Source organism: Doryrhamphus excisus, chromosome 19, assembly GCF_030265055.1.
Source record: "Doryrhamphus excisus isolate RoL2022-K1 chromosome 19, RoL_Dexc_1.0, whole genome shotgun sequence".
NCBI lineage: Eukaryota > Metazoa > Chordata > Actinopteri > Syngnathiformes > Syngnathidae > Doryrhamphus > Doryrhamphus excisus.
The window spans coordinates 16,562,941-16,635,029 of NC_080484.1; the positions used below are offsets into that span (position 1 = coordinate 16,562,941).

The following is a 72,089-nucleotide window of genomic DNA, read 5'->3' on the forward strand; positions in this document are numbered from 1 at the left end:
CATGCCTGGAGGGCTCTTAATGATGTTAAAAAGTGTATTTATACGGTCATAAACAAGTCATTTATGTCTTATTTTCTCTTATGATGTCTACTATAGGTAGTAGAGGGTGGAATTGAACCCCGGTCTCCTAGCTGTGAGGCCTGTGTGCTAACCACTCGTCCGTCGTGCAGCCTCTAATAATGTTAAAAGGTCTATTTAAAAATCAGAAATGAGTTCTCTGTGTCTTATTTTATCTGTTATAGCTACTATATTGGGTAATGTAGTGTAAAGGTGACTATAGGGGTGTTATTTCATGCCTGGAGGGCTCTTAATGATGTTAAAAAGTGTATTTATACGGCCATAAACAAGTCATTTATGTCTTATTTTCTCTTATGATGTCTACTATAGGTAGTAGAGGGTGGAATTGAACCCCGGTCTCCTCGCTGTGAGGCCTGTGTGCTAACCACTCGTCCATCGTGCAGCCTCTAATAATGTTAAAAGGTCTATTTAAAAATCAGAAATGTGTTCTCTGTGTCTGTCTTATTTTATCTGTTATAGCTACTATATTGGGTAATGTAGTGTAAAGGTGACTATAGGGGTGTTATTTCATGCCTGGAGGGCTCTTAATGATGTTAAAAAGTGTATTTATACGGTCATAAACAAGTCATTTATGTCTTATTTTCTCTTATGATGTCTACTATAGGTAGTAGAGGGTGGAATTGAACCCCGGTCTCCTAGCTGTGAGGCCTGTGTGCTAACCACTCGTCCGTCGTGCAGCCTCTAATAATCTTAAAAGGTCTATTTAAAAATCAGAAATGAGTTCTCTGTGTCTTATTTTATCTGTTATAGCTACTATATTGGGTAATGTAGTGTAAAGGTGACTATAGGGGTGTTATTTCATGCCTGGAGGGCTCTTAATGATGTTAAAAAGTGTATTCATACGGTCATAAACAAGTCATTTATGTCTTATATGTCTTATTTTCTCTATGATATCTACTATAGGTAGTAGAGGGTGGAATTGAACCCCGGTCTCCTAGCTGTGAGGCCTGTGTGCTAACCACTCGTCCGTCGTGCAGCCTCTAATAATGTTAAAAGGTCCATTTAAAAATCAGAAATGAGTTCTCTGTGTCTTATTTTATCTGCTATATCTGCTATATTGGGTAATGTAGTGTAAAGGTGACTATAGGGGTGTTATTTCATGCCTGGAGGGCTCTTAATGATGTTAAAAAGTGTATTTATACGGCCATAAACAAGTCATTTATGTCTTATTTTCTCTTATGATGTCTACTATAGGTAGTAGAGGGTGGAATTGAACCCCGGTCTCCTCGCTGTGAGGCCTGTGTGCTAACCACTCATCCATCGTGCAGCCTCTAATAATCTTAAAAGGTCTATTTAAAAATCAGAAATGAGTTCTCTGTGTCTTATTTTATCTGTTATAGCTACTATATTGGGTAATGTAGTGTAAAGGTGACTATAGGGGTGTTATTTCATGCCTGGAGGGCTCTTAATGATGTTAAAAAGTGTATTATACGGTCATAAACAAGTCATTTATGTCTTATATGTCTTATTTTCTCTATGATATCTACTATAGGTAGTAGAGGGTGGAATTGAACCCCGGTCTCCTAGCTGTGAGGCCTGTGTGCTAACCACTCGTCCATCGTGCAGCCTCTAATAATGTTAAAAGGTCTATTTAAAAATCAGAAATGTGTTCTCTGTGTCTTATTTTATCTGTTATAGCTACTATATTGGGTAATGTAGTCTAAAGGTGACTATAGGGGTGTTATTTCATGCCTGGAGGGCTCTTAATGATGTTAAAAAGTGTATTTATACGGTCATAAACAAGTCATTTATGTCTTATTTTCTCTTATGATGTCTACTATAGGTAGTAGAGAGTGGAATTGAACCCCGGTCTCCTAGCTGTGAGGTCTGCGCGCTAACCACTCGCCCGTCGTGCAGCCTCTAATAATGTTAAAAGGTCTATTTAAAAATCAGAAATGAGTTCTCTGTGTCTTATTTTATCTGCTATATTGGGTAATGTAGTGTAAAGGTGACTATAGGGGTGTTATTTCATGCCTGGAGGGCTCTTAATGATGTTAAAAAGTGTATTTATACGGTCATAAACAAGTCATTTATGTCTTATATGTCTTATTTTCTCTTATGATGTCTACTATAGGTAGTAGAGGGTGGAATTGAACCCTCGTGTCCGAGCTCTGAGGTCTGCGCGCTAACCACTTGTCCACCATGCAGCCCATAAACAAGAGTACTTTGGCTTTATTTTACTCTTGTTAGGAATGGGATAAAGTGCTGACATTAGAGGATTTGAGATGGAGGATTATCAAGAATTTAAGTACACACATATACGTAGTACACACACACACACATGTGCATGCACACCTTTTCATTGGTGCAGGAAACGACGACAGCAACAACAACAACAACAACAACAACAAGGCAAGCAAGCCTTCTCCTTATGTGTTTGTGCACCAAGTGAGGAAGACTTCTTACTGCAACACTTGACTCTTTTCATTTTTGCCAATTAATTACCAAGCCACAATAGCAGCTCTGGGATCAGCTGCTAAACAAAAGGAAAACACACCCAGGCTGAGCTGAACACAACAACACTGTAGATTTCCCAGTCATTTACACGCCCGAGTGGACTAAAAAAGTGGACTCAGCACGATGACGGAAACATGCATAGCCTCGGACAGGGGTTGGCAAACTACGGCCCGGGGGCCACATCCGGCCCGCCAAGTGTTTGAATACGGCCCGCCCAATCTTTCCAAAGTATTTCATTTAAAGTCAACATACAAGCTGGCATCATGGCCTGAGCCAACCTTTTGATGGTTGTATCAATTTCGTTGTTTGACATGGTCTGTTGTTTACAAAGTGCTCCTGAAAAAAGAGACACAAGCACATAATAATAATAAAAAAATTAATAATTATTATTATTTATTTATTTAATTTATTTAATTATTATTTATTATTATATTATTATTATAACATTATGATTATTATATTTATTATATTAATGCTAATTATTATATTAATTATATATAATAATATTGTTATATTTGCATATTTTACATAATAATAATATAATAATTATTATTTTAATTTTATTTTAATTATTATATATTATATAATAATTATATTATTATAATATATATAATTATATATTATAATATTTTATTATTTTTAAAATATTTAAATATAAATATCAAATAATAAATAATAATAGCAGATTGCATGACAATTTTACAGATACAATAATACCAGGTGGACTGTTACGTGTAAAATATATAGTCTGCCCCCCCCCCCGTGCGTGCTAACCGCTTGACAACCATGCAGCCAAGAACCTGTTCATGACCTTCTAAATACACTTTTTTAGCATTAGAGCCCTTTGAAATAAAATAACACCCCTACAATCCCTTTTACACTACTACAATTTGCAGTCGCTAATTAACCTAGCATGTTTTTGGAATGTGGGAGGAAACCGGAGAACCCCCCCCCCCCCGTAAATTTTGTTATATCAATGCGGCCCGCGAGTCAAAAAGTTTGCCCACATCTTACGTCACAGATGCTGTATAGCATGGCGCTAAAAGGGTATCACGGTCATAATAACTCTAATAGCTGGAACGTGCCACTAAAAATACGATATGCTACGATACCGTACGGCCAGAAGAACCTGACTACACGCCGCCATGAGGGACCTTCCATCTTTGGTGTAGATACTGTTTGTGGGATGCAAGGGCCGGCCGGTGTGGGAACAGCCGGGATGATTCAGAGATGCGGGGTCAGGATCTACGACAACGTTCCGTGGGGAACATTTCCATATAATGAAGACGGTACATCTTCCTTAGCGCTCCTCTAGAGGGAGAGAAAGAGAGGATGAGATGGAGAAGGAGATCACAAGGAGATGGAAAATTGAATGGCGACGACAGAGGTAATGTTGGTGTATTCACACACAATGTTCGTGGTACACACAATACGGTATACGCACACATGCACACATTCCCGAGAAGCTCGCACGTGTGAAATGTCGGTCGTCAGCGAGGAACCCATGCGGTCACACATGAGCGCCTGGTTCCACGCGGGACGGCGGTGTGAAATCAGTAACGGGCCGCCATGCGCTCCGTCCATGCGGGTCAGCGCTGATCAAACACGCTGGATAACGTGCACCAACGTGCACCGGGAGTCCATTTTCTCACCTAGGGGCTTCAGCCCCCTAAAATGTTCTCCAGCCCACCTAAATAATTTTATATTTTTTTTATTGATTTTTTTAAATTTTTTTAAATGTATGCATTTATTTATTTATTTTTTTACAAAAAAAATCTCTGACAGATTTTGTATAATAGGGCAAAAGCAGGCTAATAAGTAAACCAATAAGCAGGTTAATACTAGCCTACTACTACTAGTAGTAGTACTAATAATCATTCATTCATTTTCTACCGCTTATCCTCACGAGGGTCGCGCGGGGTGCTGGAGCCTATCCCAGCTGTCTTGGGGCGAGAGGCGGGGTACACCCTGGACTGGTGGCCAGCCAATCACATGACACATATAGACAAACAACCATTCACACTCACATTCATACCTATGGACAATTTGGAGTCGCTAATTAAACTAGCATGTTTTTTTTTTTTTTTTACTCCTTAGGGCCAGTGGCCTATTTTAGGGGGGCTTCAGCCCCCTAAAATGTTCTCCAGCCCACCTAAATAATTTTATATTTTTTTTATAGATTTTTAAATTTTTTTTTATTTTTTTAAATATATGCATTTATTTTTTTTTTTCATTCATTCATTCATTTTCTACCGCTTTTCCTCACGAGGGTCGCGCGGGGTGCTGGAGCCTATCCCAGCTGTCTTGGGGCGAGAGGCGGGGTACACCCTGAACTGGTGGCCAGCCAATCACAGGGCACATATAGACAAACAACCATTCACACTCACATTCATACCTATGGAAAATTTGGAGTCGCTAATTAACCTAGCATGTTTTTTTTTTTTTTTTTTTTTTTTTACTTCTAAGGGCCGGGACGGCGGTGTGAAATCAGTAACGGGCCGCCATGCGCTCCGTCCATGCGGGTCAGCGCTGATCAAACACGGTGGATAACGTGCACCGACGTGCACCGGGACTCCATTTTCGCACCTATCTATGCGCATTTCACAGCAGCAGCCAATCATTGGATAGAAATTGCATTTATTGGAAGAAGCACACCATGTCATTTCCTGATACATTTGTCCTATTGAGATTCATGAAAAAGTCATGCTACATGTTTGTGTTTATATGCACAAATGACGACAGAAGCCTCGGTCTTGTCATAAAACGAAGCTGATCACCTCGTCAACGGCTACATTAATTGACTCATAATTTAAGTTTAGCCCCGGACTGACCCATTTGCGACTCTCAAAAGAGCCAATAGCACGCTTCAGTGGCGTATGCCGATACACCTAGGCCGTGACCTATTGGCTGATCCATAGCATTGACAGCCTTCCTCATTAGATCCACTCTATTAAACACAGCATGCATGGAGCGGGGGTGGGGGTGGGTGGTGGGGGTATATGGGGTGCAGGATGGGGGCTTTCACGTCGTGCTGGAGCCATGCAGGTGGTCTGACATTGCAGTGCAGTGCCTTTTTACCTCCACCAAGGTCATGCTTTGGCTGTGTCACACTTGGGTAAGATGGTCAGCAACAACTGCTGTATTATGCTATTATTTGCTAATATTATGCTATTATTATGCTATTAAGACATATTATTACAGAGCATTTTTGTCACACACACACATTTTTCTTCCTAATTGGTATTGATGAGCACAAAAACGTTACGTTACGTTTGGGTGCGATCATTTTTTTCAAATTATAGTTGATGGTTTTGGTAAAAGTGAAGTTAAATGTTCACTTGTTCTGTCATTTTATGCATGTAAGTCTATGATTGTTTATAAAATGTGTTTTGTGTTGACATTCTTGCTTGTTTGCAAGGGGTGACTTGGATTTCAATGATTTTCTATGGGAAAGTTTGCTTTGGTTAGAGTCCGTTTTGGTTTGAGCTGGACCTTCTGGAACGGATTCATGATGTTAACCAAGGCACCGGTGTACAATGTATTTTGTGAGTGTAGCTTAATTATGACTATTTTCTCATAATATTTTTACTTTATTTTTATAAAATTCTAGCTGTTTTTTCCCCCCTTTCTGCAGTTATTTTTTAATTGAAATTAATTTATTTTTTAATTTAAATTTTATTCTATAACTATTATGACTTTTTTGTTTGGTTTATTTCTTATTATGCCTTTTAAAAATAACATACTTTTTTCTTTAATTATTTCAATTCTATGCTACAAAATGATATTTCTCGACTATTATTTCATTGTGAAATCGTGAAGTGTGGAACTATTTTCTCGGAATATTTCCATTTTTATTCTTGGAAAATTCCAGGTGTTTTTCCCCATTATTGCAACTATTATTTCTACAACAACTTTGTTCTAGTTTATGCGACTTAATGCTACTAAAATACCGTCATTCGGCCCTTTGTGGCTCTTTTGTGATTAAGGGCTATATCAATATCAATAAACTTGACTTGACTATTTTTCCGTTTTTAGTTGAAGAATGTTAAGCTTTTATTATGTTTTCATCCTTTTAGTCCTATTTTATGTTCTTATTCTTCACCTTTTAACTCCAGTGTTTTGTTTTTATCTTGTTAGTCCTATTTTATGCTCTTAATCTTCAGTTTTTAACTCCAGTGTTATGTTTTATCTTTTAGTCCTATTTTATGGTCTTAGTCTTTAGCTCCAACTCCAGTGTTTCCTCAGGGGGGTCCTCCACACTGGGGGCTGTTTGGGTATGCTGAGGGGGTGCCATCCTTGGGTCCCTTCGACACGGCCGGCTGGGGGGTTCCTCCCTTTAATGTGGGGGTGCGCCCGTCTAACGGAGTCGGAGGGCCCGGGTGCTGGTCCTCCGATGGCACGGCCTGCAGCTTCTCCCAGTGTGGACGGCCCCAAAGGTGGTGTTTCCTTGTTCCTCGGTACCATGCCATGTCTCCCTACTGTGGGTGGATGGGTGTGTGTGTGTGTGTGTGGGTCTGGTATGGAGGGTGGGAAGGAGGGGCTTTCTTTTTTTCTTCATTGTTTTCCTTTTTAATTGTGGTAATTGTTTTAATTCTGGAAAGCACTTTGTGTCGCATCTCCTTGCAGGAAAAGTGCTCTACAAATAAAGTTGATTTGATTTGATTTGAATGTGCTGCAGGCATCGGTGGGCTGCCAATGGCCCCCAGGCCACACTATGGACACTTAAGATGTATGGATGTGAAGGTACTTACATTGTTGTTGTTTGCTCAGTTGTGCCAAAGAAGACGAAAGAAGGAATGAGAAGATGAAAGTGAGGATTCCCATATTTTTTGACATTGTCCTTAATTTGTCAGGGACCATGCATGATGTGTGTGTGTGTGTGTGTGTGTGTGTGTGTGTGTGTGTGTGTGTCATCATTCAGGGTTGGAGTTAAGACGAACGGGACCCTTCTGCATGGCGGAGCTCGCAGAGGGGGCTGACGCCGCCGCCGCCGCCGCCGCCGCCGTCATCTTCTTGAGGGAATGCTCATCCGTCACCGACACGGAGCGAGAGAAGACGGGGGCGCGGGGGGTGGGAGCCCCTGAAAGCCACACAGAAGAAACGGAACATTTGTCTCGGGTTATTGCCAGCGTTTGTTTGTCGTCTTGGCTCACGAGATGGATGATTGGCTGACAAAAGACAAAGAAAAAGCACCTGAAATCGTTCTTATTTTGTCACAGCGCCGTCAGTCCGTTCGTGTCACCCCGGCACGTCACATACGCCTCATGTAACTCCATTCATACACAATAAAATGCATGTACACATAGTATAACCTTCTATTTGTCCATTCACATACATACACTATAACATTACAATGGTGGGTATGATACATCTATCCCAGCCTATCCCAGCTGTCTTGGGGCGAGAGGCGGGGTACACCCTGGAATGGTGGCCAGCCAATCACAGGGCACATATAGACAAACAACCATTCACACTCACATTCATACCTATGGACAATTTGGAGTCGCTAATTAACCTAGCCAGTGGCCTATTTTAGGGGGGCTTCAGCCCCCTAAAATGTTCTCCAGCCCACCTAAATAATTTTATATTTTTTTTATAGATTTTTAAATTTTTTTTAATTTTTTTAAATGTATGCATTTATTTATTTTTTTTCATTCATTCATTCATTTTCTACCGCTTTTCCTCACGAGGGTCGCGCGGGGTGCTGGAGCCTATCCCAGCTGTCTTTGGGCGAGAGGCGGGGTACACCCTGGAATGGTGGCCAGCCAATCACAGGGCACATATAGACAAACAACCATTCACACTCACATTCATACCTATGGACAATTTGGAGTGGCTAATTAACCTAGCATGTTTTTTTTTTTTTTACTTCTAAGGGCCAGTGGCCTATTTTAGGGGGCTTCAGCCCCCTAAAATGTTCTCCAGCCCACCTAAATAATTTTATATATTTTTTATTGATTTTTTAAATTTTTTTTAATTTTTTTAAATGTATGCATTTATTTATTTATTTTTTTACAAAAATAATCTCTGACAGATTTTGTATAATAGGGCAAAAGTAGGCTAATAAGTAAGCCAATAAGCAGGTTAATACTAGCCTACTACTACTAGTAGTAGTACTAATAATCATTCATTCATTTTCTACCGCTTATCCTCACGAGGGTGGCAGGGGGTGCTGGAGCCTATCCCAGCTGTCTTTGGGCGAGAGGCGGGGTACACCCTGGACTGGTGGCCAGCCAATCCCAGGGCACATATAGACAAACAACCATTCCCACTCACATTCATACCTATGGACAATTTGGAGTGGCTAATTAACCTAGCATGTTTTTTTTTTTTTTACTTCTAAGGGCCAGTGGCCTATTTTAGGGGGGCTTCAGCCCCCTAAAATGTTCTCCAGCCCACCTAAATAATTTTATATCTTTTTTATAGATTTTTAATTTTTTTTAAATTTTTTTAAATGTATGCATTTATTTTTTTTTTTTCATTCATTCATTCATTTTCTACCGCTTTTCCTCACGAGGGTCGCGCAAGGTGCTGGAGCCTATCCCAGCTGTCTTTGGGCGAGAGGCGGGGTACACCCTGGACTGGTGGCCAGCCAATCACAGGGCACATATAGACAAACAACCATTCACACTCACATTCATACCTATGGACAATTTGGAGTGGCTAATTAACCTAGCATGTTTTTTTTGGAATGTGGGAGGAAAACCCACACATGCACGGGGAGAACATGCAAACTGGGGTGGAATTGAACCCTGGTCTCCTAGCTGTGAGGTCTAACCACTCGTCTGCCCGTTCCGCCCGCATTCTATTTTTGATATCGCCCAAATCAAACTGATGTTTACCACATAAACCAGCAGGGGGCAGGGTGTCCACACACACACACACACACACACACACACACACACACACACACTGGAGGCCCCCAGCAGGGCTGACATTTGCAGTAGTGCTGCAGTGTCTGCTTTATGTGTTAGCGGTGAAGTCTGCTGACGGGATGGGGAAGTTCAGCAGGTGGCTGCATTACGATGTTTATCACAGCCACGCCGCCGCCGCCGCCGCCGCCGCATTATCACTTCATGAACCAGCCTGCATGAACCCCCCCGCTTCACCCCCTCTATTCCTTGTGTTGCCTCCTGGCTGCTTTTGTCTCCCCTCCTCTCTCTCTCTCTCTCTCTCGCCATCTGGATACTCGTACTGCTGCTCTTAGCATCCTCTCCTCAGCAGCACGTTCATTCGTTCTCCCAACAATCCCGTCATTCCCACATTCGTCCGTAGTGCTTACCTCCGTGTTGTTTGACTTTGCTGTTGGTTTTATCTTGCATCTCACGCTCGTAATCTCTCACCTCCTCCAAACTTAGTCCTGCATACATGACACAAACACCAAAATCATCAAAACGGAACCATATAAAATAGTTCTAATGCACCCTACTGTACTACAGTACAGTATTTGTACAGTAGTACAGTGGTACAATATAGTCTTTCACTACTGTTTTACAGCAAATTCTTAAAAAGAGCAAATCACTCTTGTCATCAACAATATTTCTTACATTAGATGTGATGGGACGATGAATACAAAAATGTACATGCTAGTTCAGACGCTTACACTAAATAGTGCTTGCTGTGATTGTTTATTGCATTGGAATGTGCCCGACACTCTGAAAAATATGCCTTTGAGGTTTTGGTGATGCGCTTCGCCTGCGCCAAGAATAGACCAGGTTGGAGCTGGCGATCTTTGGCATGCTGTTTTGTCATAAAAATTGTCGCTGCGCCAAGCTGAAGGTGTCATACTCCTATAGAAGATCTTTGGCTAGTGTTATTGCAGCAGCATACTCCTGTCATATAGAAGATCTTTGGCTAGTGTTGCTGCAGTAGTTCCTTAAAAACAGCGGCTTACTCCTGTCATATAGAAGATCTTTGGCTAGTGTTATTGCAGCAGCATACTCCTGTCATATAGAAGATCTTTGGGTAGTGTTATTACAGTAGTTCCTTAAAAACAGTGACATGCTCGTGTCATATAGAAGATCTTTGGCTAGCGTTACTGCAGTAGTTCCTTAAAAACAGCGGCATACTCCTGTCATATAGAAGATCTTTGGCTAGCATTACTGCAGTAGTTCCTTAAAAACAGCGGTTTACTCCTGTCATATAGAAGATCTTTGGCTAGCGTTACTGCAGTAGTTCTTAAAAACAGCGGTTTACTCCTGTCATATAGAAGATCTTTGGATAGTGTGACTGCAGTAGTTCCTTAAAAACAGCAGCATACTTCTGTCATATAGAAGATCTTTGGCTAGCGTTACTGCAGTAGTTCCTTAAAAACAGCAGCATACTCTTGTCATATAGAAGATCTTTGGCTAGCGTTACTGCAGTAATTCTTAAAAACAGCGGTTTACTCCTGTCATATAGAAGATCTTTGGCAAGCGTTACTGCAGTAGTTCCTTAAAAACAGCGGTTTACTCCTGTCATATAGAAGATCTTTGGCTAGCGTTACTGCAGTAGTTCCTTAAAAACAGCGGTTTACTCCTGTCATATAGAAGATCTTTGGCTAGCGTTACTGCAGTAGTTCCTTAAAAACAGCGGCTTACTCTTGTCATATAGAAGATCTTTGGCTAGCGTTACTGCAGTAGTTCCTTAAAAACAGCGGCATACTCCTGTCATATAGAAGATCTTTGGCTAGCGTTACTGCAGTAGCTCCTTAAAAACAGCAGCATACTCCTGTCATATAGAAGATCTTTGGCTAGCGTTACTGCAGTAGTTCCTTAAAAACAGCGGTTTACTCTTGTCATATAGAAGATCTTTGGCTAGCGTTACTGCAGTAGTTCCTTAAAAACAGCGGTTTACTCCTGTCATATAGAAGATCTTTGGCTAGCGTTACTGCAGTAGTTCCTTAAAAACAGCGGTTTACTCCTGTCATATAGAAGATCTTTGGCTAGCGTTACTGCAGTAGTTCCTTAAAAACAGCAGCATACTTCTGTCATATAGAAGATCTTTGGCAAGCGTTACTGCAGTAGTTCCTTAAAACAGCGGCATACTCTTGTCATATAGAAGATCTTTGGATAGTGTGACTGCAGTAGTTCCTTAAAAACAGCAGCATACTCCTGTCATATAGAAGATCTTTGGCTAGCGTTACTGCAGTAGTTCCTTAAAAACAGCGGTTTACTCCTGTCATATAGAAGATCTTTGGCTAGCGTTACTGCAGTAGTTCCTTAAAAACAGCAGCATACTCCTGTCATATAGAAGATCTTTGGCAAGCGTTACTGCAGTAGTTCCTTAAAAACAGCGGCATACTCTTGTCATATAGAAGATCTTTGGCTAGCGTTACTGTAGTAGTTCCTTAAAACAGCGGCATACTCCTGTCATATAGAAGATCTTTGGCTAGCGTTACTGCAGTAGTTCTTAAAAACAGCGGTTTACTCCTGTCATATAGAAGATCTTTGGATAGTGTGACTGCAGTAGTTCCTTAAAAACAGCAGCATACTTCTGTCATATAGAAGATCTTTGGCAAGCGTTACTGCAGTAGTTCCTTAAAAACAGCAGCATACTCTTGTCATATAGAAGATCTTTGGCTTATTAGAGCCCTTGAGACATGAAATAACACCCCTATAGTCACTTTTACACACCTATTATCCAAAATAGTATACAGAGATAAGATATAAATACGGTAAGATAGACATGCTAGCATAAACAGGTGGCTACCGTGTCATCGATATAACGTGGGCCAATAATAGACCATATTTAGCCACAGTTTCAAGGAATACGTTTCCTGAGGACGGCCACTTTACCTCCCGAGCACTACTGATGTGCCCTGGAGCAAGGCACGATGCATGCTGATCGGGTGTGTCGGGATTGGGTGTGTGTGAAAGGCAATAATGGCAAAAAAAGAGCGCAAATTGAATTCAGCCCACAGGGATGATAAAGAATAGCTAATTATGATTTCAATTACTACTAACATCTGTTCCATGAACGCGGGATACGTCTTCCGACATGATTATTTAAGAAATGAGGCGCTGCTGGCCGTGTCGCTACGGGTTAAATAACTAGCCGCCACATGTAATTATGCAACGGAATGCTTTGAAATATTTCTTTGCTTGCATTCAGGTGGTGACAGGGTGATGGAAGCTTATTTCTACCACTGAAAGAAAATAAATATCCCAATTGTAAGTCAGAATTATGAGCTAAAAAGACAAAATTACGCTATAAAAAGTCAAAATTATGAGATAAAGAGTCAGAATTATGACATCAAAAGTCAAAATTAGGAGATAAGAAAGTCATAGCTATGAAACAGGAGAAAATTCTTTGGACCGAGTTTTCCGAGTTTTCCCCCTGTGGGGCACAATGGTGAGGGTCTCCCCTTATGGGAGGGGCCAAAGGTCTCAGGTGTGGAGTGAGTTGGGAGGCAGCCGAAAGTGGGGACTATTCCGACTATTGGGAGAAGACACTCCACAGCTTTCCCGGTAAGGTCTATTCAGGGATCTCAAACACGCGGCCCGCGGGCCAAATGTGGCCCGCAGGACACTAGTTTGAGGCCCCCTAGTTTGATACGGATGCTGTATGGTATCATGTACCCAGAAAAAATTATTACGTTTGATTCATGTTCAGCACAGACCTCACAGCTAGGAGACCAGGGTTCAATTCCACCCTCGGGCATCTCTGTGTGGAGTTTGCGTGTTCTCCCCGTGCATGCGTGGGTTTTCTCCGGGTACTCCGGTTTCCTCCCACATTCCAAAAACATGCTAGGTTAATTAGCCACTCCAAATTGTCCATAGGTATGAATGTGAGTGTGTATGGTTGTTTGTCTATGTGTGCCCTGTGATTGGCTGGCGACCAGTCCAGGGTGTACCCCGCCTTACGCCCGAAGACAGCTGGGATAGGCTCCAGCACCCCCCGCGACCCTCGTGAGGAAAAGCGGTAGAAAATGAATGAATGAATGAATGATTCATGTTCATGTTAAATAACTGTTAATAGTTATCCTCCCTATCCGTGTGGAAGTGGTAAGTTTTTGGCTATTTAAGTTGAAAGGAAATAACTTGAAGGCTACCGTTTAGGTCGCTAGCCCTCGAGTTTGCGAGTTAGCATGCGTCTCGAGACCCTGCAGTTGCGCAATATGTTGTAAATAAAAAGAGTATAAATGTGACTATAGTCGTGTTTTGTCATGTCTACAGGGCTCTAATAATGCTTTGTTCATTTTAAACTGTAAAAAATTATTTGTCTACCCACCAACTATATGTGGTTTCTTAAGTTTTTATTATTTGCCGTTTTATTATTATTATTATTATATTTATTTATTTATTACTGATTGATTGATTTTCTTTATTCTTGATTTGTTTATTTATTTTTCATCTTATTTTGTGCAGAAAAAAATCCGAAAAAATCAGAACCAAAGCACTGAAAAAGTTTGTATATTTTTCTATTTTTAATAAATGCGTTTTTTTTTTGGGGGGGGGGGGGCTGATGCGGCCCAGCCTGGCATGTCTCATCATTATGACCATCGGGATGTTGTTTTCGTTCAGTGGTGGAAACGAACCTACCGTGCCATCGGTGTAGTTGCACTGAGGTGGTTAAGGGGGTGGTTGCTAAACGGGGTGGTTGCTAAACGGGGTGGTTGCTAAACGGGGTGGTTGCTAAATAAAGCATACACCATGAAATGGACCTACCGTGCCATTCGTCCAGCCACGCCACCGCTTGCCTGTGACCCACCAGCAGGATGTCCCGGATGTTCTGAAAAGATGACAGACGGCCAATAAACACGCTGCACAGCATTCCCTGAAAGGCTGGGCTTGATGGAAAGTGGGCGGGGCTTTGGTCGCTATTGTTGCCATGCTTACATGCTGCTATTAAGCTTTGGCACTGAAAGGAAATGTTGCAACTGCAGAAAATCTGGATCCGAGTATTGGACAAATACAACATAGTACACTGAAAACAATCATGGCAGTGTTAACGATCATAATAATTGGACACCACATGATTTGTTTTCCTGATTACTTTTTAATCCGCATACTGATTTTTGGATACATAATTAACTTTAGTAGGTTTTATTCACATGGAATCACTGGGCCCCATATTTATTTGTCGTTATTTTCTCTTATTTTGTTGACTATATTGCGTAATAGGAGTGACCATAGGGGTGTTATTTCATATATAGAGGGCTCTAATATTGTTAAAAAGTGCATGTAGAAGGTCACAGTGTACTATATACTACAGTATATTGGGTAATAGGATAGTATAATAGTAAATGTGACTGTACGGATGTTATTTCATGTATTTAGAAGGTGATAAACACGTTTATTATGTCCTATATATGTCTTATTAACTGTACTATATTATGTAATACTACCGTATATTGGGTAATAGGATAGTATAATAGTAAATATGACTGTACAGATGTTATTTCATGTTAAAAGGTGTATTTAGAAGGTGATAAAGAAGTTTATTATGTCCTATATATGTCTTATTAACTGTACTATATTGGGTAATACTACCGTATATTGGGTAATAGGATAGTATAACAGTAAATGTGACTGTACAGATGTTATTTCATGTTAAAAGGTGTATTTAGAAGGTGATAAATAAGTTTATTATGTCCTATATATGTCTTATTAACTGTACTATATTGGGTAATACTACCGTATATTGGGTAATAGGATAGTATAATAGTAAATGTGACTGTACGGATGTTATTTCATGTCAAAAGGTGTATTTAGAAGGTGATAAACAAGTTTATTATGTCCTATATATGTCTTGTTAACTGTACTACATTGGGTAATACTACTGTATATTGGGTAATAGGATAGTATAATAGTAAATATGACTGTACGGATGTTATTTCATGTTAAAAGGTGTATTTAGAAGGTGATAAACAAGTTTATTATGTCCTATATATGTCTTGTTAACTGTACTACATTGGGTAATACTACTGTATATTGGGTAATAGGATAGTATAATAGTAAATATGACTGTACGGATGTTATTTCATGTTAAAAGGTGTATTTAGAAGGTGATAAATAAGTTTATTATGTCCTATATATGTCTTGTTAACTGTACTATATTGGGTAATACTACTGTATATTGGTTAATAGGATAGTATAATAGTAAATATGACTGTACGGATGTTATTTCATGTTAAAAGGTGTATTTAGAAGGTGATAAATAAGTTTATTATGTCCTATATATGTCTTATTAACTGTACTATATTGGGTAATACTACCGTATATTGGGTAATAGGATAGTATAATAGTAAATGTGACTGTACAGATGTTATTTCATGTTAAAAGGTGTATTTAGAAGGTGATAAATAAGTTTATTATGTCCTATATATGTCTTATTAACTGTACTATATTGGGTAATACTACCGTATAATGGGTAATAGGATAGTATAATAGTAAATGTGACTGTACAGATGTTATTTCATGTTAAAAGGTGTATTTAGAAGGTGATAAAAAGGTTTACTAGGCTCTAACTATGAAAATATTGCATTTATAAATAAGGAATGATTAAGCACTGAAGCTCCATAAACAAGGAATTACTTTTGTTTGTTTTTAGTTTTTTTGTCTATTTTAAAAGTACTTTTTAGCTTTGCTAATATTTGCGAGGTTACTTATTGAACTTACTGGGCCGATAAGAGTAAACATTGCCCTTATCTCACGCTAACTGTCATTCTCACTTGGAGGAGGTCACGAACGTGGGAATGATTGACGTATCAATGATTGACGGTATCATCATATTTCATGACGTGACATGCGTACATCTTATTGTCCGATGGAGCAAACGGCTGAGCGAAAATCAACTGGCGGTAAATCTTTGACATTTCTGCGTTGTATTATCGGGCTTATCGGGCCTCATAACCTTTCCTGCAGATCTTATCATGCGCCTTCCTTTATGGCAGCACAATGAGCCCGGGCACGCTTTCAAGTGCGTGATAAAGTGGAAATGAAAGGCTATCACACAGCGGCAACACAACCAATGTTGTAATTGCTGCGTTGCAAGAACACAGCCTCGATCGCGTTGACAAGATTGACACATTTTGGCCCCGGTTGTGTGAGTGTGCATGGTGTGTGGCATGAAGACGTGTCGTATCAGGTTTCAACAGCATGTCTTCTGCGTCAGACATCATGAAAATAGCACGTCTAGCACGTCTATCTGCGTTCCTCCAGCAGGTCAGGCTGCATACATTCTTTGGTCCTGCGTATAAAAACTGTATATAAGGGAATTATGACATCATACCGCTAAACCCGATAACCGATCATTTAAAAAAAATGCTCCAGTGAGGAAAGATTACACATACTCTGCAGGTGACCAAATCAAGCGCTCCTTTTTTCCTCTCCCGTCTGTGACGTTAACGGCTTGCTGAGGAAGTAAGTCATTTTGCGTGCAAGTTGTACCAAAATGCTCCACGGCGTTTGAAAAGTGCAAAAAGTTTGCCAGAAACCTCCTTGGCGGCACACCAGCTGATCGGGGGGGGGGGGGGTGCTGGAGCCTATCCCAGCTGTCTTGGGGCGAGAGGCGGGGTACACCCTGGACTGGTGGCCAGCCAATCACAGGGCACATATATACAAACAACCATTCACACTCACATTCATACCTATGGACAATTTGGAGTCGCTAATTAACCTAGCATGTTTTTTTTTTTTTACTTCTAAGAGCCAGTGGCGTCATTAGGCCTATTTTAAAATGTTCTTAAGCCCCCTAAATAATTGTATATTTTTTATTGATTTTTTTCATAGATTTTTTTTAATTATTATTATTATTATTATTTTTTACAAAAAAATGTCTGACAAATTGTATATAATAGGGCAAAATCAGGTTAATAAGCAAGCCAATAAGCAGGTTAATACTAGCCTACTCCTACTACTAGTAGTACTAATCATTCATTAATTTTCTACTGCTTAGCCTCACGAGGGTTGCGGGGGTGCTGGAGCCTATCCCAGCTGTCTTGGGGCGAGAGGCGGGGTACACCCTGGACTGGTGGCCAGCCAATCACAGGGCACATATAGACAAACAACCATTCACACTCACATTCATACCTATGGACAATTTGGAGTGGCTAATTAACCTAGCATGTTTTTGGAATGAGGGAGGAAACCCGAGTACCCGGAGAAAACTCTGAGAGAACATGAAAACTCCACACAGAGATGCCCGAGGAATTGGAATTGAACCCTGGTCTCCTTAGCTGTGAGGTCTGCGCGCTAACCACTCGACCGCCGCGCCGCCCATTCTATGTCAATGGATGAATGATACTGAAATATTGATACTTCTGATTCCAGCTCAAAAATCAATACTGAATATGGATACTTTGATACTTGGGTCAACGCGCAGACCTCACAGCTAGGAGACCAGGGTTCAATTCCCACCCCCGGGCATCTCTGTGTGGAGTTTGCATGTTCTCCCCGTGCATGCGTGGGTTTTCTCCGGGTACTCCGGTTTCCTCCCACATTCCAAAAACATGCTAGGTTAATTAGCGACTCCAAATTGTCCATAGGTATGAATGTGAGTGTGAATGGTTGTTTGTCTATATGTGCCCTGTGATAAGTCAACATCATAGAATTGAAATAAGTTCTCCTGCCATTTAATGTGGAAGTGGTACATTTCTGTCTTCTTTGGTTCACAATAAATGGATGCAAGGCTAACTAATTAGCTCACTAGCTTGCTAGCTCGTGGCCGTCTTGAGTCCCTGCAGCACAACGGTAAATAACAGGAGTATTTTATTTGATTATATCTACTATTTTGGGAAATAATAGTGTAAAGAGGATTGTAGGGGTGTTATTTTACTTCAAAGGGCTCTAATGTTAAAAAGCGTATTTAGAAGGTCATGAACATGTTCTTGGTTGCACGGTGATTGAGTGGTTAGCGCACAGGTCTCACAGCCAGGAGACCCAGGTTCAATTCCACCCTCGGCCATCTCTGTGTGGAGTTTGCATGTTCTCACCGTGCATGCGTGGGTTTACTCCGGGTACTCCGGTTTCCTCCCACATGTTTTGTTTTGCAATTTGAAAAAAAAAAATCCATAGTTATGAATGTGAGTGTGAATGGTTGTTTGTCTATATGTGCCCTGTGATTGGCTGGCGACCAGTCCAGGGTGTACCCCGCCTTACGCCCGAAGACAGCTGGGATAGGCTCCAGCACCCCCCGCGACCCTCGTGAGGAAAAGCGGTAGAAAATGAATGAATGAATGATACTTGGGTCATTTGAGGTCATTTGAGTACGCCATTGCATACTAATTGGGGGTCGCTTTTAGAGCAGTTTGAAGCCATAAGGGGGCTCGAGGTGGCAGACGCGCATTTGATAAGAGCTGGGCTTGTGAATCGGAAAAACATATAACATATAAAATATAACCAAAATAAATAAATGATGAAAACCAGCCTGAATTTAGTCAGTTTTTACTCGGTATCAGCTCAAAAACAAAATCGTTGGCCTGGCTATTGACGTATATTTACGGTGTTTCATCGTACAATTAGAGGACTTCCATGAAACAGTATGAGGAAATGTTCTTTCTGCATGAGCATCCCCACCTCCCACCAATATTGAATGTGGATTTAGCAGAAATGTCGCCTGCGGTTAGTCACTGTCAACTGGAGAACGGAGCAAACAGCCAGCACTAATGAGTCCATTGTAAAGGACAGGTGCGACACGCGTGGATAAAGCTGCGGCACGGTGACCGCGGATGTTCGTGGAAATGTTTCCAACTGCTGTTTGCGGCGAGCACAGGAGAGCGGCGAGTTAAATGAACGTGGGCGTTAACATTCACCGCGACCGTGCCTTGCGGGATGCCTGGAGTCTGCGCTCTTACTTTTACTCTTACTAGTGCTGTGTCGGTCATTTCAGTGAACAGGATCGTTCCGATTCGTTCAGTAAAAAGAGCCGTTCATTTCGGTCAATTGGTCGTTAGCCTGTGTGATTAGCCGTGTCAGTCGTGTCGAGTCAGTCCGTTTACTCGTGTTCACGTTCGTTGCGACTACCAACCAGCCCTAAGACATTAGGGCTTGGGGCGACGTGTCGACGTCATCGATGACATCGACACAAAAAAATACATCGACGCAACACTCAGAATTAGTGGTGGGAAAAACCGTTCATTTCAGTGAACAGGATCATTCCGATTCGTTCAGTAAAAAGAGCCGTTCATTTCGGTCAATTAGTCGTCATCGGTGACATCGACACAAAAAATACGTCGACGCAACACTCAGAATTAGTGATGGGCAAAGCCGTTCATTTCAGTGAACAGGATCATTCCGCTTCGTTCAGTAAAAAGAGCCGTTCATTTCGGTCAATTGGTCGTTAGCCTGTGTGATTAGCCGGTCAGTCGTGTCGAGTCAGTCCGTTCACTCGTGTTCACGTTTGTTGCGACTCAACAGCTCACCAACTAGTGCTGTGTCGGTCATTTCAGTGAACAGGATCATTCCGCTTCCTTCAGTAAAAAGAGCCGTTCATTTCGGTCAATTAGTCGTCATTGGTGACATCGACACAAAAAATACGTCGACGCAACACTCGGAATTAGTGATGGGCAAAGCCGTTCATTTCAGTGAACAGGATCATTCCGCTTCATTCAGTAAAAAGAGCCGTTCATTTCAGTCAGTTGGTCATTAGCCTGTGTGATTAGCCGGTCAGTCGTGTCGAGTCAGTCCGTTCACTCGTGTTCACGTTTGTTGCGACTCAAAAGCTCACCAACTAGTGCTGTGTCGGTCATTTCAGTGAACAGGATCATTCCGCTTCCTTCAGTAAAAAGAGCCGTTCATTTCGGTCAATTAGTCGTCATTGGTGACATCGACACAAAAAATACGTCGACACAACACTCAGAATTAGTGATGGGCAAAGCCGTTCATTTCAGTGAACAGGATCATTCCGATTCGTTCAGTAAAAAGAGCCGTTCATTTCAGTCAGTTGGTCATTAGCCTGTGTGATTAGCTGGTCAGTCGTGTCGAGTCAGTCCGTTCACTCGTGTTTGCGGCGAGCACAGGAGAGCGGCGAGTTAAATGAACGTGGGCGTTAACATTCACCGCGACCGTGCCTTCCGGGATGCCTGGAGTCTGCGCTCTTACTTTGTGTATGAAGTCCTCCACCTTGGTCTGGAGGCCGTACACCTCGAAGCTGCACTGCACCCTCTTGTAGGAGCACATGATGGGCTGGTGGTCGTCCCTCCAGCCCTCCTCCAAGGGCCCCCGCTCGGTTTTGCTGGACTGCCAGCGAGAGAGGTCCTGCGCACAGCAAACAGACGTCCTGCAGCATCAAAACCTGCAGAGTGTGCAGAAAAAAGCTGTCCCTCGGCGGCGGCGTGGAGAGGAGAAGCAGATTGTTTGCACTACGCAGCCTGTAAAGTGTCAAAAGGGTGATTCAAATGCTCTTGTGATTTGATGCTCTCATCGTGCCGTTTAATGTGCGCACTTGCAGCCTTGTTTGTTTCTGCTTGCGTCTACTTGCGTCTACCGTTCCCTCTCTTCGCCGACACTCGGGTGCGCTCTGAAAATAACTCGGGATTTAGCAGAGCTTGTGCTTTTTTTTGTGCCTTTGTACCCTTTTCTCCTGCCCACATCTGCTGGTTCTCTACCTCCAAAGGGAAAAACTACTCTATGTTTGCATGACATGCGGGTGTCAACTGGAGAGAAAGACATTAGGGCTTGGGATGACGTGTCGACGTCGTCGATGACATCGACACAAAAAATACGTCGACGCAACACTCAGAATTAGTGGTGGGCAAAACCGCTTCCGCTTCCTTCAGTAAAAAGAGCCGTTCATTTCGGTCAATTAGTCGTCATTGGTGACATCGACACAAAAAACACTCAGAAACAGGATCCAGTGAACAGGATCATTCTGCTTCATGCAGTAAAAAGAGCCGTTCATTTCGGTCAATTGGTCGTTAGCCTGTGTGATTAGCCGTGTCAGTCGTGTCGAGTCAGTCCGTTTACTCGTGTTCACGTTCGTTGCGACTACCAACCAGCCCTAAGACATTAGGGCTTGGGACACAAAAAATACATCGACGCAACACTCAGAATTAGTGGTTCATTTCAGTGAACAGGATCATTCCGATTCGTTCAGTAAAAAGAGCCATTCATTTCGGTCAATTGGTCGTTAGCCTGTGTGATTAGCCGGTCAGTCGAGTCAGTCACGTTTGTTGCGACTCAACAGCTCACCAACTAGTGCTGTGTCGGTCATTTCAGTGAACAGGATCATTCCGCTTCATTCAGTAAAAAGAGCCGTTCATTTCGGTCAATTAGTCGTCATTGGTGACATCGACACAAAAAATACGTCGACGCAACACTCAGAATTAGTGATGGGCAAAGCCGTTCATTTCAGTGAACAGGATCATTCCGCTTCATTCAGTAAAAAGAGCCGTTCATTTCGGTCAATTGGTCATTAGCCTGTGTGATTAGCTGGTCAGTCGTGTCGAGTCAGTCCGTTCACTCGTGTTCACGTTTGTTGCGACTCAACAGCTCACCAACTAGTGCTGTGTCGGTCATTTCAGTGAACAGGATCATTCTGCTTCATACAGTAAAAAGAGCCGTTCATTTCGGTCAATTGGTCGTTAGCCTGTGTGATTAGCCGTGTCAGTCGTGTCGAGTCAGTCCGTTTACTCGTGTTCACGTTCGTTGCGACTACCAACCAGCCCTAAGACATTAGGGCTTGGGGCGACGTGTCGACGTCATCGATGACATCGACACAAAAAAATACGTTGACGCAACACTCAGAATTAGTGGTGGGCAAAACCGTTCATTTCAGTGAACAGGATCATTCCGATTCGTTCAGTAAAAAGAGCCGTTCATTTCGGTCAATTGGTCGTTAGCCTGTGTGATTAGCCGGTCAGTCGTGTCGAGTCAGTCCGTTCACTCGTGTTCACGTTCGTTGCGACTCAAAAGCTCACCAACTAGTGCTGTGTCGGTCATGAACAAAACAGCCAGCGGAATGAACGGGTATTTTATATATCGTTATGGTAATCGTAAAGGTGACTGTAGGGGTGTTATTTCATATCTGGAGAGCTCTAATAATGTTTAAAGGGTATTTAGAAGATGGTAAAGATGTCTACTATATTGTGTAGTAGGTGTGTAAAGGTGACTGTAGGGGTGTTATTTCATGTCCGGAGAGCTCTAAGAATGTTAAAAGGGTATTTAGAAGATGGTAAAGATGTCTACTATATTGTGTAATAGGTATGTAAGGTGACTGTAGGGGTGTTATTTCATGTCCGGAGAGCTCTAATAATGTAAAAAGGGTATTTAGAAGATGGTAAAGATATCTACTATATTGTGTAATAGGTGTGTAAAGGTGACTGTAGGGGTGTTATTTCATGTCCAGAGAGCTCTAAGAATGTTAAAAGGGTATTTAGGAGATGGTAAAGATGTCTACTATATTGTGTAATAGGTGTGTAAAGGTGACTGTAGGGGTGTTATTTCATGTCTGGAGAGCTCTAAGAATGTTGAAAGAGTATTTAGAAGATGGTAAAGATGTCTACTATATTGTGTAGTAGGTGTGTAAAGGTGACTGTAGGGGTGTTATTTCATGTCCGGAGAGCTCTAAGAATGTTAAAAGGGTATTTAGAAGATGGTAAAGATGTCTACTATATTGTGTAATAGGTATGTAAGGTGACTGTAGGGGTGTTATTTCATGTCCGGAGAGCTCTAATAATGTAAAAAGGGTATTTAGAAGATGGTAAAGATATCTACTATATTGTGTAATAGGTGTGTAAAGGTGACTGTAGGGGTGTTATTTCATGTCTGGAGAGCTCTAATAATGTTCAAAGAGTATTTAGAAGATGGTAAAGATGTCTACTATATTGTGTAATAGGTATGTAAAGGTGACTGTAGGGGTGTTATTTCATGTCTGGAGAGCTCTAATAATGTTACATTTCAAATATTATATTTCAAAAGTGTTTTCTATGCTACCAAAATATTGCATTTATAAATAAGGGATCCTATTTTGCAGAAGTTCACTGACGATGCTGTGATAAAATATCTTGTCATCCCTCACACTGCTGCTCTTTTCTGGACTCAAATGGATGAGATAAAGACGATGAGATCAAAGTGTGACTTTCCCTGGGGAAGACTGGGATTCATACGACCACGGCATCAGAGGACCAAGCACAAAGCTTTTGTTTCCTTCATCTTTATCTCCATTTTTTTTAATTCTTTTATGCCTGTTGGTCATATTGGCAATTTCATCTTAGCGAGGTAAGAACATGGCTTGTTCATAAAAAAGCTATGTTTATTTAAGACGGTAGCTGTGTTCTTATTGGTCGTCTTTCCTCATGGCACTCCAAAAGCTATTTTTCACGATACACATTGAGACGCCTCATCGCTCCTGCCTCTCCGAAGCCTCCTGCTGGCTTGATGCTGAGACTCTCCTCCCATTTGGGATGGACACTTCATCATTCAGTAACTTTCAGGACACCCCAGTGAAATGGCACAAAAACGGGAGTACTGTCGTCCCTCGCCAATTTGCACCTCACATTTCACAGCTTCACTTTTACCACGCTTTTTGAAAAATATATTATGGAACAAATCATACCGTTTCATGCTTCAATGTGGCCTATTATTAGTCAAAAGTTACACATTTTATGCATAAATGAAGCATTTGCAAGTTTCAAAATGGCTTAATGAAGCACAACACAAATATAAGTCATATAAAAGACGCATCCAAAAACGTTATGTCATGTAATACCGTATACTGGTCACTAGGTGTCGGTAAAAAGACGTATTTTAAAAGGTGATAAAGTTTTCGATGTCTTATATGTTTTATTTTCTCTTATTATCTCTGCTATATTGGGTAATTGGAGGGTAAAGGTGACTGTAGGGGTGTTATTTCATGTCTAGAGAGCTCTAATAACATTAAAGGGGTATTTAGAAGATGGTAAACATGGTTTTACATGTCTTATTTTCTCTTATTATGTCTACTATATTGGGTAATAGGAGTGTAAAGGTGACTGTAGGGGTGTTATTTCATGTCCGGAGAGCTCTAATAATGTTAAAAGGGTATTTAGAAGATGGTAAAGATGTCTACTATATTGGGCAATAGGAGTGTAAAGGTGACTGTAGGGGTGTTATTTCATGTCCGGAGAGCTCTAATAATGTTAAAAGGGTATTTAGAAGATGGTAAAGATGTCTACTATATTGTGTAATAGGAGTGTAAAGGTGACTGTAGGGGTGTTATTTCATGTCTCGAGAGCTCTAATAATGTTTAAAGGGTATTTAGAAGATGGTAAAGATGTCTACTATATTGTGTAGTAGGTGTGTAAAGGTGACTGTAGGGGTGTTATTTCATGTCCAGAGAGCTCTAAGAATGTTAAAAGGGTATTTAGAAGATGGTAAAGATGTCTACTATATTGTGTAGTAGGTGTGTAAAGGTGACTGTAGGGGTGTTATTTCATGTCCGGAGAGCTCTAATAATGTTAAAAGGGTATTTAGAAGATGGTAAAGATGTCTACTTTATCGTGCAATAGGTGTGTAAAGGTGACTGTAGGGGTGTGATTTCATGTCCGGAGAGCTCTAATAATGTTTAAAGGGTATTTAGAAGATGGTAAAGATGTCTACTATATTGTGTAATAGGAGTGTAAAGGTGACTGTAGGGGTGTTATTTCGTGTCCGGAGAGCTCTAATAATGCTAAAAGGGTATTTAGAAGATGGTAAAGATGTCTACTATATCGTGTAATAGGTGTGTAAAGGTGACTGTAGGGGTGTTATTTCATGTCTGGAGAGCTCTAATAATGTTACATTTCAAATATTACATTTCAAAAGTGTTTTCTATGCTACCAAAATATTGCCTTTATAAATAAGGGATCCTATTTTGCAGAAGTTCACTGACCAGGGTCGGGTCTGGAACCAATTAGAGGAGGGCCTGAAAAGTGAGCTATTTTCAGACAGCGAAAGAAAACAAAACGGGTTTTTCGACCACAAATGAACGACTCCTTTGTATTGTTGCTTATGTAGTATCACATTTACAACCTATGTACATAAAACACAATACAGGAAGCGACGAGAAGAGGAGGGGTTACGGAATAAGCTCTGCTTCTTCCTACTCTTTTTCAGACATGATTTGGGCAAGCTGGCGTGAACATGTGAGGTGATGATTTCATTCACCAGCAGTACCATCAGTACCATCAGTACCATCAGTACCATCAGTACCATCAGTACGATGGCAGGAGCTGGCCAAAGCACAGCACGCACCTCTGACTCTTTGTAGTGCTTTTCAGGGATGGGGTCACGCAGGATATCCAGGAAAGCCACATTCTCTGCGGGTGTCGGCGTGTCCCCGAATACCTTTCATTGAAACAAATGGAAGGTTGTCAGAAAAACATGCCGGCTCGCTGCTAAACACGAGCAAAAACACTAACACACGCTAGGAAATAACATCTTTAGCCTCCAGTGAGTACGAAGGCTGTGTACTTTTGGCTGACCTTGTTTTAAATCAGCTCCAACGCCCCGCCGAGTTTGTTCATGTTGCTGCTAAAAACCAACAAACATCAAATAAAACGCCATGGGGGGCACACGAGGCTCCGATGGTGCTCCCCCTCGCCTGCGTACCTTTTCTGATATTGCATTAGCGGGGCCTCACCTTCTCACACACGCTGGATGCAATATCTCACTAAATCACTCACATCAGCGCACCGTATCCCAAACCCCGTCCAATGTGGCGCCTACCGCCGTTGTCTCGGATTGGCCCTCGGCATATTCAAGAAAACTCAGTAGTAATTTTCCAAGAAAAAAGTTGTAAACAGTCATCATTTTAAGACATTAACGTTGTAATATTACAAGGACAAATAATGTCATTTCTGTAGCAGAAAGTTGAAATTTATGAGAAACAAACAAAACACTGAATAACATTGTAATATTTGGAAAATTAGGTTGGGGAAAAAAAATTCTAATATTATGAGAATAAAGTCAAAATATTCAAAAATACTAACAGAAAAAAGTCTAATTCCAGCAAGAGAAAAGTATTTAAATTTTATTGGAATAACATAATATTATGAAAAATGTCTTTTTAACATAGTCTTGAAATATAAAAAAAAAATGTAATGAAAAAAAATTGAATGAAGTTACAGAAAAAGTTAGATTGTATGGAAATGAAGTAATAATAGAACATCTACAAGAAGAAAGTTAAAATATTTGGAAACTTAAACAGCAAACTGCTTTAGTTCAACGAGTCAAAATATTAGAAAAAAAACACATTTCAGCAAGAAAAAAGTGTTATGAGAATAAAGTTGTAATATTATTTATTTATATTATAATATTATATTATTATATAATATATATTATATTATATTATTATAATATTATTTATTATTTATAAGAAAAATAATGAAGTTTTATTAGCAAAGTGTTCAAATAGTAAAAAAAAATGCTGTTTTATTATTATTGTTTTTTACAAATAAGAAACAAATTAAAATAAAGTAATCATAGAACATCTACAAGAAGAAAGTTAAAATATTTGGAAACTTAAACAGCAAACTGCTTTAGTTCAACAAGTCAAAATATTAGAAAAAAAAACATTTCAGCAAGAAAAAAGTGTTATGAGAATAAAGTTGTAATATTATATAAGAAAAATAATGAAGTTTTATTAGCAAAGTGTTCAAATAGTAAAAAAAAATGCTGTTTTATTATTAGTATTTTTTACAAATAAGAAACAAATTAAAATAAAGTATTTTTTCATTTTTGCACGTTTGCTGTGTTGTGTGTTTTGTTCATTTAATCCCTGTGATGTGTCACAGGCTGATAATTGCATGACGCAAGAAACACAGGTGTGTGATGACCTTATGAGGCATTCCAGCATGCATATTTTTTTTTTTTTGTTTTGTTTATGAGCCAGGACCAACAACAACAAATGCCAGAAACATTCCTGTGGCGGGGCAATTTGACTGAGAACTTTGTTTGTTTCCTTCTTTCGGCTTTTTCCCCTGTGCATGGTGGATCATTGGCGAGCAGCTTGACGTACACTCGCTTTTATTTGCAAATGTCGATCCAAAATCGGAGGAGAAACGAGCATCGAAAACCTGTTTACCACTTTCTAAATACACTTTTTAACATGATTAGAGCCCTATAGACATGACATAACACCCCTATAGTCACATTTACTGAACATAGCACACATAATAAGAGAAAATAAGACTCAACTTGTAGTGTTCAGGCACTAGTAGAGCTGAGTGGGGGTGGGACATGAAGTGACCTTGGTGGTTCAGAATTGGGTTTTGGCTTGGCAGCATGGGTGACGGCAGCAACAGTAGCCCGTATTACAGATAATTGTGCCTGTTGTTAGATCATTCAATGTGAGCTGCAATAAAAAGCCAGTTTTGCTACACATTCTGGTGCTTGTGTGTCAGAGCTAATACTACAGTAACATTACTGACACCCAGTGACCAGTTTACATATCATCACATACTCTTCGGAATGCCTTGCATTTGTATTTTTGCTTCATTTAGACATTTTTATGCTTGAAAACGTTAAATGTAAGCAAAAATGCACATTTTCTTCACGACTAATAGGGCATATTCAAGCACGAAACAGCATGATTTATTCATATTTCTGAAAAAAAAAAAAATGAAAGAGTGAAGCTCTGCTCACAGGGTCCTCCAAATAACCCCCACCTACCGTACACCGTCACCAAATATCTACTGCTCTACTCACATTGTCATTGCTGCCGTTGTTGTTCTCGAAACGTGTCTCGATACGGATGCTGAACTTGGGAAGAAAGGACGCCTGCAGGGTGGAAGCAAATGAAAAAAGAAGAAGAAGAGGAAGCGTGTACAGATTAGATCCACTGACGTGAGCTTGATGGGATTGAGCTCTGTTGGAGTCTTGGAGGAACAAGGACATGGAAGATGACTTACTGAGTACTCTGCAGCAGCGGGGGTGATCAAGATGGGGGTGGGGGGGCAGAAAAACAAACTGCGTTAGGTACTTATCCAGGACACGCATTACTCTCATGCATACATGTAATGTAATGTGGTATATATCCTTGCATTTTATGTAAATACAAATAAATGAATATTTAATATGGTACTTGCAAGAACATATGTGCAAAGTAAACATGCTGTATAATAAATGGGCTGTCAAAACTATCCCGCTAACGTCAGTAGCTCATTTATTTCAGTAATAATTATGCTAACATGTTTAGCATTGTCCATGAATGCTATCATGTTAAGCCACGTCTACGACAGAGCTGCAACCGCCTCCCCACACAGTCACACGGAGTCTAACTCTCTTTTATAACTTTGTTTTCTCTTCTAACTACTTAAACACATCAACAGCAGCGCAAATCCAACACTTATATGTTTATCAAACTCACAAACACCGTCTCTAGCCCTCCTCGGAACTACACTTCCTCATTGTCACGAGACCACCGCGAGATGCATTCACTGACACTCCGGAAACCGCACCAAAGTGCCCATGTATGTGTAGTCTAAATGAAGACAAATACAGAGCAAAACAGTAAGTGGATAATTCACGATTCACCTTCTTCACGATGCGATAACCATAGTTAAAGTGACACTTTCAACAGTGCAATCAATGTTTGTTTATATTGCTACAGTTGTATTGCTGTAGCTACTGCTGCAGTTCGTTTTTATATGTACACCAGACCAATGAGAGTTGCGTTCACCGACACTCCGAAAATTAAAACGTTTTCAATATGAGTTTATGTGTAGTCTAAATAAACAGAAATACAAAAAAAAAAGACAAATAGTCAATGAATAATTCTTATCACTGACTTTGTAGCCTTGAAGTACTATTTGAAGCATTTAAGTAAGTACATCTACACTCAAAACATGGTAATTCAACTTTAATTACACAATGTCTTTGACCGCACCTTTTCATGGCCCATAATAAGCTTTGACTGTTAATATTGAAGAGACTTGCATTGGCAAATGCATTTTCAGACACATGAGCTATCTTTTAGCTTGTTTTCAATTTCCTTATATATAATTTTAGTCAGGCTGCACGGCGGTCGAGCGGTTAGCGCACAGGCTTCACAGCCAGGAGACACGGGTTCAATTCCACCCTCGGCCATCTCTGTGTGGAGTTTGCATGTTCTCCCCGTGCATGCGTGGGTTTTCTCCGGGTACTCCGGTTTCCTCCCACATTCCAAAAACATGCTAGGTCAATTTGCGACTCCAAATTGTCCATAGGTATGAATTTGAGTGTGAATGGTTGTTTGTCTTACATGGCGTTACCTTAACATAACACAGTATTAAGTCAACATCATAGAGTTGAAATAAGTTCTCCTGCCATTTAATGTGGAAGTGGTACATTTCTGTCTTCTTTGGTTCACAATAAATGGATGCAAGGCTAACTGGTTAGCTCACTAGCTTGCTAGCTCGTGGCCGTCTTGAGTCCCTGCAGCACAACGGTAAATAACAGGAGTATTTTATTTGATTATATCTACTATTTTGGGAAATAATAGTGTAAAGAGGATTGTAGGGGTGTTATTTTATTTCAAAGGGCTCTAATGTTAAAAAGTGTATTTAGAAGGTCATGAACAGGTTCTCTGTTGCACGGTGATTGAGTGGTTAGCGCACAGGTCTCACAGCCAGGAGACCCGGGTTCGATTCCACCCTCGGCCATCTCTGTGTGGAGTTAGCATGTTCTCCCTGTGCATGCGTGGGTTTTCTCCGGGTACTCCGGTTTCCTCCCACATTCCAAAAACATGCTAGGTTAATTAGCCACTCCAAATTGTCCATAGGTATGAATGTGAGTGTGAATGGTTGTTTGTCTTACATGGCGTTACCTTAACATAACACAGTATTAAGTCAACATCATAGAGTGGAAATAAGTTCTCCTGCCATTTAATGTGGAAGTGGTACATTTCTGTCTTCTTTGGTTCACAATAAATGGATGCAAGGCTAACTGGTTAGCTCACTAGCTTGCTAGCTCGTGGCCGTCTTGAGTCCCTGCAGCACAACGGTAAATAACAGGAGTATTTTATTTGATTATATCTACTATTTTGGGAAATAATAGTGTTAAGGGGATTGTAGGGGTGTTATTTTATTTCAAAGGGCTCTAATGTTAAAAAGTGTATTTAGAAGGTCATGAACAGGTTCTCTGTTGCACGGTGATTGAGTGGTTAGCGCACAGGTCTCACAGCCAGGAGACCCGGGTTCGATTCCACCCTCGGCCATCTCTGTGTGGAGTTTGCATGTTCTCCCCGTGCATGCGTGGGTTTTCTCCGGGTACTCCGGTTTCCTCCCACATGTTTTGTTTTGCAATTTCAATTTTTTTTTCCATAGTTATGAATGTGAGTGTGAATGGTTGTTTGTCTATATGTGCCCTGTGATTGGCTGGCCACCAGTCCAGGGTGGACCCCGCCTCTTGCCCCAAGTCAGCTGGGATAGGCTCCAGCACCAGGATAAGCGGTAGAAAATGTATTTTATGTATTTGTAATACAATTTAATGAATGCATATAAATATCTGTAATTGTGTTCATAAAAAAAAAGCCAAAAAACGCCATAGTGGCATTTGAGAGTCGAAGTGATAGCGATGGAAGCGGAAGTGGCGTTGAACACCTGTGATGGTGTACGGGTAGAAATTCCAGGCCTTTTCTGTCAAGTAGAAGAAGCGCGGGGCAAAGGTCTTGGCCCAGGCTGGAAGTTTGCTGCGAGGAGAAAAAGGGGCGGGCAGGGAGTGGAGAGAGAAAGAGATAGAAAGAAAGAAAAAAAAAAATTCAGTGGTTGTTCCATTTATAGCCAAATTACCTGTAGGCGACTTTGCTCAGCGCAGTATTGGTTGGTATGACTCATGGGTAATTACACCTGAGCAGACTTACAGTATTGCTAACCACCAGCGCTGGAGCTCACATGGGAAGAGAGTCATGTAGGTGGCATATAGCCTGCACTCCAAATATGCTAGCGTGGGTGTGATTACCATGAATGTGTGCCGTGTGGAAAAATAATCCCGATACTCGCCATCAAGACGCTTCCACACTTGGGCGTCTGGTCAGGGTCCCCACTTGGCCCCCGCTAGGGTGGTCCTGCTTTGCTTACCAATTTATGGGAATAGGAAGTAAGAGGTCTTGATTTTTTAATGACTTGTGTTGCGACAAAATGTTCAACATAATTGTATTGTACATATCTGCTTAATTATGTCTTATTTTCTCTTATTATGTCTACTATATTGGGTAAAAAGAGTGTAAAGGTGTCTATAGGGGTGTTATTTAGTGTGTAGAGGGCTCTAATTATGATAAAAAAAGGAGGTAAACAGGATTTATATGTCTTATACTGTATGTCTTATTTTCTCTTATTATGTCTACTATGTTGGGTAATAGGAGTGTAAAGGTGACTATAGGGGTGTTATTTCATGTGTAGGGGGCTCTAATAAGGATAAAAAGTGTATTTATAGAAGGCGGTAAACAGGTTTTCTATGTCTTATTTTCTCTTATTATGTCTACTATGTTGGGTAATAGGAGTGTAAATGTGACTATAGGGGTGTTATTTCATGTGTAGGGGGCTCTAATAAGGATAAAAAGTGTATTTATAGAAGGCGGTAAACAGGTTTTCTATGTCTTATTTTCTGTTATTATGTCTACTATATTGGGTTAAAAGAGTGTAAATGTGTCTATAGGGGTGTTATTTCATGTGTAGGGGGCTCTAATAAGGATTAAAATGATTAGAGGTTTTATATGTCTTATACTGTATGTCTTATTTTCTCTTATTATGTCTACTATGTTGGGTAATAGAAGTGTAAATGTGACTATAGGGGTGTTATTTCATGTGTAGGGGGCTCTAATAAGGATAAAAAGTGTATTTATAGAAGGCGGTAAACAGGTTTTCTATGTCTTATTTTCTGTTATTATGTCTACTATATTGGGTTAAAAGAGTGTAAAGGTGTCTATAGGGGTGTTATTTCATGTCTAGAGGGCTCTAATCATGATAAAAATGATTAGAGGTTTTATATGTCTTATACTGTATGTCTTATTTTCTCTTATTATGTCTACTATGTTGGGTAATAGGAGTGTAAATGTGACTATAGGGGTGTTATTTCATGTGTAGGGGGCTCTAATAAGGATAAAAAGTGTATTTATAGAAGGCGGTAAACAGGTTTTCTATGTCTTATTTTCTGTTATTATGCCTACTATATTGGGTAAAAAGAGTGTAAAGGTGTCTATAGGGGTGTTATTTAGTGTGTAGAGGGCTCTAATCATGATAAAAATGATTAGAGGTTTTATATGTCTTATACTGTATGTCTTATTTTCTCTTATTATGTCTACTATGTTGGGTAATAGGAGCGTAAATGTGACTATAGGGGTGTTATTTCATGTGTAGGGGGCTCTAATAAGGATAAAAAGTGTATTTATAGAAGGCGGTAAACATGTTTTCTATGTCTTATATGTCTTATTTTCTCATCCTGTGTCTACTATGTTGGGTAATAGGGGTGTAAAGGTGGCTATAGGGGTGTTATGTCATGTCTAGAGGGCTCTAGTAATGAAATAAGTGTATTTAGAAAGTGGTAAACCGGTTTTCTATGTATGTCTTATATGTCTTATTTTCTTTCATTATGTCTAAAATAAATGTATTGCATATATCTGCTTAATTATGTCTTATTTTCTCTTATTATGTCTACTATGTTGGGTAATAGGAGTGTAAATGTGACTATAGGGGTGTTATTTCATGTGTAGGGGGCTCTAATAAGGATAAAAAGTGTATTTATAGAAGGCGGTGAACAGGTTTTCTATGTCTTATATGTCTTATTTTCTCTTACTGTGTCTACTATACTGGGTAATAGGGGTGTAAAGGTGGCTATAGGGGTGTTATGTCATGTCCAGAGGGCTCTAATCATGTTAAAAAGTGTATTTTCGAAGGTGGTAAACATGTTTTCTGTGTCTTATGTCTTATTTTCCCTTATTGTGTCTACTATATTGGGTAATATGAATGTAAATGTGACTATAGGGGTGTTATTTCATGTCTGCAGGGCTCTAATCATGTTAAAAAGTGTTAGTAAAAAGTGGTGGTACACAGGTTTTCGATGCTCCAACAAACAATATTCCATTTATAAATAAGGAGGAGCAGAAAGTTTGCCCATTTTTTTTTACTTTGATTTTGAGTGAGTCTTCGATCTTCGGATTTAGTGGAATGTTTCGGGAGGCGGTCATGTTGCACGATCCAAGTGCGCTTCGGCTTCAGTTTTTGAACAGATGCTCTCATGTTTTCTTCAGAGCACCCTGACACAATGAAGAATTGATGGTGGATTCTACGGTGGTGCGCTGAACGGTGCCCTGCTGCAGCCAAGACTCGTCCACCTCGTGCTTGACACTTTCTGCTGCCAAACATTGCCATTAATCAAAGAAAATAAAACACATAAGATACAGAAGACCTGTTTTCCACCTTCTATATACACATTTTAATAATATTAGAGCCCTCTAGACATGAAATAACACCCCTATAGTCACATTTACACTCCTGTTACGCAATATAGTAGAAATAGTCAGCTAAAATAAACATACAAGCAATAGAAAACCTGTTTACCACCTTTTAATTATGCTTTTTAAAACATGATTAGAGCCCTCAAGACATTGAATAACACCCCTATAGTCATCTTCACACTCCTACAACCCAGTATAGTAGAGATAGAGAGAGAAAATAAACACACAAGCCACAGAAAACCTGTTTACTACCTTATAAATACACTTTATAACATTATTAGAGAGCTCTGGACAGAGAATAACACCCCTACAGTCACCTTTACATGCCTGTTATCCAATATAGTAGACATCATAGAGAAAATGAGACATAGTAGACATAGAAAACCACATGTTTAGCACCTTCTAGATCATTATTAGCACAGTGTCCCACTTTGGGTCCCCGTTAGGCGTTCAGTGGAAATTTGTGTGTGCAACTTGTGGCATGTGCTGACCGATGATGCGTTTGTAGTCTCACGAGGACCCAAAGTAGTGAGAAGATTGCTTGACTTCTTGAAGAGTTTATATTGGGATTAGTCGGCGGGTCTAACGGAGGGATTAGAAAAGGAGTTGAGGTTAGCGAGGTTAATGAGTTAGGTGAGATTAGGAGTGGGAAATTTAATTTCAAAAGTTCATTATTATATTTATTAATACATGTTTCAAAATACACTTTAAACATTATTAGAGCCCTCTTGACATGCAATAGCACCCCTATAGTCACCTGTAGACCCCAGTCACGAATATAGTAGGCATAATAAGACAAAATAAGGCATATAAGACATATAAAATGTGTTTATGACCAAGTAAATACAGTTTTCAACATGATTACAGACCTCTAGAAATGGTATAACACCCCTATAGTCACCTTTACACTACTATTACCCAATATAGTAGACATAATAAGAGAAAATAAGACATATAAGACATGGAAAATGTGTTTATGACCCAGTAAATAGTGTTTAACATTATTAGAGCCCTCTAGACATGAAATAACACCCCTATAGTCACCTTTACACTACTATTACCCAATATAGTAGACATAATAAGAGAAAATAAGACATATAAGACATGGAAAATGTGTTTATGACCCAGTAAATAGTGTTTAACATTATTAGAGCCCTCTAGATATGAAATAACACCCCTATAGTCACCTTTACACTCACTCCTTTTGCCCCATACAGTAGACAAAATAAGACAAAACAAGCCATATAAGACACAGAAAATGTTGACCTTGTAAATACAGTTTTTAACCTTATTAGAGCGCCCTAGATTTGAAATAACACCCCTATAGTCACCTTTACACTTTTATTACCCAATATGGTAGACGTAATAAGAGAAAATAAGACATAAACTGTAAGTCTTAGAGTGCAGAACAATGCAATCAGTAGATTGCAATATATATAATATATATATATATATATATATATATATATATATATATATATAATATAATATATATATAATATATATATAATATATATATAGATGTTCCATTGAATTTCTTTATTATTTTACAGCTTTTTACTGTACTTAGTATACTATACTTCAAAAAATTGTAGGAAACAAACTTTTTCAATCAATCATTGCATTGTTTTAAAGCATAAAAAAAAAACATGAAAAGTTACATGGTGCCTTCAAGGACCATCCGATAGAGTGGGAGAAGTCGCCACTCACATTAAACTCGGGCATTTCTCAGCCTGCTAGCCTCTAGCCCAGGGGCCTCGAACACAGCAGCCCGCGGGCCAAATGTGGCCCGCAGGACACTAGTTTGAGGCCCCCGCCTTGATATGAAAGTTTGATATGGATGCTGTATGCTATCATGTACCCAGAAAAAATGATTACGTTTGATTCATGTTCATGTTAAAGGTTAAATAACTGTTAATAGTTATCCTCCCTATCCGTGTGGAAGTGGTAAGTTTTTGGCGATTTAAGTTGAAAGGAAATAACTTGAAGGCTACCGTTTAGGTCGCTAGCTCTCTAGTTTGCGAGTTAGCATGTGTCTCAAGACCCTGCAGTTGCGCAAATGTGGCCCGTAGGACACTAGTTTGAGGCCCCCGCCTTGATATGAAAGTTTGATATGGATGCTGTATGGTATCATGTACATCAGAATAAATTATTACGTTTGATTCATGTTCATGTTAAAGGTTAAATAACTGTTAATAGTTATCCTCCCTATCCGTGTGGAAGTGGTAAGTTTTTGGCTATTTAAGTTGAAAGGAAATAACTTGAAGGCTACCGTTTAGGTCGCTAGCTCTCTAGTTTGCGAGTTAGCATGTGTCTCAAGACCCTGCAGTTGCGCAAATGTGGCCCGCAGGACACTAGTTTGAGGCCCCCGCCTTGATATGAAAGTTTGATATGGATGCTGTATAGTATCATGTACATCAGAATAAATTATTACGTTTGATTCATGTTCATGTTAAAGGTTAAATAACTGTTTATAGTTATCCTCCCTATCCGTGTGGAAGTGGTAAGAACAGTGGAATGTTTTATCAGAGCTTTTATTGTAGAAAATCGGAAGTTTTATATATTTTTCTGTTTTTAATAAATGCGTTTTTTTTTTTTTTTTTGGAAAACCTGATGTGGCCCAGACCCGGGCCCCCGGGTAAATTGAGTTTGAGACCCCTGCTCTAGTCTCGCTGTAAAAAGTGGACTTCTACTGCACAATATCGGCGACACTGACCCTGTACTTCACTGGTATTTGCAGTATTTGCAGTATGGTCCTACCTGGAGTAGTAGTAGTCATGTACATATGCTGATACCATAAAAGTACTCGGGCCCCATGTCAGCCTGGGATTGTGTGACATAGATGTGCACGGCAAGGGCGGTTCTCCTTACCTGCTGAGGAAGATTCGCTTCTCCGTCATCTGTCCCGGTCCGTGTTGGGGGTGAACGTCCGACTGGTTCTTCACCACCACCACCCCTTCCCCCCCGCCGCTCTGCTCGCAGCTGTGCTTGCTGATCATGTACAGCTGCCCGATCCGGTACTGCAGCGATAGGAAAATACCCTAGTTCACACCTCACCGGAATACACACAATAAAAGTACACTGCTTTGCAATACCCACATCACACAAAAAGTGCTGGTGACCCCATGAAGTATTTGATCGCAAACGTCTTTGTAGCTTGGTCATAAAAATATCTTGCTAAATTTAAACCATGCCTTGTTTTGCATACTAAGATGTCGTATTGTCGTGACTGATTGCTTTGTTCATCGCGTGCATGTCCGTTCACGAAAACAAACACCGCACAACACAGACTTGAAGGTTCACGTTTCATCTTTCACGGCACGGCAAATTTGCTCTTTTTTGCCACTAAATTATTTTCTTTTTATTATTATTATTTTTTAAGAGAAAATAAGACATATAAATATGTGTTTATGACCCAGTAAATTGTGTTTAACATTGTTAGAGCCCTCTAGATATGAAATAACACCCCTATAGTCACCTTTACACTCCTATTACCCAATATAGTAGACATAATAAGAGAAAATAAGACATATTAGAGCATAGAAGACTTGTACACCACTTTCTAAATACACTATAAACATTATTAGAGCCCTCTCGACATGCAATAACACCCCTATAGTCACCTTTAGACCCCAGTACCGAACATAGTAGGCAGAATAAGACAAAATAAGGCATATAAGACATATGTATAAAATGTGTTTATGACCGAGTAAATACAGTTTTCAACATGATTAGAGACCTCTAGAAATGGTATAACACCCCTATAGTCACCTTTACACTCCTATTACCCAATATAGTAGATATGATACGAGACAATAAGACATATAAGACATGGAAAATGTGTTTATGACCGAGTAAATAGTGTTTAACATTATTAGAGCCCTCTAGATATGAAATAACACCCCTATAGTCGCCTTTACACTCCTATTACCCAATATAGTAGATATAATACGAGAAAATAAGACATATAAGACATGGAAAATGTGTTCATGGCCGAGTAAATAGTGTTTAACATTATTAGAGCCCTCTAGATATGAAATAACACCCCTATAGTCGCCTTTACACTCCTATTACCCAATATAGTAGACATAATAAGAGAAAATAAGACATATAAGACATGGAAAATGTGTTTATGACCCAGTAAATAATGTTTAACATGATTAGAGCCCTCTAGATATGAAATAACACCCCTATAGTCGCCTTTACACTCCTATTACCCAATATAGTAGACATAATAAGAGAAAATAAGACATATTAGAGCATAGAAGACTTGTACACCACTTTCTAAATACACTATAAACATTATTAGAGCCCTCTCGACATGCAATAACACCCCTATAGTCACCTTTAGACCCCAGTACCGAACATAGTAGGCAGAATAAGACAAAATAAGGCATATAAGACATATAAAATGTGTTTATGACCGAGTAAATACAGTTTTCAACATGATTAGAGACCTCTAGAAATGGTATAACACCCCTATAGTCACCTTTACACGCCTATTACCCAATATAGTAGATATGATACGAGACAATAAGACATATAAGACATGGAAAATGTGTTTATGACCGAGTAAATAGTGTTTAACATTATTAGAGTCCTCTAGATATAAAATAACACCCCTATAGTCGCCTTTACACTCCTATTACCCAATATAGTAGATATAATACAAGAAAATAAGACATATAAGACATGGAAAATGTGTTTATGACCAAGTAAATAATGTTTAACATGATTAGAGCCCTCTGGATATAAAATAACACCCCTATAGTCACCTTTACACTCCTATTACCCAATATAGTACATATGGTACGAGAAAATAAGACATATAAGACATGGAAAATGTGTTTATGACCCAGTAAATAATGTTTAACATGATTAGAGCCCTCTAGATATGAAATAACACCCCTATAGTCACCTTTACACTCCTATTACCCAATATAGTAGACATAATAAGAGAAAATAAGACATATTAGAGCATAGAAGACTTGTACACCACTTTCTAAATACACTATAAACATTATTAGAGCCCTCTCGACATGCAATAACACCCCTATAGTCACCTTTAGACCCCAGTACCGAACATAGTAGGCAGAATAAGACAAAATAAGGCATATAAGACATATAAAATGTGTTTATGACCGAGTAAATACAGTTTTCAACATGATTAGAGACCTCTAGAAATGGTATAACACCCCTATAGTCACCTTTACACGCCTATTACCCAATATAGTAGATATAATACGAGAAAATAAGACATATATGACATGGAAAATGTGTTTATGACCAAATAAATAGTGTTTAACATTATTAGAGCCCTCTAGATATGAAATAACACCCCTATAGTCGCCTTTACACTCCTATTATCCAATATAGTCAACATAATAAGAGAAAATAAGACATATTAGAGCATGTAAGACTTGTATACTACTTTGTAAATCCACTAAGTGTCTAAGTAGGTTGCTTCATACCTGAGCGCCAAGACTCTTGTACAGCCTTGTGTCCCAAGATGCACCTGGAAAGCAGCCGCACTTGTTCTCAGGCGACGGTGGAGGCCAAAGAGGAAGTCATAAAGCTTCCGTGTGCATTCCGATCAAATCGTGTACAGCAGGTAGGCCTCGTTCATCTGACTCTCTAAGGCAAACACCATCCCAGCAAGGCATCCTTAAAGGGGACCTGCTAGGCTACGTTTTTGGCCCTTTGTGTTGAGTTGTGGACGACTCCTGTAGAGCAGCGACGCACAATAACCAGCACACAAAGTTGTCCTTTCACGTACATGCCAAAATGCACGTCTGTCCTTTCACATACATGCCAAAATGCACGTCTGTCCTTTCACATACATGCCAAAATGCACGTCTGTCCTTTCACATACATGCCAAAATGCACGTCTGTCCTTTCACATACATGCATAAATGCATGTCTGTCCTTTCACGTACATGCATAAATGCATGTCTGTCCTTTCACATACATGCCAAAATGCATGTCTGTCCTTTCACGTACATGCATAAATGCATGTCTGTCCTTTCACATACATGCCAAAATGCATGTCTGTCCTTTCACGTACATGCATAAATGCATGTCTGTCCTTTCATGTACATGCAAAAATGCATGTCTGTCCTTTCACGTACATGCATAAATGCATGTCTGTCCTTTCACGTACATTCATAAATACACGTCTGTCCTTTCACATACATGCATAAATGCATGTCTGTCCTTTCACGTACATGCATAAATGCACGTCTGTCCTTTCACGTACACACATAAATGCACGTCTGTCCTTTCATGTATATGCATAAATGCATGTCTGTCCTTTCACTTACATGCATAAATGCATGTCTGTCCTTTCACGTACATGCATAAATGCACGTCTGTCCTTTCACGTACACGCATAAATGCACGTCTGTCCTTTCATGTATATGCATAAATGCATGTCTGTCCTTTCACGTACATGCATAAATGCACGTCTGTCCTTTCACGTACATGGATACTGGAAATGCACATCTGTCCTTTCACGTACAGATAGAGATGCACGTTTGTCCTTTCACTTACACGCATAAATGCACGTCTGTCCTTTCACGTACATGCATACTGTATATGCACGTCTGTCCTTTCACATACATACGAAAATGCATGTCTGTCCTTTCATGTACACACATAAATGCGCGTCTGTCCTTTCACGTACACACATAAATGCATGTCTGTCCTTTCACGTACACACATAAATGCGCGTCTGTCCTTTCACGTACACACATAAATGCATGTCTGTCCTTTCACTTACATGCATACTGTAAATGTACGTCTGTCCTTTCACATACATGTGAAAATGCACGTCTGTCCTTTCACGTACATGGATACTGGAAATGCACATCTGTCCTTTCACGTACACACATAAATGTACGTTTGTACTTTCACGTACACAAATAAATGCACATTTGTCCTTTCACATACACATTTAAATGCACGTCTGTCCTTTCACGTGTAAAGGTAAAAGCACGTGTGGCCTTCACATACATGGGTATCTGCACGTCCGTCCTTTCACGTACACACGTAAACGCCTCTTTTTTCTCTTTGGACTTCCTCATCCTTGTGGTTTTTCTGTCACTATGTCGCTTTCTTGTAGAATCCTGCAGGCCACCTTTTGTTTGATCCTTGGTTGTCGCTGAGCGTGAACCAGTCCAACTGGTTTGGCTGCTGGCGCTGCAAGGACGCAACCGACGGAGGACAGGAAGGTCTGTCATCACAACCCACACAACACATCATGTCACCCGCCGCATCTAAGTGCTGAGTCGTGAAAAAGCTCTTCATCCATCCGTCTGTCTGTCCATCCATCTATGCATCCATTCATCCATCCATCCATCTATGCATCCATCCATCCATCTATGCATCCATCCATCCATCCATCTATGCATCCATCCATCCATCTATGCATCCATCCATCCATCCATCTATGCATCCATCCATCCATCTATGCATCCATCCATCCATCTATGCATCCATCCATCCATCTATGCATCCATCCATCCATCTATGCATCCATCCATCCATCTATGCATCCATCCATCCATCCATCTATGCATCCATCCATCCATCTATGCATCCATCCACCCATCCATCTATGCATCCATCCATCCATCTATGCATCCATCCATCCATCTATGCATCCATCCATCCATCTATGCATCCATCCATCCATCTATGCAGCCATTCATTCATCCATCCATCTATGCATCCATCCATCCATCTATGCATCCATCCATCCATCCATTCATCCATCCATCTATGCATCCATCCATCCATTCATCCATCCATCCATCCATCTATGCATCCATCCATCCATTCATCCATCCATCCATCCATCTATGCATCCATCCATCCATCTATGCATCCATCCATCCATCTATGCATCCATTCCTTCATCCATCCATCTATGCATCCATCCATCCATCTATGCATCCATCCATTCATCTATGCATCCATTCATTCATCCATCCATCTATGCATCCATCCATCCATCTATGCATCCATCCATCCATCTATGCATCCATCCATCCATCTATGCATCCATCCATCCATCTATGCATCCATCCATCCATCTATGCATCCATCCATCCATCTATGCATCCATTCATTCATCCATCCATCTATGCATCCATCCATCCATCTATGCATCCATCCATCCATCTATGCATCCATTCATTGATCCATCCATCTATGCATCCATCCATCCATCTATGCATCCATCCATCCATCTATGCATCCATCCATCTATCTATGCATCCATTCATTCATCCATCCATCTATGCATCCATCCATCCATCTATGCATCCATCCATCCATCTATGCATCCATTCATCCATCCATCCATCTATGCATCCATCCATCCATCTATGCATCCATCCATCCATCTATGTATCCATCCAGCTATGCATCCATCCATCCATCTATCCATCTATGCATCCATCCATCCATCTATGCATCCATCCAGCTATGCATCCATCCATCCATCTATCCATCTATGCATCCATCCATCCATCTATCCATCTATGCATCCATCCATCCATCCATTCATCTATGCATCCATCCATCCATCTATGCATCCATCCATCCATCTATGCATCCATCCATCCATCTATGCATCCATTCATTCATCCATCCATCTATGCATCCATCCATCCATCTATGCATCCATCCATCCATCTATGCATCCATCCATCCATCCATCTATGCATCCATCCATCCATCTATGCATCCATTCATTCATCCATCCATCTATGCATCCATCCATCCATCTATGCATCCATCCATCCATCTATGCATCCATCCATCCATCTATGCATCCATTCATTCATCCATCCATCTATGCATCCATCCATCCATCTATGCATCCATCCATCCATCCATCCATTCATCCATCTATGCATCCATCCATCCATTCATCCATCCATCCATCTATGCATCCATCCATCCATCTATGCATCCATCCATCCATCTATGCATCCATCCATCCATCCATCTATGCATCCATCCATCCATCTATGCATCCATCCATCCATCTATGCATCCATTCATTCATCCATCCATCTATGCATCCATCCATCCATCTATGCATCCATCCATCCATCCATTCATCCATCCATCTATGCATCCATCCATCCATTCATCCATCCATCCATCTATGCATCCATCCATCCATCCATCCATCCATCCATCCATCCATCCATCCATCCATCTATGCATCCACCCATCCATCCATCTATGCATCCATTCATCCATCCATCCATCTATGCATCCATCCATCCATCTATGCATCCATCCATCCATCCATTCATCCATCCATCTATGCATCCATCCATCCATTCATCCATCCATCCATCTATGCATCCATCCATCCATCCATCCATCCATCCATCCATCTATGCATCCACCCATCCATCCATCTATGCATCCATTCATCCATCCATCCATCTATGCATCCATCCATCCATCTGTCTATCCATCTATCTATGCATCCATCCATCCGTCCATCCATCTATCTATGCATCCATTCATCCATCCGTCCATCCATCTATGCATCCATTCATCCATCCATCCATCTATGCATTCATTCATTCATCCATCCATCCATCTATGCATCCATCCATCCATCCATCCATCCATCCATCCATCTATGCATCCACCCATCCATCCATCTATGCATCCATTCATCCATCCATCCATCTATGCATCCATCCATCCATCTGTCTATCCATCTATCTATGCATCCATCCATCCGTCCATCCATCTATCTATGCATCCATTCATCCATCCGTCCATCCATCTATGCATCCATTCATCCATCCATCCATCTATGCATTCATTCATTCATCCATCCATCCATCTATGCATCCATCCATCCATCCATTCATCCATCCAGCTATGCATCCATACTTGTATTATTTTTTTGTATTTATTGTATTTTTATTGTATTTTTCTTTTTTTCTTTTCTGTATTTTTATTCTTACCACTACAAAATAAACTGAATAAATATTTTTGTTTGAACCACCCATGACGGTCTTGGTCTTGGTCTTCACACACACACACACACACACACACACCTACACACACACACCTACACACACACACACACACACACACACACACACAGGTTTTGTGTATCTTATATGCCTTATTTGGTCTACTATATTTGGTACTGGCAGTGTAAAGCTGACCATAGGGGTGTTATTTCATGTCTAGAGGGCTCTATTAAAGTGAAAGTAAAAGCGTATTTTGAAGGTTCAAAGCAGGTCTCCCATGTCTTATAGGTCTTATTATGTTATGATGCCCATTGTATTGTATAACAGGAGCGTAAAGGTGATTATAGGGTTGTTATTTCATGTCTCGAGGGCTCTAGCGGCGTTTTGAAGTGTCATTAGAAGGCGTTAAAGAGGTTTTGTATACTAAGTAGAGTAACAAAACTAGGAAGTGCGTGTCTTACCTCGTCCACGGTGAGTGGCATGCATATTCGGTATTCTTTCATCAACATGTTGTCGCTGGCGAGCACGCAGACACACACACAGACACACACAGACTCAGGCAGCCGCAAGGTCGTGTTGCTTTGCGGCTTTTTTTTTTTTTTTTCCTTGCTGATGTCAGCACGTCTTCCCGGCGTCTTCTTTGACTTTTCTTGCTAGCTGGCAAAGTCAGCTGAGCGAGCGTGGCAGCGTTGCGCTAGTCCTGCTTGGACTTTCCATGCCGCCGTGTTTACCTGTCTCCTCCCTCCCTCCCTCCCCAACCTTTGTCAGTTGTACACGCATTCCTTTGCCTGCCCACTCCTTATCTCTCGCACTCATCCCCCCCCCCACCAGACACGCTCCACCCACTCCGCTCACCTGCGGCCCCTCCCTTCGCTGCCTGGGTCGCCTCTCCTTTGTTTGTCTCGCTAACCGAGCCTTTAGGCCCGTTGGTGGCGTCCCGGACTTGGGCGTTACTTTGCAGCGCTCTTTTACCGCAAGGCCCAGAATGTTCGAGTCTCCAGCGGTAGGGGGCGCCAACTCAGCTGCACTTTCGCTTTCAAAAGGGAAAACATGAACTTACAGTCAATTTGGTTTTTTGACAAAAAAGTTGACAAATTATGAAATAGGAAAGATATAATTATGAGATAAGTCAAAATTCCACAAAAATTGTCGATAAAGGAAAATCATAATTATGACAAAAAGTTGCAATGATGAGATAAAAACTTGAAGTTAGGAGATAACACTCATAATAATCAGGAAAAACTAAGTAAAAGTATGATGTAGGAAGGTAGGAAGTTGCAATTATGAGAAAAAGGGCCTAAATTAGTACATGAAAAGTCATAATTATGAGACAAAAAGTAAAAATTTCAGGATAAAATGTCCTAATTATTATATAAAGTCATAATTAGAAAAATAAAAAAGTCATAACTATGAGGTAAAAAGTCATAATTATGACAAAGAGTGGGTATGGGGGGTATGTTGTATGATGTACCCAATTAATTACCCAATATAGTAGGTACAATAAGACATATAAGATGTTTTACACCTTCTAAATACACCTTTAACATTATTAGAGCCCTCTAGATATAAAATAACACCCCTATAGTCACTTTTACACTCCTGTTACCCAATATAGTAGACCAAATAATGCATATAAGATATAGAAAACCTGTTTACCACCTTCTAAATTCACTTTTTAACATTATAAGAGCCCTCTAGACATAAAATAACACCCCTATAATCACTTTTACACTCCTGTTAACCAACATAGTAGGTACAATAAGAGAAAATAAGACATATAAGGGATAGAAAACATGTTTTCCACCATCTAAATTCACTTTTTAACATTATAAGAGCCCTCCAGACATGAAATAACACCCCTATAGTCACTTTTACACTCCTATTATCCAATATAGTAGACCAAATAATGCATATAAGATATAGAAAACCTGTTTACCACCTTCTAAATTCACTTTTTAACATTATAAGAGCCCTCTAGACATAAAATAACACCCCTATAGTCACTTTTACACTCCTGTTACCCAATATAGTAGACCAAATAATGCATATAAGATATAGAAAACCTGTTTACCACCTTCTAAATTCACTTTTTAACATTAAGAGACCTCTAGACATAAAATAACACCCCTATAATCACTTTTACACTCCTGTTAACCAACATAGTAGGTACAATAAAAGAAAATAAGACATATAAGGGATAGAAAACGTGTTTTTCACATTCCAAATACACCTTTAACATTACGAGAGCCCTCTAGACATGAAATAACACCCCTATAGTCACCTTTACACTCCTATTATCCAATATAGTAGACCAAATAATGCATATAAGATATAGAAAACCTGTTTACCACCTTCTAAATTCACTTTTTAACATTATAAGAGCCCTCTAGACATAAAATAACACCCCTATAGTCACTTTTACACTCCTGTTACCCAATATAGTAGACCAAATAATGCATATAAGATATAGAAAACCTGTTTACCACCTTCTAAATTCACTTTTTAACATTAAGAGACCTCTAGACATAAAATAACACCCCTATAGTCACTTTTACACTCCTGTTACCCAATATAGTAGACCAAATGATGCATATAAGACATAGAAAACCTGTTTACCACCTTCTAAATTCACTTTTTAACATTAAGAGACCTCTAGACATAAAATAACACCCCTATAATCACTTTTACACTCCTGTTAACCAATATAGTAGGTACAATAAAAGAAAATAAGACATATAAGGAATAGAAAACATGTTTTCCACCATCTAAATTCACTTTTTAACATTATAAGAGCCCTCTAGACGTGAAATAGCACCCCTATAGTCACTTTTACACTCCTGTTACCCAATATAGTAGACCAAATAATGCATATAAGATATAAAAAACATGTTTTTTACCTTCTAAATACACCTTTAACATTATTAGAGCCCTCTAGACATGAAATAACACCCCTATAGTCACCTTTACACTGGTATTACCCAATATAGTAGACCAATTCTTTATAATTATGACAAAAGGTGCAATTATGAGATAAAAAGTTGAAGTTATTAGAGATCTGAGATCCGGTACGGGGTGGATGTCGTCCTCCCGCCCCAGCGCGAGGAGACCTTACAGATCACAAAAGGGAGGTCCGGGTGGCCCACTGGGATCAAACAGTGCCAAAGCCATGAGAAGTTCCATGAAGCACATGGAGCACCAGGAGGCCGTACATTGTACTACCTCCTGACCTTCAAGCGTACTTCATCCGATCCCTGTTCGCTCTGTGGGATCCAAGATGTCCTCGGGGGCCCAGGCTTTGAGGGAATGTGTCAAACATACTTAGTAGTTCCCTCCGTCAAAACCACAAGACTTGCTGGAGCGAGTCGGCGGTCTGACGGCCCAAAACCGACAGCCGGTTCTGGGTTCTTAGTCACCGCTGGGATTCTTTCCCAAGATGAAGTTGAGTGAAGAGTAAGCCTATCACACCGAGGACGCACACTCAGCACAATTTACAGGATGACCGCTGACAACCCGGACGTGCATTCAACAGTTGATGGAGGCATGGATTGCTCGCCTGTCAAAGCTGGTCAAGACCGCTATGGAGGTACGCCGATGTGTCCGTCACCGGTTCTTGGTTCCTGTCCTTCATTCCAAACACAGTTTTTCCATGAAAGGAATCTGCTTCTAGTGACTTTTCTTCCCTGGACTTTTTTTTTTTTTGGGTTGGAGGCAAATTGGTGAAGATGTCTCTGTGTCTACACTGCCCGTGGGGAGGGGCGGGGTTAAACACACGGGCAGGAAGGAGGGAGGGAGGGAGGGAGGGAGGGAGAGCCTGGAAGGAAAAACACCAGTGACAGGATCTTCAGGAGAGAGAGAGCTGCTACCTGGATCATTCTTTTTCACCTTTTCCTTCACCTTTTGAGGATGTCCTCCTTTTATGGCATTATTAGAGCCCTCTAGACATGAAATAACACCCCTATAATCAACCTTACACTTCTATTACTCAATATAGTACACCAAATAATGCATATAAGATATAGAAAACCTGTTTACTACCTTCTAAATTCACTTTTTAACATTATAAGAGCCCTCTAGACATATAATAACACCCCTATAGTCACTTTTACACTCCTGTTAACCAATTTAGTAGGTACAATAAGAGAAAATAAGACATATAAGGGATAGAAAACATGTTTTTCACCTTCTAAATACACCTTTAACATTATTAGAGCCCTCTAGACATGAAATAGCACCCCTATAATCACTTTTACACTCCTGTTAACTAATATAGTAGGTATAATAAGAGAAACTAAGACATATAAGGGATTGAAAACATGTTTTCTTACCTTCTAAATACACCTTTAACATTATTAGAGCCCTCTAGACATGAAATAACACCCCTATAATCACCTTTTGCACTCCTATTACCCAATATAGTAGACCAAATAATGCATATAAGATATAGAAAACCTGTTTACCACCTTCTAAATTCACTTTTTAATATTATAAGAGCCCTCTAGACATAAAATAGCACCCCTATAATCACATTTACACTCCTGTTTACCAATATAGTAGGTATAATAACAATAAATGAGACATACAAGGGATAGAAAACATGTTTGTCACATTCTAAATACACCTTTAACATTATTAGAGACCTCTAGACATGAAATAACACCCCTATAATCACTTTTACACTCCTATTACCCAATATAGTAGACCAAATGATGCATATAAGACATAGAAAACCTGTTTACCACCTTCTAAATTCACTTTTTAACATCATAAGAGCCCTCTAGACATAAAATAGCACCCCTATAATCACATTTACACTCCTGTTTACAAATATAGTAGGTATAATAAAGAGAAAATAAGACATATAAGGGATAGAAAACATGTTTTTCACCTTCTAAATACACCTTTAACACGATGAGAGCCCTCTAGACATAAAATAACACCCCTATAGTCACCTTTACACTCCTATTACCCAATATCGTAGACCAAATGATGCATATAAGACATAGAAAACCTGGTTACCACCTTCTAAATTCACCTTTTAACATTATAAGAGCCCTCTAGACATAAAATAGCACCCCTATAATCACATTTACACTCCCGTTTACCAAGAAAACATGTTTGTCACCTTCTAAATACACCTTTAACATTATTAGAGCCCTCTCGAGATAAAATAACACCCCTATAGTCACCTTTACACTCCTACTACCCAACCTGATTACCACCATCTAAATTCACTTTTTAACATTATAAGAGCCCTCTAGACATAAAATAACACCCCTATATATAAGCACTGGTGGTCTCATCAGTGAGATGGAAAGGTTGAGCTGGATCGATACCCCAGTGAACCTTCTGTTGATTCAGGAGAAAGCTGAACGATTCTTTGAAACCATGGCGAGTAAAAGGAGGGAAGAGAGAGAAAGTGAAAGTGTTCTAATTTGCATACGGGTTGAAGATGAAAGTGCTGGTGGGGATGATGGAGCACCAAGTGGGTTCCGTGATGCGTTGGCTGTGAATATAAAAGGTAAAGTAAATTCTTCTCTCTTTTTATGATGCAGCGGAACCCTGGCAGATGCGCTGGGAATGCAAACCAGATGTTTCATACACAAGACGCACTAAGAAAGTATTCCATCATGTCGCATGAAACCAGGAAGTAAGGCATAACAAGCGAAACTAAACAAACAACGCAAAAATGGATCCCAGACATCTTAAGCTTGTTGTGCTTTTTCAATTGTTACAGAAAGCCCAGTTTTCCGACTTTCAGGCGGAGGAGGAGCGGACTGTGATGCCGCAGTGATCCCTGAACCTTGACTCACAGGGACACAATCCAGGTATGTGTCTATAGGGGTGTTACTTCATGTCTAGAAAACCTGTTTTTTACCTTCTAAATACACCTTTAACATTATTAGAGCCCTCTAGACATGAAATAACACCCCTATAGTCACCTTTTGCACTCCTATTACCCAATATAGTAGACCAAATAATGCATATAAGATATAGAAAACCTGTTTACCACCTTCTAAATTCACTTTTTAATATTATAAGAGCCCTCTAGACATAAAATAGCACCCCTATAATCGCATTTACACTCCTGTTACCCAATATAGTAGGTATAATAACAATAAATAAGACATACAAGGGATAGAAAACATGTTTGTCACATTCTAAATACACATTTAACATTATTAGAGCCCTCTAGACATGAAATAACAGCCCTATAATCACTTTTATATTCCTGTTAACTAATATAGTCAGTATAATAAGAGAAAATACAACACATAAGGGATAGAAAACATGTTTTTCACCTTCTAAATACACCTTTAACATTATTAGAGCCCTCTAGAGATAAAATAACACCCCTATAGTCACTTTTACACTCCTACTACCCAATATAGTAGACCAAATAATGCATATAAGATATAGAAAACCTGTTTACCACCATCTAAATTCACCTTTTAACATTATAAGAGCCCTCTAGACATAAAATAGCACCCCTATAATCACATTTACACTCCTGTTACCCAATATAGTAGGTATAATAACAAGAAATAAGACATACAAGGGATAGAAAACATGTTTGTCACATTCTAAATACACATTTAACATTATTAGAGCCCTCTAGACATGAAATAACACCCCTATAATCACTTTTATATTCCTGTTAACTAATATAGTCGGTATAATAAGAGAAAATACAACATATAAATGATAGAAAACATGTTTTCCACCTTCTAAATACACCTTTAACATTATTAGAGCCCTCTAGAGATAAAATAACACCCCTATAGTCACTTTTACACTCCTACTACCCAATATAGTAGACCAAATAATGCATATAAGATATAGAAAACCTGTTTACCACCATCTAAATTCACCTTTTAACATTATAAGAGCCCTCTAGACATAAAATAGCACCCCTATAATCGCATTTACACTCCTGTTACCCAATATAGTAGGTATAATAACAATAAATAAGACATACAAGGGATAGAAAACATGTTTGTCACATTCTAAATACACATTTAACATTATTAGAGCCCTCTAGACATGAAATAACAGCCCTATAATCACTTTTATATTCCTGTTAACTAATATAGTCAGTATAATAAGAGAAAATACAACACATAAGGGATAGAAAACATGTTTTTCACCTTCTAAATACACCTTTAACATTATTAGAGCCCTCTAGAGATAAAATAACACCCCTATAGTCACTTTTACACTCCTACTACCCAATATAGTAGACCAAATAATGCATATAAGATATAGAAAACCTGTTTACCACCATCTAAATTCACCTTTTAACATTATAAGAGCCCTCTAGACATAAAATAGCACCCCTATAATCACATTTACACTCCTGTTACCCAATATATATGTGTCTTGTGTCTTGGTCAGCAGGAAGTGGCCGTGACTGCACCGCCTGGCTTTCAGAAGGAGGAGCGGCCTGTGTTTGTCTTAATGCTGCACAGAGCCCTGAATTCTGACTTGCAGGCAGAGGAGCAAGAGAGTGGACTGCACCAGGTGTCACCATTCTTGGTGTCGCCAAGATTCCATTTTGTTTTATTTATCGCGCAGGTATATGTTTCTCATCCAAACAACAGTCATGCCGAAAGGTCGTGTTGCTGCTGGATGTTCATAGCATCCCAGTATTCCTTTTCCAAAATAGGACCATCCTCTGCCTCGTACTGTGCCACGCTTATTTAGCTGAGGCATGGAGCTAGTCGGTAATCGCTGACACTATCAACTATGAATACCATTTTTGCTAATTTGCCGTTAGCTTTGAAAAATGTATAGAGTGATATAATATAATATACAATATGCAGACATAATAAGAGAAAATAAAACATATAAGAAATGGAAAAAAAACATCTTTACCATAATACAAATACACTTTTTAAGACGATTAGAGCCCTCTCGATAATGAAATAGCACCCCTATATGCATCTTTACACTCCTATGACCCAATACAGTAGACATAATAGAAGAAAATAATACATAGAAAACCTGCTTACAATTCTTAAATTGTATTGTAATACAAATCTAAATAGGCTTTGTAACATTTTTAGAGCCCCCTAGACATGAAATAACACCCCTATAGTCACCGTCACGCTCCTAAATCAATAAAATAATATAAATAAATGAATCATTAAAGGATGGGTGTCGCACATCACTAGAACAATGGCAATTGAAGAGAGAAGCTGAATCTAAGACTGACTTTTGTTGTAAATGTTGATGTAGAAAATCCCGGGGGTGGGGGGTGGGGGGTGGGGGGGTTGTGTGTCAAATATTTTTTATGGAATTTCTAATTTTGCCATTGGCTGGTGGCCCCTGAAGGCAACACCGCACGGCTTTGAATGAAGTGAATGTAAAACAGGCACCGGTGCAGACTAATCCCTGGACTGGTTGCCAGTCAGTTTTAATTGGAAGCGACTGGGAAGCGACTGGGAAGCGACTGGGAAGCGACTGGGAAGCCCCCCCCCCCCCCCCCCCCCCATGCGGCACGACACCGCTTGGGCCGCCCAGCGGTGCCGCCTTCTCCCCATAAACTGCTGAATCCATCCATTCCAGCCCAAGCCGTACCCTTCACCTTGGCTGCCGTGTGTCCGCCACCACTTCCCCGCCCCCCCCCCCGGGGCCGGGGCGGGGCGGACGAGGTCCATCTTTCACATGTCACACGGAACGCCGGGAAACCTTTAACCTTGGCTTGTGTGTGCGTACCCGGAGATTGAAGCGCCGCTAATGCAAAGATGGCAGCCGGCCCACGAGTTAATGATCTGCTTTCACTTTACGACTGATCAGCACCCGACACGCCACGTGCACACGCATGCATGTACGTACATACGTGTGCACGCGGCAGGAAGCATCCAGGGCGACAAAGAAGAAGAGAAGCTCGGCCATTCATTTTTCATCGGGAGCGGATGTGAAAAGGTTGAGTTCCAGGAAGTCCCCCCCAATCTCATCAAGTGGACTTTGGAAGCAGATGCAAGTGGACAGCGCTTTGCAGAGTAAAAGGCTCCAGTCAGAGCTCAGGCAGGAAGGAAGTCATTAAAGCGTCTATTAGTGACATTTGATTGGCACCATCCGTCTTGCTTAAAGCTCACCTTAGCAGAACAATCACCGAATAATGCATGGCTGGCGGGCAGAAGCCACATTTGCTCATTTGCATGAATAGGAGCGTGAAGGTGACTATAGGGGTGTTATTTCATGTCTAGAGGGCTCTAATATGTATTTAGAAAGTGATAAACAGGTTTTCTAGGTCTTATTTTGTCTTATTTTGCCTACTCTATTGGCTAATACAAATGTGAAGGTGACTATAGGGGTGTTATCTCATGTCTAGAGGGCTCTAATATGTATTTAGAAAGTGATAAACAGGTTTTCTAGGTCTTATTTTGCCTACTTTATTGGGTAATAGGAGTGTGAAGGTGACTATAGGGGTGTTATTTCATGTCTAGAGGGCTCTAAAATGTATTTAGAAGGTGCTAAAGAGGTTTTCTATGTCTTATTTTGTCTTATTTTGCCTACTTTATTGGGTAATAGACATGTGAAAGTGACTATAGGGGTGTTATTTCATGTCTAGAGGGCTCTAATATGTATTTAGAAAGTGATAAACAGGTTTTCTAGGTCTTATTTTGTCTTATTTTGCCTACTTTATTGGGTAATAGAAATCGGAATTTGACTATAGGGGTGTTACTTCATGTCTAGAGGGCTCTAAAATGTATTTAGAAGGTGCTAAAGAGGTTTTCTATGTCTTATTTTGCCTTATTTTGCCTACTTTATTTGGTAATAAAAGTGTGAAGGTGACTATAGGGGTGTTATTTCATGTCTAGAGGGCTCTAAAATGTATTTAGAAGGTGCTAAAGAGGTTTTCTATGTCTTATTTTGTCTTATTTTGCCTACTTTATTGGGTAATAGAAGTGTGAAGGGGACTATAGGGATGTTATCTCATGTCTAGAGGGCTCTAAAATGCATTTAGAAGGCGGTAAACAGATTTTCTATGTCTTATTTTGTCTTATTTTGCCTACTATATTGGGTAATAGGAGTGTGAAGGTGACTATAGGGGTGTTACCTCATGTCTAGAGGGCTCTAATGTGTATTTAGAAGGCGGTAAAGAGGTTTTCTATGTCTTATTTTGCCTACTCTATTGGGTAATAGGAGTGTAAAGGTGACTTTAGGGTTGTTATTTCATGTCTAGAGGGCTCTAATAATATTAAAAAACATTTCGAAGGTGGTAAACAGGTTTTCTTTGTCTTTTTATATCTACTATATTGAGTTATCGTAACATAAAGGGGTATATAGCTATAGGGGTGTTATTTCACGTCTAGTGGGCTCTAATCTTATTAAAAACATATTTTGAAGGTGGTAAACAGGTTTTCTTGTCTCATTTTCTGTTGTTATTTCGACTATATCGAGTAATAGAAGTGTAAAAGTGAGTATAGGGGTGTTATTTTGTGTCTAGAGGGCTCTAAATGAGTTAAAAAGTGTATTTAGATGTTGGTAAACAGGTTTTGTTTTGTCTTATTATGTCTACTATATTGAGTTATCGGAGCATAAAGGTGACTATAGGGTTGTTATGTCATGTCTAGTGGGCTCTAATAATATTAAAATGTATTTAGAAGGTATTAAACGGGTTTTCAAGAGATTAAAAAAAAAATTATGAACCCTGAATCCAACTTCTTGGGTCTGGAACCAGTGAGCGAACATAAAGACGAGCAAGTGAAAGTCAGCATCAGTCCGTGGGAAGGGGTTCTATGTCGCCCCTACAGGATGGACTTTTCCACCAGTGCTAGCGTCTTCTTCACGGAAGATGCTAGCAGCATGACGACTTGAGCGGACAAGCTGTACGCCTCTGATCTGAGTTTTGGTCCAGTCATCAGCCAGTAGTATTTGGGTCAGGCTGGAAAAGCGAGGGAGAGGACGTCAAAGAATGCGGACCGCGTCCTTTGAAAGAGCGAGCCGAGGCGGCTTTGTGTTTTATGTCGGGAGCAAAGAATGGAGGCTGTGCTTTTCAAAAGGCATGCTGGGTAAAATGCCAGATTAGTCTTAATCTGGTTGTAGTTGAGTATCAAGCTGTTGCTAAGGCATTTATTGGACCGGCTCCTTAATTGATAGCAGTTGCCACAGGAGGGGGGGGGGCACTGTTTTTTTTTTTTTTTTTGAAGAAGTGAATCCCCTTCCCTATGGCCCGGGATGAAACGGAGCGCTCGCTTATCCTTATCTAATCCCACTTTGGTGTTGTCAGAGTGTATCCCATTGGGAAGACAGCGTCACGACCGTGAGGTGCTACGCCGTCGCTAGCACCATCGCACGTTGCACATCGCCCACTCAGGATTTTACCCGGGAATCCAGTCCTTGGAGTCTCCCCTCCGTGAAATAAAAAAGAATAATTCATCCGCCTTGCATATGGATGAGCTTTGGCAATATGGGCGGAATGCCATACATTATCGTTAGGCGTGTTGCCGATGAATTATAGATGCTATTTGGAATTGTTCCGTGTTCTTAAATGTCGTCATTAATCCTAACAAGGTACATCACAGAGTTCATGCATGTCTTATTTATTTTGTCCCTGCTGAGTCGCTTGGAATCCATATTGTGTACGCGGGCCATGAAGTGTCCTTAGGGGGGCGATGATCAGAGGGCGCTAAACACACGCAGGCCTTGTCCCTGGAATACAAGTCACAAAGGTAAGGGTAAAGGTAAAGGTAAGGGTAAAGATAAGGGTAAGGGTAAAGTAAGGGTAAAGGTAAAGGTAAAGGTAAAGGTAAAGGTAAGGGTAAGGGTAAGGGTAAGGGTAAGGGTAAGGGTAAGGGTAAGGGTAAGGGTAAGGGTAAGGGTAAGGGTAAGGGTAAGGGTAAGGGTAAGGGTAAGGGTAAGGGTAAGGGTAAGGGTAAAGATAAGAGTAAAGGTAAGGGTAAAGGTAAAGGTAAAGGTAAAGGTAAAGGTAAGGGTAAAAGTAAGGGTAAGGGTAAAGGTAAGGGTAAAGGTAAGGGTAAATGTTAAGGTAAGGCTAAGGGTAAAGGTAAAGGTCATTGTAAGGGTAAATGTTAAGGTAAGGGTTAAGGTAAGGGTAAAGGTAAAGTTAAGGGTAAAGGTAAAGGTAAAGGTAAAGGTAAAGGTAAAGGTAAAGGTAAAGGTAAAGGTAAAGGTAAAGGTAAAGGTAAAGGTAAAGGTAAAGGTAAAGGTAAAGGTAAGTGTAAAGGTAAAGGTAAAGGTAAAGGTAAAGGTAAAGGTAAGTGTAAAGGTAAAGGTAAAGGTAAAGGTAAAGGTAAGTGTAAAGGTAAAGGTAAAGGTAAGTGTAAGGGTAAATGTTAAGGTAAGGGTAAAGGTAAGGGTAAAGGTAAAGTTAAGGGTAAAGGTAAAGGTAAAGGTAAAGGTAAAGGTAAAGGTAAAGGTAAAGGTAAAGGTAACGGTAAAGGTAAAGTTAAGGGTAAAGGTAAAGGTAAAGGTAAAGGTAAAGGTAAAGGTAAAGGTAAAGGTAAAGGTAAAGGTAAAGGTAAAGGTAAAGGTAACGGTAAAGGTAAAGTTAAGGGTAAAGGTAAAGGTAAAGGTAAAGGTAAGGGTAAAGGTAAAGGTAAAGGTAAAGGTAAAGGTAAAGGTAAAGGTAAAGGTAAAGGTAAAGGTAAGGGTAAAGGTAAAGGTAAAGGTAAAGGTAAAGTTAAAGGTAAAGGTAAGGGTAAAGGTAAGGGTAAAGGTAAAGGTAAAGGTAAAGGTAAAGTCAGAGGGCGCTAAACCCACGCAGGCCTTGTCCCTGGAATACAAGTCCGGGATTCCGGGATTCCGGGAGTCCAGGCCAGCGATAGAAAATGCTGTGGACCAAAAAGAAAATGGAATCATTTATTCCACCAATGGAATGAAAGGGATTTGGCGTGAAGGAAGAGGAATGGATTAAAGCACCAGCGGAGCGCTGTGGCCTGACTTCTTTTGCTTCTGCTGCGTTTACCCCCCCCCCCCGACCCCCCCTTCTCTATTTCACTCTGGGATTGAAAGAAAATTCAATTGCCGCTCTTTCTCACTTTGCGCCCGGTGTGTGAGCGAGAGGGGGGGGGGGGGGGGGTTGGGGGGGCGAGGGAGCGCGAATGAGATCAACTCTGCAAGTGATTTGAAAGTAAATGCACTAATAAAGTGTTAGCCGGGGGAATTAGCCCACGCCACATGCGGCTCCTGGAAAGCTTTATCAAGGTCACAAATGCAAGCATCCTTTTTTACGTGCGTATAATCCACACCAGGGATCAGCACCAGGGAAGTCCCATAGTGGATTTTTGGAGGAAAACCAATATGTCCATATTGTACAACTACCAATTTCCAATATCAGCCAATGCTAAAGGTAAGGGTAAGGGTAAGGGTAAGGGTAAGGGTAAGGGTACAGTTAAGGTAAGGGTAAGGGTAAAGGTAAGGGTAAGGGTAAGGGTAAAGGTAAGGGTAAGGGTAAGGGTAAAGGTAAAGATAAGAGTAAAGGTAAGGGTAAGGGTAAGGGTAAGGGTAAGGGTAAGGGTAAGGGTAAGGGTAAGGGTAAGGGTAAGGGTAAGGGTAAGGGTACAGTTAAGGTAAGGGTAAGGGTAAAGGTAAGGGTAAGGGTAAGGGTAAGGGTAAGGGTAAGGGTAAGGGTACAGTTAAGGTAAGGGTAAGGGTAAAGGTAAAGGTAAAGGTAAGGGTAAGGGTAAGGGTAAAGGTAAGGGTAAAGGTAAGTGTAAGGGTAAATGTTAAGGTAAAGGTAAAGTTAAGGTAAAGGTAAGGGTAAAGGTAAGGGTAAGGGTAAAGGTAAAGGTAAGGGTAAAGATAAGGGTAACGGTAAGGGTAAGGGTAAAGATAAGGGTAAGGGTAAAGTAAGGGTAAAGGTAAAGGTAAAGGTAAGGGTAAGGGTAAGGGTAAGGGTAAGGGTAAGGGTAAGGGTAAGGGTAAGGGTAAAGGTAAGGGTAAGGGTAAGGGTAAGGGTAAGGGTAAGGGTAAGGGTAAAGGTAAAGATAAGAGTAAAGGTAAGGGTAAGGGTAAAGGTAAGGGTAAAGTTAAGGTAAAGTTAAGGTAAAGGTAAGGGTAAAGGTAAGGGTAACAGTAAAGGTAAGGGTAAGGGTAAAGGTAAAGGTAAGGGTAAAGATAAGGGTAACGGTAAGGGTAAGGGTAAAGATAAGGGTAAGGGTAAAGTAAGGGTAAAGGTAAAGGTAAAGGTAAGGGTAAGGGTAAGGGTAAGGGTAAGGGTAAGGGTAAGGGTAAGGGTAAGGGTAAGGGTAAGGGTAAGGGTAAGGGTAAAGGTAAGAGTAAAGGTAAGGGTAAGGGTAAAGGTAAAGATAAGAGTAAAGGTAAAGGTAAAGGTAAAGGTAAAGGTAAAGGTAAAGGAAGGTAAAGGTAAAGGTAAAGGTAAAGGTAAAGGTAAAGGTAAAGGTAAAGGTAAAGGTAAAGGTAAAGGTAAAGGAAGGTAAAGGTAAAGGTAAAGGTAAAGGTAAAGGTAAAGGTAAAGGTAAAGGTAAAGGTAAAGGTAAAGGTAAAGGTAAAGGTAAAGGTAAAGGTAAAGGTAAAGGTAAAGGTAAAGGAAGGTAAAGGTAAAGGTAAAGGTAAAGGTAAAGGTAAAGGTAAAGGTAAAGGTAAAGGAAGGTAAAGGTAAAGGTAAAGGTAAAGGTAAAGGTAAAGGTAAAGGTAAAGGTAAAGGTAAAGGTAAAGGAAGGTAAAGGTAAAGGCCATTTTTCAGTAGTATTCATCTTGATCCAGATTGTGATCTTCTTCAAAGTGGATATTGTAAAGTGCACGCCACCACGTGCACGGTGTATGTGTGTTATTGTGTTATTGTGTATGTGTGTTATTGTGTATGTGTGTTATTGTGTTATTGTGTATGTGTGTTATTGTGTTATTGTGTATGTGTGTTATTGTGTTATTGTGCATGTGTGTTATTGTGTTATTGTGTATGTGTGTTATTGTGTTATTGTGTATGTGTGTTATTGTGTTATTGTGCATGTGTGTTATTGTGTTATTGTGTATGTGTGTTATTGTGTTATTGTGTATGTGTGTTATTGTGTTATTGTGCATGTGTGTTATTGTGTTATTGTGTATGTGTGTTATTGTGTTATTGTGTTATTGTGTATGTGTGTTATTGTGTTATTGTGTATGTGTGTTATTGTGTTATTGTGTATGTGTGTTATTGTGTTATTGTGTTATTGTGTTATTGTGCATGTGTGTTATTGTGTTATTGTGTTATTGTGTTATTGTGTATGTGTGTTATTGTGTTACTGTGTATGTGTGTTATTGTGTTACTGTGTATGTGTGTTATTGTGTTATTGTGTATGTGTGTTATTGTGTTATTGTGTATGTGTGTTATTGTGTTATTGTGTATGTGTGTTATTGTGTTATTGTGTATGTGTGTTATTGTGTTATTGTGTATGTGTGTTATTGTGTTATTGTGTATGTGTGTTATTGTGTTATTGTGTTATTGTGTATGTGTGTTATTGTGTTATTGTGTATGTGTGTTATTGTGTTATTGTGTATGTGTGTTATTGTGTATGTGTGTTATTGTGTTATTGTGTATGTGTGTTATTGTGTTATTGTGTTATTGTGTATGTGTGTTATTGTGTTATTGTGTATGTGTGTTATTGTGTTATTGTGTATGTGTGTTATTGTGTATGTGTGTTATTGTGTTATTGTGTATGTGTGTTATTGTGTTATTGTGTATGTGTGTTATTGTGTATGTGTGTTATTGTGTTATTGTGTATGTGTGTTATTGTGTTATTGTGTATGTGTGTTATTGTGTATGTGTGTTATTGTGTTATTGTGTATGTGTGTTATTGTGTTATTGTGTATGTGTGTTATTGTGTTACTGTGTATGTGTGTTATTGTGTTATTGTGTATGTGTGTTATTGTGTTATTGTGTATGTGTGTTATTGTGTTACTGTGCGAGCCATGGCGAGAGAGAGAGCGAGCCAGCCAGCCAGGCAGGGAGGCGGGGAGGGAGGGAGGGAGAGAAAGAGCGCTAGGTTGTTTGCTGCGAGCTAAACAGATGCGTAAATAGAGATAGCCAGTCCAGTCACATCAGATTAGCCCAAACAGCAACAGGCTAAGTCACACAAACACGCGGACGCAAAAGTGGGCGGCATCGGGCAACAGAGAGCCACAGAGGCCAAGCATCAAGCGCCTTTTATTAACCATAACACAAAAACGGCGCCGGGGAGCGGATTGCTCTGAAACAGTGACGACGCATCCCATCACATGCTTCATGAAGCCTAATGTCGCCATTCCAATATCTCCAGAAGCTCCAGGCGAGAGAGCGACAGAGAGAGAGAGAGAGAGAGAGAGAGCGAGAGAGAGAGAGAGGAGGGGGAGGGACAACAAGAGTGACAACAAGTGAAAAGTTGGAGCAACTGAACGTGTTTGATGGCGAACGCATCGCTGCAGAAGATCTGGAAGCCACGGGTCTTTCCACGCCATCTGGAGGTCCAATCAGCTTGATGAGCCCACGTTCTCCCCCTGATTGCCATACGGGCTGAGTGCTAAAACGCCTCAACGGCAGACTCCACCGAGCGCCATTTATATTCTTAATTGTGTGTCCTCTCCTCTTTCCATTACAAAAACAGCCATGACTCACTCCTTTTAACCAATGAATTCATCAATCAGGGGGTGGCCGGGGTGACCCCCACTTGACCCCCCCCCCTCCAGGCTTCATTGAGGGCATTAACTGAGTAGTTGGAAATGTGTTGGACAATGGCCCTGCTGTTTAAGCATGACAAAGCCCTGATGTGTGGCTGTAGGCAACACAAGTGGAGAATATCATTTTATATCACCCCCCCCCATAGTCACCTTTACACTCCTGTTACCCAATATAGTAGACATCATAAGACAAAATCAGATTTACAAAACCTGTTTGCACCTTCTAAATACACATTTTAACATGATTAGAGCCCTCTAGACATGAAATAACACCCCTATAGTCACCTTTACACGCCTATTACTCAATATAGTAGACATAATAAGAGAAAATCCGATTTAGAAAACCGGTTGACACCTTCTCAATAGACATTTTAACATGATTAGAGCCCTCTAGACATGAAATAACACCCCTATACTCACCTTTACACTCCTTTTACACAATATAGAAGACATCATGAGAGAAAATCAGATTTAGAAAACCCGTTTACACCTTCTAAATAGACATTTTAACATTATTAGAGCCCTCTTGACATGAAATAACAACCCTATAGTCACCTTTACACTCCCGTTAACCAATATTGCAGACATCATGAGAGAAAATCAGATTTAGAAAACCTGTTTACACCTTCTAAATACACATTTTAACATGATTAGAGCCCTCTAGACATGAAATAACAACCCTATAGTCACCTTTACACGCCTATTACTCAATATAGTAGACATAATAAGAGAAAATCCGATTTAGAAAACCGGTTGGCACCTTCTCAATAGACATTTTAACATGACTAGAGCCCTCTAGACATGAAATAACAACCCTATAGTCACCTTTACACTCCCATTAACCAATATAGTAGACATCATACGAGAAAATCAGACTTGGAAAACCTGTTTGCCACCTTCTAAATATGCTTTTTAACATCATCAGAGCCCTCCAGACATGAAATAACAACCCTATAGTCACCTTTGCACTCCTTTTACACAATATAGTAGACATAATAAGATAAAATCAGATTTAGAAAACCTGTTTACACCTTCTAAATAGACATTTTAACATTATTAGAGCCCTCTTGGCATGAAATAACAACCCTATAGTCACCTTTACACTCCCGTTAACCAATATTGCAGACATCATACGAGAAAATCAGACTTAGAAAACCTGTTTGCCACCTTCTAAATATGCTTTTTAACATCAGCAGAGCCCTCCAGACATGAAATAACAACCCTATAGTCACCTTTACACTCCTTTTACACAAAATAGAAGACATCATAAGAGAAAATCAGATTTAGAAAACCTGTTTGCACCTTCTAAATAGACATTTTAACATTATTAGAGCCCTCTAGACATGAAATAACACCCCTATAGTCACCTTTACACTCCCGTTAACCAATATTGCAGACATCATACGAGAAAATCAGACTCAGAAAACCTGTTTGCCACCTTCTAAATAAGCTTTTTAACATGATTAGAGCCCTCTAGACATGAAATAACACCCCTATACTCACCTTTACACTCCTTTTACACAATATAGAAGACATCATGAGAGAAAATCTGATTTAGAAAACTCGTTTACACCGTCTAAATACACATTTTAACATTATTAGAGCCCTCTAGACATGAAATAACAACCCTATAGTCAACTTTACACTCCTATTACCCAATATCGTAGACATCATAAGAGAAAATCAGATTTAGAAAATCTGTTTACCACCTTCTAAAAACACATTTTAACACGATTAGAGCCCTCTAGACATGAAATAACAACCCTATAGTCACCTTTACACTCTTTTACATAATATAGTAGACATCATAAAAGAAAGTCAAATTTAGAAAACCTGTTTGCCACCTTCTGAATACGCTTTTTAACATGATTAGAGCCCTCTAGACATGGAATAACACCCCTATAGTCACCTTTACACACCCGTTACCCAATATAGTAGACATAATAAGAGAAAATAAGACATACAACACAATATAAACTTACATGTCACTTATGGTGTCTGTACAGTACTTCCTTTGGTGGCTATTGTGTCATCAATGTAACATTACTGACACCTAGTGACCAGTTTAGAATACTACATGTCATCACAACATCTTTGAATGCGCCTTCCGAATGCCTTATATATGGATTTTACGTCATTTTTATGCTTAAAAATGCATAATTTATCCATATATTGGATGTATTTTTATATTTTTTATTTTTAAATTTTTATATATATTTGCATATTTTTGGATTAATAATATGCTGTGTTCACGAAACACAAAATTATTATTAATTATTATTATATTTATTTTAATAATTTAATAATTTAATAATTTAATAATTTAATAATTTAATAATTTAATAATTTAATAATTTAATAATTTAATAATTTAACAATTTTATAATTTTATTATTTTATAATTTTATTATTTTATTATTTATATTATATGTTATATTTTTGGAAAACATGAACATTTCTAAAGTGGCGAGGGATTACTGTAAGAGAAGACAAAAAAGTATCAAAATCAAAAAGTCATATAAGTCATAATAATAATAATATCATAAGTACAGAAGTCCTAGTATTTGTTCCATGGAAGACATTGCGTGTCTTTCTTTGCAAGCACGTCTGAAAGTAACCATGATGCCCCCGGTAGACGCGTCAGTGGATGACATCATCCTTCACCTAAAAAAGCCAACAACAACAACGTTCGATTCCAAGGCGTCAACGGTGAGTCAGTGCAAAGCGAGGTCGTTTTACATTCGCCATTTCCCAGACATTTGCTCATCGCCGTGGGACGCCGCGTCCTTGTCGTGTTTGCGGCACGACTCCGTTTGCTGTTTGGCGACTCGGCGGCGAGTCAAACAATGCAGCCTTTGTCGCTGTGGGAGGGGTCACAAACGCTCACGTATAGCGGCTAGCGCCTGTTTGCTTCTGACAGGAAATGACCATCTGGGATCTGGACGTGGACGTAACGCCCAATCAGTACTGATGGAAGTCTAAGCATATTGATGCTTGTTTCATTAGATGGAACTGAGGTGCGTGTCCATCATGAACCCAGACCTCCAGGGGTCACATGGGGTTTCCAGGGGTTTCCATCCATGGCCGAGTTCTGTTTGTGCTGTCTGTTGCTCTGAGGAACTTAGTGGACTTTGATGGGGTCACTCATTGGTGTCATGTGATCAGCCACATCAGACAAAGTGACAATCACCACTCTAGTGACACAGTACTACATTTTTTTAGGGCGAGAAGGGTGAGAAAGGGTGAGAGGGGTGAGAAAGGGTGAGAAGGGTTAGAAAGGGCGAGAAAGGGTTAGAAAGGGTTAGAAAGGGTGAGAAGGGTGAGAAAGGGCGAGAAAGGGTTAGAAAGGGTGAGAAAGGGTGAGAAGGGTGAGAAAGGTTAGAAAGGGTGAGAAGGATGAGAAAGGGTGAGAAGGGTGAGAAAGGGCGAGAAAGGGTGAGAAGGGTTTGAAAGGGCGAGAAAGGGTTAGAAAGGGCGAGAAAGGGTTAGAAAGGGTGAGAAGGGTGAGAAAGGTTAGAAAGGGTGAGAAGGATGAGAAAGTGTGAGAAGGGTGAGAAAGGGCGAGAAAGGGTGAGAAGGGTGAGAAAGGGCGAGAAAGGGTTAGAAAGGGCGAGAAAGGGTTAGAAAGGGTGAGAAGGGTGAGAAAGGGTTAGAAAGGGCGAGAAAGGGTGAGAAGGGTTAGAAAGGGTGAGAAGGATGAGAAAGGGTGAAAAGGGTGAGAAAGGGTGAGAAGGGTTTGAAAGGGCGAGAAAGGGTTAGAAAGGGCGAGAAAGGGTTAGAAAGGGTGAGAAGGGTGAGAAGGGTGAGAAGGGTGAGAAAGGGTTAGAAAGGGCGAGAAAGGGTGAGAAGGGTTAGAAAGGGTGAGAAGGATGAGAAAGGGTGAAAAGGGTGAAAAAAGGGGGAGAAAGGGTGAGAAGGGTTTGAAAGGGTGAGAAGGATGAGAAAGGGTGAGAAGGTTGAGAAAGGGCGAGAAAGGGTGAGAAGGGTGAGAAGGCTTAGAAAGGGCGAGAAAAGGTTAGAAAGGGTGAGAAAGTGTGAGAAGGGTGAGAAAGGGCGAGAAAGGGTGAGAAGGGTTTGAAAGTGTGAGAAGGGTTAGAAAGGGTGAGAAGGGTGTGAAAGGGCGAGAAAGGGCAAGAAAGGGTTAGAAAGGGCGAGAAAGGGTGAGAAGGGTGAGAAGGGTTAGAAAGGGTGAGAAGGATGAGAAAGGGTGAGAAGGGTGAGAAAGGGCGAGAAAGGGTTAGAAAGGGTGAGAAGGGTGAGAAAGGGCGGGAAAGGGTGAGAAGGGCGAGAAAGGGTTAGAAAGGGTGAGAAAGGGTAAGAAGGGTTAGGAAGGGTGAGAAAGGGTTAGAAAAGGTGAGAAAGGGTAAGAAGGGTTAGGAAGGGTGAGAAAGGGTTAGAAAGGGCGAGAAGGACGAGAAAGGGCGAGAAAGGGTGAGAAAGGATGAGAAAGGGTGAGAAAGGGTGAGAAGGGTTAGAAAGGGTGAGAAGGGTGAGACAGGGTGAACAAGGGTGAGAAGGATGAGAAAGTGTGATAAGATGCTGTAGGTTGCCGATGACGACGAGGCTGAAGAGAGACACAGGAAGACACAGGAAGACACAGGAAGACACAGGAAGACACAGGAAGACACAGGAAGACACAGGAAGACACAGGAAGGTAGACAGGAAGACACAGGAAGACACAGGAAGACACAGGAAGGTAGACAGGAAGACACAGGAAGACACAGGAAGACACAGGAAGACACAGGAAGACACAGGAAGACACAGGAAGACACAGGAAGGTAGACAGGAAGACACAGGAAGGTAGACAGGAAGACACAGGAAGACACAGGAAGACACAGGAAGGTAGACAGGAAGACACAGGAAGGTAGATAGGAAGACACAGGAAGACACAGGAAGACACAGGAAGACACAGGAAGACACAGGAAGACACAGGAAGGTAGGCAGGAAGACACAGGAAGACACAGGAAGACACAGGAAGACACAGGAAGACACAGGAAGACACAGGAAGGTAGGCAGGAAGACACAGGAAGACACAGGAAGACACAGGAAGGTAGACAGGAAGACACAGGAAGACACAGGAAGACACAGGAAGACACAGGAAGGTAGACAGGAAGACACAGGAAGGTAGACAGGAAGACACAGGAAGACACAGGAAGACACAGGAAGGTAGACAGGAAGACACAGGAAGACACAGGAAGGTAGGCAGGAAGACACAGGAAGACACAGGAAGACACAGGAAGACACAGGAAGACACAGGAAGACACAGGAAGGTAGACAGGAAGACACAGGAAGACACAGGAAGGTAGGCAGGAAGACACAGGAAGACACAGGAAGACACAGGAAGACACAGGAAGACACAGGAAGGTAGACAGGAAGACACAGGAAGACACAGGAAGACACAGGAAGACACAGGAAGACACAGGAAGGTAGGCAGGAAGACACAGGAAGACACAGGAAGACACAGGAAGGTAGGCAGGAAGACACAGGAAGACACAGGAAGACACAGGAAGACACAGGAAGACACAGGAAGACACAGGAAGGTAGACAGGAAGACACAGGAAGACACAGGAAGACACAGGAAGGTAGACAGGAAGACACAGGAAGACACAGGAAGACACAGGAAGACACAGGAAGACACAGGAAGACACAGGAAGACACAGGAAGGTAGACAGGAAGACACAGGAAGACACAGGAAGGTAGACAGGAAGACACAGGAAGGTAGACAGGAAGACACAGGAAGACACAGGAAGACACAGAAAGGTAGACAGGAAGACACAGGAAGACACAGGAAGACACAGGAAGACACAGGAAGACACAGGGAGGTAGACAGGAAGACACAGGAAGACACAGGAAGACACAGGAAGACACAGGAAGACACAGGAAGGTAGGCAGGAAGACACAGGAAGACACAGGAAGACACAGGAAGGTAGACAGGAAGACACAGGAAGACACAGGAAGACACAGGAAGACACAGGAAGACACAGGAAGGTAGACAGGAAGACACAGGAAGACACAGGAAGACACAGGAAGGTAGACAGGAAGACACAGGAAGACACAGGAAGGTAGACAGGAAGACACAGGAAGACACAGGAAGACACAGGAAGGTAGACAGGAAGACACAGGAAGACACAGGAAGACACAGGAAGACACAGGAAGGTAGACAGGAAGACACAGGAAGGTAGACAGGAAGACACAGGAAGGTAGACAGGAAGACATAGGAAGGTAGACAGGAAGACACAGGAAGGTAGACAGGAAGACACAGGAAGGTAGACAGGAAGACATAGGAAGGTAGACAGGAAGACACAGGAAGACACAGGAAGGTAGGCAGGAAGACACAGGAAGACACAGGAAGACACAGGAAGGTAGACAGGAAGACACAGGAAGACACAGGAAGGTAGACAGGAAGACACAGGAAGACACAGGAAGACACAGGAAGACACAGGAAGACACAGGAAGACACAGGAAGACACAGGAAGGTAGACAGGAAGACACAGGAAGGTAGACAGGAAGACACAGGAAGACACAGGAAGGTAGACAGGAAGACACAGGAAGACACAGGAAGGTAGACAGGAAGACACAGGAAGACACAGGAAGACACAGGAAGACACAGGAAGGTAGACAGGAAGACACAGGAAGACACAGGAAGACACAGGAAGACACAGGAAGACACAGGAAGGTAGACAGGAAGACACAGGAAGACACAGGAAGGTAGACAGGAAGACACAGGAAGACACAGGAAGACACAGGAAGGTAGACAGGAAGACACAGGAAGACACAGGAAGACACAGGAAGACACAGGAAGGTAGACAGGAAGACACAGGAAGGTAGACAGGAAGACACAGGAAGGTAGACAGGAAGACATAGGAAGGTAGACAGGAAGACACAGGAAGGTAGACAGGAAGACACAGGAAGGTAGACAGGAAGACATAGGAAGGTAGACAGGAAGACACAGGAAGACACAGGAAGGTAGGCAGGAAGACACAGGAAGACACAGGAAGACACAGGAAGGTAGACAGGAAGACACAGGAAGACACAGGAAGGTAGACAGGAAGACACAGGAAGACACAGGAAGACACAGGAAGACACAGGAAGACACAGGAAGACACAGGAAGACACAGGAAGGTAGACAGGAAGACACAGGAAGGTAGACAGGAAGACACAGGAAGACACAGGAAGGTAGACAGGAAGACACAGGAAGACACAGGAAGGTAGACAGGAAGACACAGGAAGACACAGGAAGACACAGGAAGACACAGGAAGGTAGACAGGAAGACACAGGAAGACACAGGAAGACACAGGAAGACACAGGAAGACACAGGAAGGTAGACAGGAAGACACAGGAAGACACAGGAAGGTAGACAGGAAGACACAGGAAGACACAGGAAGACACAGGAAGGTAGACAGGAAGACACAGGAAGGTAGACAGGAAGACACAGGAAGGTAGACAGGAAGACATAGGAAGGTAGACAGGAAGACACAGGAAGGTAGACAGGAAGACACAGGAAGGTAGACAGGAAGACATAGGAAGGTAGACAGGAAGACACAGGAAGACACAGGAAGGTAGGCAGGAAGACACAGGAAGACACAGGAAGACACAGGAAGGTAGACAGGAAGACACAGGAAGACACAGGAAGGTAGACAGGAAGACACAGGAAGACACAGGAAGACACAGGAAGACACAGGAAGACACAGGAAGACACAGGAAGACACAGGAAGGTAGACAGGAAGACACAGGAAGGTAGACAGGAAGACACAGGAAGACACAGGAAGGTAGACAGGAAGACACAGGAAGACACAGGAAGGTAGACAGGAAGACACAGGAAGACACAGGAAGACACAGGAAGACACAGGAAGGTAGACAGGAAGACACAGGAAGACACAGGAAGACACAGGAAGACACAGGAAGACACAGGAAGGTAGACAGGAAGACACAGGAAGACACAGGAAGGTAGACAGGAAGACACAGGAAGACACAGGAAGACACAGGAAGGTAGACAGGAAGACACAGGAAGGTAGACAGGAAGACACAGGAAGGTAGACAGGAAGACATAGGAAGGTAGACAGGAAGACACAGGAAGGTAGACAGGAAGACACAGGAAGGTAGACAGGAAGACATAGGAAGGTAGACAGGAAGACACAGGAAGACACAGGAAGGTAGGCAGGAAGACACAGGAAGACACAGGAAGACACAGGAAGGTAGACAGGAAGACACAGGAAGACACAGGAAGGTAGACAGGAAGACACAGGAAGACACAGGAAGACACAGGAAGACACAGGAAGACACAGGAAGACACAGGAAGACACAGGAAGGTAGACAGGAAGACACAGGAAGGTAGACAGGAAGACACAGGAAGACACAGGAAGGTAGACAGGAAGACACAGGAAGACACAGGAAGGTAGACAGGAAGACACAGGAAGACACAGGAAGACACAGGAAGACACAGGAAGGTAGACAGGAAGACACAGGAAGACACAGGAAGACACAGGAAGACACAGGAAGGTAGACAGGAAGACACAGGAAGGTAGACAGGAAGACGCGAAGGAAAAGTTGTTCCTGATTCCTGATCAGTTTCCCGCCGCTGTGACGTCTCCGTGTTGCTTGGGAAGCAGAAAGTGAACATGGTGGTGGTGGTGGTGGGGGGGGGTGAGCGGGAGAAGGATGGATGGATGAGGGAAGGAGGGGAGGGGTTCATGTAGAAGAGCCTCGCCGAGGAGGACAATGGGGGGGGGGGGGGGGGGGTTGAGTGGTTCTAGTAAATATTTATATTGCATTATGATACGAGCAAGCGAGTGAAAGAGCGGGAGAGGGGAGTGGGGGGGGGGGGGGGTCGGAGGAAGGGGAGGGGGGGGGGGCGTATGGAGCCTCCATCCCTTTATTCATTTTATTCCGCTCCGCTAAGTTTAGCATTCAACACGTGTCGCCTGGGATGGAGGGAGGGAGGGGGGGGGATACAGGAGAGAGAGAGAGAGAGAGAGGTTGATGGTTGCTAGGTGACGGGGGGGGGGCGCATATACTGAATTTTAACCAAAGAACAGCCAAAGAGGGTGTGTGTGTGTGTGTGTGTGTGTGTGACAGAGAGAGAGAGAGAGAAGGAGAGGAAGAAAGAGAGAGAGAGGGAGCGGGAGTGAGGGAGGAAGAGCTGGCCGCACGCATGTAGAACATACATGTATGTTTAGGGAGATATTTTCCCGGCGTGTGTGTGAGAGTGCGTGCGTGTGCGAGTGTGTGTAACACGCACACACACACACACACATGCGCGCGCGGGTGCGGGCGCAAAACGGATACCGTCAAACGGGAAGGATGTGAAAAAGGATGGAGGGACGCAGGGAAAGAGGGGGGACAGGCTGGTGAAAAACAGTAAGTGCTTTTCATTGGAATTGTCTTTGCATCACACACACACGTACACACACACACACACACACACGTTAACACACACACACACACACATGTTGGATGAACTGCGGTTGGAAGCCGAAGAGGAGGTGGACAGGCGTCACGCAGCCGGGGGTGGTGAGGTGCAAGCGGCTGGCGCACCGGAGCTGTGACCCTTCTGTCATTGGTGCAAACTCACCGTGTTGCACACACACACACACACACACACACACACACACACACACACACACACACACACCGGCACTCTGTTGAGTCATGAATGACAACAACGGTTAGGAATTTTGTGTGTGTTGTGTTGGGAAGTCTTAAAAGAACCATGCTGGTGATACTGATGCTGATGATACTGGTGCTGATGCTGATGATGCTGATGATGCTGATGATGCTGATGCTGATGCTGCAGCCGCGCCGCTGCAGATGCACGATCATATCTGTTGATGCTCATTTGCGTTGTCGCTCTCTGCATGCATGTGTGTGTGTGTGTGTGTGTGTGTGGAAAAAAGCCGCAAGATTTACCCCCCCCCCCCCCCGTCCCCCCCCCGATTATGATATTGGCGGGATGTTTGTGTGTGTGTGATGTGAGGGATGCTCTCGCTGTTGCCACCGAGGAATCTTCCCTCACTTACACATGCAGCAGCTTAGTGTGTATGTGTGTGTGTATGTGTGTGTGTGTGTGTGTGTTTATTTCATGTAAATGTATTACACACACACACACACACACACAACTTTGTGACAACATTCTTACAGGACTTGAGTTGAGGTGAAGCAGCCCTTAGTATTAGCATGACCACCACCATCATCTCCATGCTGTTGACCACAAGGAAAAAGGGTGTGTGTGTGTGTGTGTGTGTGTGTGTGTTCCCCTGCAGTGGTTGTGAGTGTTAGAGCAAATACACTCCTAGTGATTGCATTCACCCACAATAAATGGATGGGTAAAAAAAAAAAAAAAAAAAAAAAAAAAAAGAGCTGATATCCATTTCAATCAGCTTCCATGCACCACAGGTGACTTGCTCATCAACGTGCACGCAGGCGCACTGCTGCAGTGCACCGGACGCAAAGTCGCCTCCAGATCTGCTATGGATAAATATACAGTACACAGTACACTGTACACAGTACACAGTACACAAGATACATTGTGGTGTAAAACACACACTGGCAGGCAATTAGACTAGAAAGCAACTTTATAAAACACAACGTTGGAATGCAACATGTGAAACTAAACACCGCAAAAACAAATATTGAAATACTAAAATATTGTAAAATGAAATGTAAAACAAAATGTTGTAACGTGAAACACTGTAATTAAAAAATATATAAAACACAACATTGTAAAACGAAATGTTGAAATATTAAATATTGAAATACTAAATATTGTAAAATGAAATGTAAAACAAAATGTTGTAACGTGAAACACTGTAATTAAAAAATATATAAAACAAAACATTGTAAAACAAAATGTTGAAATATTAAATATTGAAATACTAAATATTGTCAAATGAAATGTAAAACAAAATGTTGAAATATTAAATATTGAAATACTAAATATTGTCAAATGAAATGTAAAACAAAATGTTGTAACGTGAAACACTGTAATAAAAAAAATTATAAAACAAAACATTGTAAAACAAAATGTTGAAATATTAAATATTGAAATTCTAAATATTGTAAAATGAAATGTAAAACAAAATGTTGTAACGTGAAACACTGTAATAAAAAATTATAAAACACAACATTGTAAAACGAAATGTTGAAATATTAAATATTGAAATACAAAATATTGTAAAATGAAATGTAAAACAAAATGTTGTAACATGAAAAACTGTAATAAAAAAACAAAACATTGTAAAATTAAATGCTGAAATACTAAATATTGTAAACTGAAATGTAAAAAAAAATGTTGTAACATGAAACACTGAAATAAAAAATATAAAACAAAACATTGTAAAACAAAATGTTGAAATATTAAATATTGAAATACAAAATATTGTAAATACTAAATATTGATGTTGTAACTTGAAAGACTGTAATAAAAAACTTTATAAAACAAAACGTTGTAATGCAACATGTGACACTAAACATTGCAAAAATAAATATTGAAATACTAAATATTGTAAAATGAAATGTTGTAAAACAAAATGTTGTAACGTGAAACATTCATTCATTCATTCATTCATTTTCTACCGCTTCTGTGATAAAAAAACTTTATAAAACACAACGTT

At 40.7% G+C, this 72,089-nt stretch overlaps 2 protein-coding genes across 3 annotated transcripts in view; one reads left to right on the forward strand and one right to left on the reverse strand.

Moving 5' to 3' along the window:
* Positions 1-3,430: 3,430 nt before the first annotated feature.
* pitpnc1b (phosphatidylinositol transfer protein cytoplasmic 1b) lies at positions 3,431-44,585 on the reverse strand. Its single transcript, XM_058056481.1, has 10 exons — positions 44,321-44,585; positions 36,718-36,866; positions 30,995-31,083; positions 28,325-28,332; positions 28,122-28,193; positions 25,668-25,760; positions 20,559-20,714; positions 14,184-14,247; positions 9,818-9,895; positions 3,431-7,615 (listed from the first exon to the last, which is right to left on the reverse strand). The coding sequence occupies exons 1-10, from the start codon at positions 44,366-44,368 to the stop codon at positions 7,449-7,451; spliced, it is 924 nt and encodes a 307-aa protein (XP_057912464.1). The 5' UTR covers positions 44,369-44,585; the 3' UTR covers positions 3,431-7,448.
* A 24,946-nt stretch (positions 44,586-69,531) lies between these two features.
* LOC131107545 (glutamate receptor ionotropic, NMDA 2D) overlaps positions 69,532-72,089 on the forward strand; it is a 101,948-nt gene continuing 99,390 nt past the window's right edge. For both annotated transcript variants that reach the window (XM_058057660.1, XM_058057663.1), the window contains exon 1: positions 69,532-69,837. The gene's annotated coding sequence lies outside the window, so the exon portion shown is untranslated. The remainder of the gene's footprint in view (positions 69,838-72,089) is intronic.

What these genes read in the sequence shown, in the direction of transcription:
- pitpnc1b (XM_058056481.1), bottom strand. Translation starts at nt 44,368, where the DNA reads ATGTTGATGAAAGAATACCGAATATGCATGCCACTCACCGTGGACGAG. An exon ending in GTGGCTGGACGAATGGCACG is followed by an intron (nt 9,896 to 14,183) that starts GTAGGTCCATTT and finishes TCATGTATGCAG; the next exon opens with GACTAAGTTTGGAGGAGGTG. An exon ending in CAAAGTCAAACAACACGGAG is followed by an intron (nt 7,616 to 9,817) that starts GTAAGCACTACG and finishes TGTGGCTTTCAG; the next exon opens with GGGCTCCCACCCCCCGCGCC.